Genomic DNA, 67,543 nt, shown 5'->3' on the forward strand with positions numbered 1-67,543 from the left:
TGATGGGCACCAAGAGAATGTACAGACAGAGGGTGAATTGTAGGTAATAGGGGTGGCTCGTGGATGCTTGGGGGGTGGATGGCGGATAAATAGTGGATGGTTTGATGCATCTATCCATAGAGGAGGGGTGGATAAGTGGCAGGTAAATGCGAATGGATGTGGGACCGATGGAGGGATCCTGACTGGTGTGGAGGAGGCTGAAAGGTGCACGAATGGAGAAACAGATGATAAATGAGCAGGTGCTAGGCCAATGGACAACGGTTTGTGAACTATGGAAGTGAAGATGGAAGGTGGGTGGTGGATAGATAATGAATGGTTGGATTCTGATGGAGACATGATGATGAGGTAATGAATGGATGATGATTAAATGACAGGCGGCTACATCTTGGAAAACGGATGAAGGAAAGGTGAACAGTGAAGGGGAAGATGTTGGAGAGATGGTGGATGGATTGTAGGTGGTGAGTGGGGAATGGTAAATGGAGGATTCAATGTAGAGATGGAGGAAGATGGACAGATGGCAAGTGGATGGTGATCGGACAATGAATGAAGATGCATATTGAGTGGATAGTGAATAATGGATGGGAGCTGATGTATAGACGATAAATGGATGGATCATAGATGCATTACAATGGCGGACAGACTATGGTGGATGAATGCTCGCTGCTATCTCTCCACTCCATCTCCAGCACCTAGAACAATAGTTGGCACATAGAAGGCACTCAATAAATTGTTCTAGAATGGATGAATACGGATGGATGGTAGATGATAGTTTAATGGGTTTTATTTTTTAAATTTTTTTAATGTTTACTTATTTTTGAGAGAGAGAGAGAGCAGGAGAGGGCAGAGAGAGAGAGGGAGACACAGAATCCGAAGCAGGCTCCAGGCTCCGAGCTCTCGGCACAGAGCCTGATGTGGGGCTCAAACTCCCACACCGTGAGATCATGACCTGAACCAAAGTTGGATGCTTAACCGACCGAACCACCCAGGTGCCCCAAATGGGTTTTAGATGAATAGTGTGTTATGGCTGGACGATGAGTAGATGGATAGAGGATATTGTGAGGTGGACAATGAATGGACAGATATGCAGTGGATAGGGATAAGAGTTGGGTGGATGGTAGGTGGTTGGTGAGTGGGTGGATGGCATGTTGTAGTTCATAGAAATATGAATGGAGGGATGATGGCAATTGATTGGTAACTGAATTGTAGATGGATTCGTGGCTGATTGGATAGATGGAGGCTAGTGGATGCATGGTGGATAAATCCAGATAAATGGGCAGTAGACAGATGATAGATTGAATAACGACAACCAGATAGATATGTGGCGGATGGGTGAATGAATGGTAGATGGCTAGTAGTTAAGTACTGATGGAAAGCTGTTAGAATGTGAATGATGGGTAGACAGGCAGTGGGTGAGTAGATGGTGAATTAATGTTGGACTGATGGGTATTTTCGTGGTGTGTTGATGCTTGGCACATGGTGGGTATGGGTGGAATGGATGGATGCATGGTTGATGCAAGGTGGTTGGATAGTGGGTGGTGATTGGGGTTGGATGGCTAATGATGTGGGATGGTGGATTGGTTTGACCATTGGGGTTGAATGGTTAATGAATGTGGGATGGTGGTTTGGCCGTGACTGGATGGTAGAAAATACATGAATAGGTGGTGGGTGGTAGATGATGGCTGGGTAAGAGGGTGCAGAATGGTGGGCCGTGGCTGCTGGCTAGGGGTTGGATGTCAGAGGCTGGGTGTCAGATGGTGGAAGGGTGGGGCATCGTGTGGCTTAGAAGTTTTGCACCTTGGCCCCAGGTATCAGGTCTGCACTCCAGGCTGAATGAAACTGATTGTCCCAGGCCAGTTTTGTTCCCTTTTGGGAATAGCCTGGGGGATGAAGGTGAGAGGGAAGTGGTGCTGGGACGTACCCCTCCCCCACCACGTTGGCCATCCTACCTGGGTGTTTTCCTTCTCTTAGCTCCTCCTTCAAACTGGAGGGTATCCTCTTTCCATGTATCTGGCCCCACCCATTTCTGACCCCCCCCCCCCCCAAATTCCTGAACCTCCAACCTGAGGCTTGGGGTCTCAAGCGGCAGGCCGGCCGGGATCAGGCTGTGGGGGGCACGGTTTTGTCCAAGGGAGGGTGAGGCCGAGGTGCTACCTGGGAGCTGGGGCCGGGCCTGGCGGAAGCGCCCGGGGGCCTGAGTGTGAATGGGGGGCCGGGCGAGCGCGTGTGGGCGGAGAGCGCGGGGGAGGGCGGGCGAAGCTGGGCTGGCAGCTCCTCGGAGCCGAGAGTGGCGACCCGGCGCGAGCATCCAGCGCGGGAGGGTGAGTGTGAGTGAGGCCCAGGGGGCGCCCCCTCCCCACCCTTGTCGGGGCCCTCGCCCCGCGGTGCGCCCTGGCTGCCTGGCTTGGCGAGGCTGGGAGAGGAGAGAGGGGAGTTGGGGGGGGGGGTCCGAAGCTCCGGGAAAGAGGAGGCAGTGGGGGCCGTGGTCAGCCCCTGGCTGCTGGGGCCGGGCTTTGGGCGACAGCAGTGCCCCTGGGGGGCTGTGCACGGCCTGACCCGGCCTTCCGCACCTGGGAGCCTGCGGAGGTGTGGGTGGTGGGGCCCCTGATGGTCCAGTGCTGCCGCTGGCACTGGCCCCGGGCAGCGGGAGGCTGACCCCAGGGACTTGCTCTCTGCCTGCCTGGCCCCTTGCTCAGCCGACGTGACCGCTCTATCATGTGTCTCTCTCGGTCCTTCTGTCTGTCTGTGTCTCTCTCTCCCTCCATCTGTACCCTCCCTCCGGGTCTGTTTGCTTCTTCTGTCCCCAGTCCTGTCATCTCTGCTTTGTCTCTGTGGCCAGCTGTTTTTCTCGCCTTCCCTCTGAGTCTCTGTGCCTCTCTGCGTCCAGTCTCTTGGTGTCCCTCCTGGGCTGCCCTGGGCTCTAGCTGAGCTTCTGAGTCCTGCGGTGGGATTCCAGGAGGGGCTTGTGGAGGATCTGACCCCGGAGCATGGGGCTCTGTGAGGGAGGGTAGGGGCTGCCTCCCCTGGCTCTGGGATTGGGTGGAGGCATATGCCCCCCCACCCCCAGCCTTCCCTGGGTCTCCGCGGGACCCGAACTGAACCGATGTTCGGTGAAGGAAACCCCATATCCCAGAACAGCAGCCCCCGCCCCCCGCCCTGCGTGCCCACAGGACCCCTCCCCCACTACCAGCAAGGTGGCACAAGCAATCCATCCTACTGGTTACTGCTGTCCCTCTGCCCACTTCCCTCCCAGTGCCCCTGCCCCTTGCCTGCGGCCCCCTCCCAGCCTGCCCTGAAGTTAGATGTCACCTGCTGGACCCCACCCCCTCTTCTGCCTCTGGCCAGGCGCAGGTGGAGGGTCTGAGGCTGGCAGCAGCGTGAGCCAGGTTCAAGTCAGCCCGAGGCGAAGGTGGCCAGGTCCTCTCGGAGAGCTGACACCCCACACACACCCAGGGCCGGGCCCCCAACACCCGCAGCTGAAGGGAAACCGACGTCCTGCCTGCACTTGGCCCTGCTTGCTCAGGCCAGTATAAGGGCAAGGGAGCCCTCCCCGCAGCAAGAGCTCGGGGAGGAGAGGGTCCCCCCATCTCTGTGCCCTTCCTTGCCGTCCCCTGCCTCAGAACATCTCTCCGCTGGCCTGGCTGCCCACTGCTCATCCCTCAGGCCTCAGATCAGCTGGCCCTCTTCGAGGAGGCCTTCATGGGTCTTGGGGCCGAGTCAGCCTCTCCTGCCCTGCCCCTGCCCCTCCGCAACCCCGGGCACATCGTGTGGTGCCTGTCCAGTGCCCCCCGATGGCGGGCGGGCGTGGGCAGAGAGCAGTGGTGACAGAGGGCCAGGGGGCAGTGGGCAGTGGGTCCAGGGTGGGTTAGCTGTGGACTGGAGCGGTCTAAGCTTCCAGGAGGAGAGTGGGCTCCAGCACGTGGCCTCGTTTCTCCCTGTCTTCATGCAGACCGGCAGCAGCAACGGCATGAGTGTCCCCCGGCCCGCTGTGCAGGAGCTCAGCCCAGCTGAGGAGGCTGGAGACCCAGCAGGGAAGGTATGTACTTGGGGCCCTGGGGTCTGCCAGCCCTGCGGGACAGGAGGAAGCCAGCCTCAAGCCCTGGCCCGCGATTTGGGGCATGCCTCAGTTTACCCGTCGGGGTGAGAGAAGTGGTTGCTCTTCTCTAGAAGTCTGGTGCATAAAGCAATGGAAGGCCGAGCCTCCCTGGCTTACTCAGCACCACTTCCCAACCAGGGTTTGCTCCGCAAAGCAGTTTGCTCTCCGCTGGGTGAGGCAATGCCAGAGTCCCCCGCCCTCGGCTCTAGGTTTCGGGGCTGTGTTGATAGAGCTAAAAAGTGAAGTCCTTCCACAGGCAGTGTAGTCTTGACGTTCCGAGTTCTAGAGTTGGGACTCTGTCATCGTCGCCACTGCCGGCGGGCAGCGGGGCTGGAGAGGGGAACCCGCCCAGGGTCACCCAGGGGGCCAGCCTCCACGGCATGGCAGATGGCAAAGGGGGACACCAGGCCTTTGAACGCCACGTGCTGCTGGCTTGGACCTCCCCCATCCCAGTGGCACACTCTGGGCCGACCCTGGTTGGGGGTCACAAGGCCTTTGCAGAGGAGGACAGGAAGCAGGGTGGCAGGTGCGGTGGGGAGGGATTCCAGGAGAAGGGAGCCCCTGACCCGGCAGTGTGAACAGGAGCAGCCAGGATGGCCCAGCCGCCGGGGCTTGGACGGGTCCCTGCTGCGCTGCCCCTCTGATTCCACAGATGTCCCAGTCAACAAGGTCACCTGCGGTACTTGGTGAAAATGCCGGTTCCTGGGCCCCCCCATTCAGAGAGTCTGGGCGGGGGCCCAGGAACGTGCGTTCAAACACGCGCAGATGGTTGTGCTGTGGCGGTTCAGGGCCGGTTAGCAAAGTCCTCGGGCTGTGTGTCTGCCTTTCCTCAAGGCACTCGTGTCACTGGGGGAAGGAAGACAGGCACCAAGCGACTCTCCTTCTATGTAGAAGGGTGGGGGGTGGGGAGGTCCAGGGAGGGAGACCTGCAGGAGCAGAGGTGTGGACGTGGGCAGGGCGGGCGTCAGTGCTGCTGTGGCCTTAGGGCCAGAGGGCTGGGCGGTGGCACTCGCAGCTGCCCCCCCCCCCCATCTCAGAAGGCCTTGAATGGGAGGCGGAGACGCTGAGGGCGCCAGGAGGGCATGGGGAGGCAGCCCCCGCACACTCTTGTGGGCACTGAACAATGAGCCCAGAGCGAGCCCAGAGAGCCGCCGAGGTTGCCATGGTAACAGCTTCCCAGCTCCTCCGAGCTGGGGAGGGACCAAGGGCCCAGCAGGGAAGACCCCAGGAAGGGGCTGCGAGGATACAGGGGGCAGTTGGGGATGCACAGAAGCCCTGGGCTCACTCACCATGTGGCCTTGGCCTCTCTGGCCTCAGGCTCTTGCCTGTGAAATGGGCCTGAGGGCTGAGCCCCGGTGGGTCCTTTGGGGCCCCGGGGAGAGCTGCTGTCCCAGGTGCTGAGTGGTGCTTCAGCCGCAGTGGTGGGATGGAGAGGCCCGCACCTGCACGACCACACACACACACACACACACACACACACACACGCCCTCCTTCCTGCCCTGCAGCCTGGGTCGGCAGGGCCCCCGATCCTCCCAGTGGACACAGTGCAGGACAGGTGTGGGAGGGAGCAGGGAGCCCAGGGCCCGGCGTCGTCCTGAGCCCTGCCCACCCCCCCTGCAGGCTGCGGTAGGCGCCCGGGAGAAGGGCCCTCGGCTGGGCCAGCGACTGCCCTCGATCGTAGTGGAGTCCGGCGAGGTGGGTTCTGTGGAGAGTGGGGAGCTGCGTTGGCCCCCCGAGGGCGCCTTGAGGGGGTCAGCCCAGAGCCAGGTTGCTTCTGGTGAGTGAGGGGCTGCCCACGGGGGTCGGAAGCCGGGCTCCCCCTGCCCGCTCATGCAAACGGGGCCCTCCACCCCTCCAGCCTGTGCGCACCATCACCCCCATCTGCCCGTCCTTGGAACTCTGCTTGGGCGCCTGGAAGCCTCCTGGCCTTGACCCTCTCTTTGTCCACGTGCCCCCTCCTACCTGCCCTTAAGGACTCTATCGACTGTGGTGGCCCCAGGCCCAGCCCATCAGAGGGGCCCGTGAAGCGTCTGTTGGACACAGGACCACATGCTTCCCCCTCAGTTCCAATTCCTTCCCCTCTCCTGATTCATTGCCTTTGGGGCACATGTGCGTTCAAAGGGCCAGCCTAGGTGCCCGTGAGATGGGGCGGTGGACCAGCCCGGCGGCAGGCCCCTGCACTGGCCGTAGGTGCCTGGTTAAAGGCCAAGGGACTGCCAGAGCCAAGGAAGCTCCTGGGGGGAGGGTGTGTGGGTAGGAGAGGGGGATTCCGTGTTCCAGATGCCAGGGGTGAGGCTGGGCAGTGGGGGCCTTCTGCCGAGGGCACATGAGGGGTGAGCTGTGCCCTGGGAAGTTTTGTCCCCTGGGGAGTTTCCCCCCTGATGAGGAAACGAGTTCAGCCTCACTGGGGCTGCCTGGCACCCCCTCCTCACATGTCAGCCCCCCAGCAGCTTGGGCCCAGAAGGGGCCCACCCACCCCATACCCCCCACCTTTCCCCCAAAGCCTCCTCCGCCTCTGTCAGGTTGCACCCAGGGCTGAGAGCAGCACCAGGGACCACGCCCTGGGTAACCGCTGGAACTTGGGCTGTGGGGAGGTCTCCGGGTGGGTAGAGGTGCCGGGGGAGGGAGTGCCCCTGCTCCCAGAGCGTGGCCTTGCCTGCCCCGCCCAGGTGCAGCCCCCTCCTCCCCGTTCCCTTGCCAGCCTGTCCGAAAGGCAGCCCCACCAACAGAGGGGCCTTTGTGTTTCTGCAGCCCCCTCACCAAGTCTGCCGGGAGCACCAGGGAAGGTTCCGGATGATGCTGGCAGTGAGCGCGCCAGCTGCCAGGCCCCGGCCCCCCAGTGAGAGGACTGGGACAGGCATGGCCGGATTCTGCTGTGCGAGGGCCCTGCAAACCCCGCCTCCCACCCCTGCTCCTGACAGCTGAGCGGCCTCAGCCCCAGGGTGGCCGGGCTGATGCTTGGAGCAGGGAGAGCTGAGCCGCTGCCTCCTGCCTCAGAGGGTCTGGCTGGGACCACGGGCCTGCCCTCTCCCATCCACAACCCGGGGTCCAGATCACACCCTCCTTGTTCTGTGGTTTGAAGCAGAAATAAAGGCTCTTCCTGGTGGTCGGCGGGCACACTTGCTGGGGACTCGAGGGGGGGGACAATTTTGGTTTTTCCATGGCCTTCCAGACAAGGGCCTAGCCTTGGAGCCCACGCTGACCAGGCCAGAGTGCCTGGGTGTTGTACACAGAGTGGGGGCCGGGGTGGGGCAGGGGCTGTCCAGGGGCTGTGGGGTTTGCTCCTCTGGAACCCCGGTCAAGGGCCCTGAGCTCTGCTCCGCTCTGCCTCAGCCAGGGCTGCCCAGGGCAGGACTGGCTTCCCCCCAGGTGGCCTCCTCACCTCTCCTAGGGGTCTCCAGCTCTGCCTGGACCCCGAGGGCAAGATTCCTTCCTCCTCACTGGGTGCACAGGGCACAGAAATGGACCGTGGGGTGGGGTGTCCTATTCCAGGCTGGATCTTATTAACGCCTTGCAAAAGTCCCACTTTACAGATGAAGAAACGAAGTGTGAAGTGAGGTGCCCCAGCCACGATGGGATCCCTAGGGCTGGGAGGCACCAGAGCCCATGTGGGAGACTGGGTGGGGGAGGCACCTGTTCCTGCCCACGTGAGGGTCCCGTTCCTCCATGGGGTCCAGCAACACTGTTTCTTGGCTCTGTCCCACTGCACAAGGGGAGCCCTACGGGCTGGTCGGGGTTGGCATGGTGGGGGGGCGGGGGACAGAAACCTGACCAGTGCCTGGGCCCAGGTTGCCTCCTGCCCTCCCCTCCTCCCATTCTGGTCCCTTGCCCTTGGCTAGCCTGCCCCAGAGCCGAGGAAGCCCGGGGCCTGGCAGGAGGCAGCCGTGGATAAATGTTAGCTTAACAAAGTCCTCAGGACCAGGCAGGGTCGGACAAGACCCCGGTGAGCCTGGAGGGGCAGGAGGGAGACACAGTCCCCTCTGTTCTTTCTGGAGGCCTTGCTAACCTCAAGGATGAATAAGGCACTTTCTCCAGCACGCCTTCCCTCTAAAAATAACCCGCCCCCCGAACGCAGGAGAGGTCGGAGGCGGAGGTGTGGAAATTTGCCTGGCAGCCTGTTTTAATTTTAACCCTGTGGCCCCATGGGCCACGTCCACGGTCCCAGATGTCTCCCTGGTCTCTAGCTTAGGCAAGGCGTTGGACTGTCCTTCCAAGTCCTTCCTGTCCTCCTCCGGTGCTTTTGTGGTTCCCCGAGGGGATGGGAAGGGGGCAGACGTTTCCCAGGAAGCCCCGCCAGGACTTGCTGACGCATACGATGTGGGGCCAGGGACTCGAGCCAACTGGTGATTTCCGTGTTCCTGGTGCTGAATGTGGGGTGGGCACCGGTGTCATTTAGGAGATTTCATCCTGGCCCCTCCCAGGCACAGTGTTCCCCCCACTTAAACACGACTCTCCCAAGGTCTCACAGCTGACAAATAGCTGAGCTGGGGCAGAATCCAGATCCACCCGAGACCCAGGCCTGAGTGGTACCCACAATGCCACCGTGGAGCCCACCAGCTAACAGGGCAGGTCTTGAGTGGAGGTGACCCATAATTGGAGGTCCCAGGACCCTGTCGTGCCCAGTGAGCTGGGGGAAGATGTGCTCGCCCCAAAGAGTGTGGGCCCCCACCCTGCAGGACCAGTTCCCTGGAGTCGGGCCGCAGCCTGCTCCCTTTCTGTCGGAGCTGGTGCCCTCGGTAATGGTAGGGGGCGGTGCCAGAAGTGGATGCCCCACACATATTCCCTGAGCCCCCGCCACCAGCACTCAGGTGTGGGCGACCTGGGGAAAGGGTTTTGGGAGTCATCCTGTGGCTCCCTCTGGCATGGGCTGGGGTCACCCCTAGTGCCTTTCGGAGATGGGCCACCTAAACTTTGCAATATTCACCTCGAGATAGAGGCACCGTCCCCTGTCCAGGCCCAAAGCCAGTTAGGGGCAGTGGGTGGAGCTCAGGCTTCCTGCTCTCCTATTGGTCTGTGCCTTGGTCCCAGCCGGCCGCAGTGTGGGTGAAGTTCGCCGCCTCTGGCATCTACATTTGGGGTGTGGCAGCCTGGCGTCCCCGGAACCCCTAGGACAGGCAGGCATCTGGCGTTCAGAGTCCTTCTCCCTGCCCTTCCCCACCTGAGAGCCAGGTCCTCTGCAGAAGCGGACCCATTTAATGCCAACAACACCTCCATTTTATGGAGGAGTAAACTGAGGCTCAGAGTCAGAAGTGCCTATCCCAAGGTTGTGCGGCCCAGTGCGGGGGAGCTGAACTTGTACTCTACCTGGGGTCCCCAGCTGTGCCTCCCCTTCCCAACTGCCCCCTCCGCTCTGCCTTCTCCTGACCCAGCCTGCCCAGCCCTGTGCCCCGGCCCCTCTGAGACAAGGCTGGGACTTTTCCAAAGGGATTTTACTGAGAAATTTGGGGGAAAACAACATGGAAATGGGATAAAAGAAACATCACAGTCTTATGCTGAAAGGTGGGCACAGGCTAGAGTGGGGAGTGGATCTGGGAGTTGGGGGAGGTCCAGGAGTGACTCCCCAGGCCCTGGGCACCACCAGCTTTTCAGGGACCTAACTCTTGAAAGGAAGTGACCCATAATTGAAGGTCCCAGGACCCTGACGTGCCCTGTGAACTGGAGACCAGGAAGGTCAGACAGAGGAGCCCCCGGTGTCTGTCCACCAGGGTCTGGCCTCTGTCCTTCCAGCTGCATGGCCACGAGCAGGGTCCTAGGCCTCTCTGAGCCTGTGTTCAAGTGCCATGAGGTGGAGAATATTTACTCCACAGGGGCTCCAGGAATCCCACTGAAGAACCCCGGGCAGTCATCTTGGGGTGTCCCCTCTGACTCCTGAATTGTGCTGCTCCCGGCCCCCCCCCCCCAATCTCTTATTCTGACTCTCATCCTGACATGGGACAGGACCAGCCTGAGCCAGGAGGAAAGGCCCACCCAGCCACCGGGGCATAAGCTGGGACCCTTATGACCCACCCTATTTCACAGGGGCACCCAGGGATCAGGGGGCTAATGACTCAAGTGGTAAGCCAGGGGGCTTCTTGGAGGAGGCGCTGGCATCTCTGGGTCCAACTTAGCCTGTCTACAGAGGGCTATGGAGTGCTGCCGTCTCTCAGGTGACTTCCAATCAGTTATGGGCTGGATTTTGTCCTCAAAAAGTTCTTATGTTGAAGTCATAGCCCCCAGTACCTCAGAAGGTGGCTATATTTGGAGATACGGTCTTTAAAGAGGTGATTAAGGGGGCGCCTGGGTGGCTCAGTCAGTTAAGCGTTGTACTGTGGCTCAGGTCATGATCTTGGGACTCATGAGTTCGAGTCCCGCATCGGACTCTGTGCTGACAGCTAGGGGGAGCCCGGAGCCTGCTTGGGATTCTGTGTCTCCCTCTCTCTCTCTCTGCCCCAGCCCTGCCAACCTCTGGGTCTTGGGTTTCCAGCCTCCGGATCCTTGAGGAAGTCACTGTGTTGTTTAAGCCCCAGCCAGCCACACTGTGCTGTGGCAGTGCCCGGACAACACACAAGCTTGTCCCTGCGTCCTCAGCACCCCGCTCGGAGCTCCTGCCCTGCTCGGCCTCATGCCGCGGTGGCTTCAGCCTGGCTGGGACAGGCCTGGATCTGTCCTCCCTGGATTTTCCCCAAGTTTCTTCCTAGGATGCTAGCATGGGATTCCCCCAAGAAGACGTGCAGCCTGCCTCTTCTGGGAAGTCTCGGCGACCCTCTCCACAAGACGTCTCCAACCTGAGCCACTGTGGAGGAGGAGGGCCCGGGTTCTCCATTCAGCAGGCTCAGGGCCCCTCTACACCTTTGCCCAGAACGCCCGCCATCCCTCCTCACCTCTGAGTGTAATCCTTCCTTCCTTCAGCCCCCATCCCCTCCGGCTCCTGAAGCCTTTCGGAATGGCTGTGGCTTAGGACATTCCTTTGCTGTCACTGTGACATCCCCTCCCCCTCCCTGTGCCCCACGGCCCACGTTTCTGCACGCCTGGCTCTCAGGATGAGCCTGGCACACGGGCCTGGCGCCAGCATCTCTGTCCTGGAGGGAGGGGTTCTTTGGGGCTTTGGTGCCGGGGGCTTGATGTCCCCGTCCCCCCACCCCCACCCTGCACGCCCTGTCCCTGCACCTCTGGTCTCGTGTGAGCACAGCAGGGGACGGCTGGTCCATTCCCCCCACCTACCTGTCCCTCCCCTCCACCCCCCCCCTGCTGCCTGGAGCTATGGAGCGCTGCCCCTCCCCTCCCGGACTCTCAGGACTCAGCCCGAGCCAGAGCCACGAGCTGCCAGGGATCAAAGGTGGCAGTGACAGTCTCTGGAATGGGGGGAGAGTAAGAGCCTTTCTGAAAGTGAAAGTCTGGGGTCAGGGTGGAGGGTGGGGCCGGGGGTGGGGCTGGTGGGCCCAGGGCAGCGTGGAACAGGCTGGGAAGTCCCAGCTGCTGGTCATTCGCTCTGGCTGACCCAGAGGTCCCACCACGGAGGCCCAGCTCTGAGGGCCGGGCTTCCCCTGGAGGCCCCGACCTGCCTGGGGCCCGATCTACTCGCTCAGCAGGTATGTTCGGGTGCAGGTGGGCACTGGGGTGCTGTGGACAGTGGGCGGGAATTCAAAGGGCCCAAGGTAATTCCGGTTCTGCCAGTGGCTTTCCGGGCCAAGGGCCTCAGCTCGGAGCCCAGGCCGGACTGCCAGCTCCAATCACAGCGTTCGTACACAAACATGCAGAAAGCAGACAGATGCGGACATCAAGACACGCACGCGGGCACAGACACACGGACGCGGACTCATGGAGAGAGCGGCTTGCACACATACAGGGAAACACACTCAGGTCAACGCACAAAGCCCATACGCACCCCAGTGCGGCAACATACCCCCAGGCTACACTCTTACATTAGATTGCTTATCTTTTACCCCTGGGTACCGGCCCTGGCCTGGTGGGCTCCTGGTCAAGCGGCAGATGCCCCAGACCGTGCAACTGTCCCTCAGTCAGGGGAGAAGGTACACCCAGTGCTGGGGCCAAGCCCGGAGAGAGAGGAGCTGACGATGGTCAGGAAAGGCTGCTTGGTACTGAGGCTCGAAGGCGGCTCGAGAAGGTGGGGGTGAGGTCACTGCTGGCAGAAGGAACAGCCTGTACAAAGGTATGGAGGAGAGGCGAGGCGGTTGGGCGGGTGGTGAGCGAGGGGGGAAGGAGCTGAGGGGTGGGTTAGGAAGGGCCTCGAGTGCCCAGCTAAGGAGGAGTCTGCTTTTCCTGAGGGCAATGGCACCCCAGGAGGGCTATGCTTTGTCGCTCCTGAGAAGAGGAAACTTTTTAGTGCCTTTTTCTAGTAGGCTTTCGTAATACACAGGAAAGCCCTCGTAAGCAGGTCTCATATCACCTATGAATAATGACAAATTTCCGAGGTCCTTCCCAATATTCAAACCTCATTTATTCTCTTGCCTTATTGCCTTGACTAATCCTTCCTGGCAAATGTCAAATAGAATGACTGAACAGACACCAGGCCTGAGCCCCAGGTGCGGCCGCCAGTGCCTCTGAACATTCAGGGCAATGGGGCCAGAGGGCCAGAGAGGGAAAGAGCCAGAGAGAGTCGTCACGGGAATGGGGAGGCAGGTACGGACGGGGCAGGGGCCGAGGTAGAGCCAGCAGGACATCCAGTCCCGCAGGTACCCGTGTGGTGAGGGGCGACCCTGATCCTGACGGTCACTCCTCCTTCAGGCTGGCTCTGGGATGATGGGGAGGAGCAGATGGGCAGAGGCTCCCAGGCCAGTAAGGAAGGGTCCCCATCCCCACAGGGACAGTGGTGCAGCCTGGCCCAAGGACACCTTGGAGGTGGGGGCACCCATGCCCCTGGGCCCCGAAATACAGGTCAGTTTTGGGGGAGCAGAGACAGGGAGGCTGGGAGCAGAAGCAGCCTGAGAGGAAGCTGGAAAGCTGGACATTCTAGGGACAGGGAGGTGCCCAGGAGGCTGGGTGAGCGCAGGCCAAGGAGGTGAGGCTGGAGAAAGTTCTGTCCCAGACTGGAAGGCTTCCAGTGAGGGGCTATGGGGAGCCATGGAAGGATTTAAAGCAAGGGGGTGACCTGGTTGGCTTGTGCTGTGGGAAAGTCAGTAAGAGCCTTTCTGAAAGTGAAAGTCTGGGAAATGGCTTGGGAAACTGTGGGAGCAGGGTCAAGGGGGCAGCGAGACCGTCCGGGGGCCTCGGTGGGCCTTCAGTACAGGTCTAGTTCTGGACGAGGGTGGTTGAGCGGGCTGGGGGGACCCGTCTGCTTGTGTGGCCTCAATAAGACCCAACTGCCAGCTGCTCCTCCTTCCCCCAGAATCTGCCTCTAGACCCCAGTCCTGGCATCTGAGAGCTGCCCCCACCGCGGGCCCTCGGCCGGGAGAAATGGTTCCTGGGGCAGCACCTGGCTTCCCGGGGCTGGAAGATGTGGGAGCCCAGCCTCTGCTCCCCTTTCCACACAGGCCTGGGTTGGCTGAGGCTCCCCGTGGGGGGCTGTGTGACTAGAGGCAAGGCCCTGCCCCTTTCTGAGCCTGTTTTCTCATCTATGAAATGGAATGACACCCTACAACTTTGTTGTTACGGGCATCTGATGTATGCCAGGCCGTGGGCTGGGCACACAGTAGGTGCTTACTAAGTGTGAGCTCTACTCAACCAAGACAGGGCCCACTTGTCCCGTCCCCACGTCCCCCTGGTGATAGAGCTTGAACTGCATCTGGGCACAGCACAGGCCCAGATGATTCTCATCATCACTCAGAGCCTGCTGGATGCTGAGGGGCACCAGGGAGAGGGGAGTCGGGGAGGGGCAGGGTGCAAAGAGCTCTTGCGACAGTGTTCTGTGTGTGCATGGGCCAGTCTGAGTCAGGGCAGGAGAGGACAAAGACCTGTGGCCTGGGCAGGGCAGATAAGGCCTCATCAATCATCCGGGCCTGCCCCTCTCTCGGTGAGGCCTCTGTCCAGCTGTCACATGGCATCTGGGAAGAGGAAGGTAGGCCTCAGCCGACCCCTCAAATGGCTGACACCTGGACAGACATCTCTGGAGGGCATAGAGGGGTGGATGAGGGTCTGGGCCCTGCCTATCCCAATAGGCAGGCAAAATGGGGGCCTGGGGAGAGGGATTCCACCTGATGTCACCTAAGGGTCAGGTGCCGGCTCCAGCCTGACCTTTGTCCCAGGGATGGGGGCAGCCTGGAGAGGTCTCGGGGTTCTGGCCTCTGGTTGGTCAGTGACTTCAGTAGGTCCAGCCCTCCTCTTGGCTGCGCTCTCCAAGGCTTAAGTAAGATCTTGCTGATCTAACACAGCACCCCCCCCCACCCCCACACAACACCCTCACCATGGGGTGGGTGGGAGGTCCCGGCAGGCTATGAAATCTCTCTCCTCTCTCCCACCCCAGCTTAACCTAAAGCCAGAAAATCAAACACCACTGGGCTGTGCTTAAAAGGAGAGTGGGTGCAGCCTGGGGAGGGCCTGGAGCCCAGGGTGGGACCTAGGCAGCCCCTGCTTTGCACCTCCATGCCCTAGGGACCCCCGCCCCACCCCTTACAGGGGAGTGGCCGGAGCGAACGAGGGTTGGGTGGTGGGGAGATGCACCGGTGAGGAACAGCCTCGGGGAGCCCCAGCCCCTGGTTAAATATAGACCCGGGGCCCCTCCCACCACCCCCGCCCACAGGGCTGCAAGGCTGGGATAAGCAGATAAGCCCCTGGGGGCAGCCACGGGTGGCCACAGACCTCAAGCCTGACCCTGCCTCCCTCCAGGTCTAAACAGAAGGAGCCTCTTCCAGGGAGGGATCCCTGAGCCTCCCTCTGAGCAGAAACAGTTGGACCTGATGGGCTGAATGGGGGTGAGCTGAGGGCTTGGCGGGGGTGGGGGTGGGGGCAGTGAATGCTAGGTGGTGGGGAGATTGGGCAGTTAGGCCTCAGGACCTAAAGTCCAGGAAATCCTGGATGTGGTTGCTGGGCCCAGCCCTGGGGACCGCGGGCTGCCGTCTCGGCTGTGCCCCCAGAATCTGCCTGTTTAACCCCCCTGTCCAACTCTGATGATGGCCTGGCAGAGCCAGAGAGGGTGGGCACCTGGGGGTACCCTTCGGAAGATGGTATCAGGGAAGTTTTCCCGAAGGAAGTACCTGTCTGTCTACATCTCAGTGCCAGCTGTGGTGTGGCACGGAGAGAGCTCCGGCCGTGAGAGCTGCCCGGTGACAGCTTGGGGGTCATCTCTGGGAGAAGCTTCTCTGACCAAGCCGAGCCACTGGGCCCCTCCAGGTCTCACAGGGCTCTCACGAGGTTTCTGTGCCCATTCCCCAGGGCTGCCCCCCCCCCACCCCACCCCAGGCCTCCTGAGACTCCTTTTCATCCCCAGCTTTCCTGCTGCCAAGATGTCGTTATCACCGACAGTGACCTCCTGGCCAGAACCACACAGCCCTGAGGAGTCTGATAAGCTGCAGACCCCAGAGCAGGACACTCAGCAGGCAAGCAGTGGGGACGTGCCCAGCACCCACCGTGAGGACACTCGGCCCGGCCTGGGCACCCTTCGGCGGGCCTTCTCCAGGGCAAGCCGGCGGGCCTTGGGCCAGGCCCCCGGGGAGGACACTGGCCTGCTCCGACGCAGCTCCCACTTCCTGCGATCCTTACGGCGCCCCCGGGATGATGGCCCGGCTGCTGCACCAGGGGGGGCCCGCGGCCCAGAGGGGCCCTCAGGCGTCACGGATGGTGGCAGCCGGCCGTCAACCACTGGGGTGGGGCCTGAGGAACCAGGACAGGAGGAAGGTGAGAGCTTCACAAAGGATACCAAGCATGGGAGGAAACTGAGGCCAAAGAGGGAGCAGCACAGCCCAGGCTTCCCGACAGCTCCCCCAAACACCCCCATGCACAACTGCATTTTACATTCTCCCAGCCTTTCAAGCAGGGGAGCATCCACTGGGCAGCTCAGAGAGGCCAGAGTGAGTTAAGTGAGGCTCAGAGAGGTTAGTGATCTGCCTCACATCCCACGGCCAGGAAGTGGATACATGGGAGTTGAACCCACATCTGTAGGACTCCAGAACCCTCACCTCTCCACAGACTTCCACAGCCTGGCCACTGGCCAAATTAGAGTGATGGATAAGGCGCTGGTCCTCTCAGAGCACAGGGCCGCAGAGGGTGCGTGGCAGTAATGGGCCTGGAGGGGAGCTCAGGAGGGCTGCGGGCGCAGGATGCATTGGCGCTGGGCTCCAAAGGGGGGGCTGCAGGTGGAAGTAGAGGGCTGCTAGGGGCTGGGGGCTGGGGGCTGGCCCAGAGCAGGGAACAGCAAGAAGCGTGGGAGCTGGGCACAGGGACAGGACGTGCCCAGGCTGAGCTCTGACCCCAACAGACCTGCAGTCAAGACAGCAACGTGAGGCCACCAGGCCCAGCTCGGCAGAGCTGGGAGCAGGGGAGAAGGTAGGGACCGAAAGCAGGGAGGGCAGGGCCTGATCCCAACTGCTGCTTTCAGCCAGGTTCGGGGCTTGGGGTTACCCCTCTTCCAGAGTGATTCTGAGGGACGATTCCCCGCAGGCGGGGGCCGTTGCTCCTGGAGCAGACCTTAGGGGAGCGCTGGGGCCAGGCGGCCCAGCTCCCGGTGGGCGAGAACGGGGCCCCCAGGCCTTGGTTGGGGGCCGAGGTTCCGGCGCGGCACCCCCCACCGCCCTCTCCCTGCCTGTCCTTGCCAAAGGCAAATCTGTGGCGGACCTCATCACGGAGCGGCAGCTGCTGGCGGCCTTCGAGCAGCTGCGGCAGCTGGAGACGCGGCTCCTGGCGCAGAAAGCCTCGGGCACCTTCGAGCAGGACCCCACCGGCTTCGCGCGGCGCGCCATGGACGTGTGCCTGCTCTACGACGGGCTGGAGGCGGAGATCCGCGCCATCGTGCGCGAGACGCTGGGCCCGGGCGGCGTGGACGCGGCCGCGCTCGCCGAGCTGGCCCGCGTGGTGCGCGCCGAGGAGGAGGCCCACCCGGTGCCCCCCGCCGACGGCGACTTCCTGCTCACGCCGCGCCGCTGGCGGCGGCACTGGGAGGACGCGGTGACGCGGAGCGCGCAGGAGCGCGTGCGGCAGGCGGGCGCTGGGGACGCCGCGGGGGCGGCCGAGGGCGCGTCGGGCCTGGCCCGGCTTCTGGCCGAGCTCGGCGGCTCGGTTCGCCGCGACCTGCGCCAGGTGCGGCTGCAGGTGCAGCCCGCCTACTCGGCCGCCGGCCTCCCGGCGTGGGAGGCCTACCTGCGCGCCTTCCACGGCGCGGTGGCCCAGCGCCTCCAGGAGCTCGCGCGCGACGCCCGGGGCTGCGAGCAGCTCTACGTCCTGCTGGACTGGACCGCCAATGTCTACGGCAGGTGAGGCCCCAGCCAGAGCGCCGAGCCGGGCGAGGGGAGGCCCGGTATCGTCCACCTGGCCCTGCCCACCCGGAGGCCTTTGGGCGCCCGCCCCGAGGAGCCCTGGGCACCTTTTCTCTCTTTCTTCCCGGGAGAGGGCTGGTGGGTGGGCGGCAGAGATCCCGGGGACTTTGACGTTCTTTTCTTTCCCCTCGTCTGGGCCGCGGTACTCTGCCGCTGGGGTGTTCCGACGTGCTACCCAGGCACCCGGTCCCACGAGCGGGACAGCATCTGAGGGGAGGTTGCTTCCCTGACAGGGAGCCCAGATGGAGGCCTCTGCTAGTCCCCAGGATGCCGTTGAGCGTTTAGAAAAGGGCCCCCCACCCAGGCAGGACACAACCGTGGCTCCCAGGTGCCCGGCGCGGGTTGGACTTCACCCGCACTCTTCCCCTTGGATGGGCACCTGGGTACGGGGCCCAGCGCGCTGACAGCTCCCAGCTCCAGCCCCGCGCCGCGGGACGGGGTGGGTTTCCTTCGCTGCTGAGCCCTCCTCAGCTCCGAAGGCCAGAGAGTGGGTGGGAGGAGGGTGCCTAAGCTCCAGGGCTCATTAATTTGCTGTGTGGCCTCGGACAGCTACCTGGGCCTCCCTGGCGTGGCTTGGATAGTGGCAGGTCCCTGAGCTGTGTGGTGCTTGGGTGCCTAGGTTTTGGCCAGGGGGAAATTGGGGCAGCCGCTAGTGCATCAGAGCCGGGCCCAGACCCTCAGCCCCTACCCTGCCTTCCAGTCCTGACTTCCTCGGTGCCCCGGACCTGACTCTGTCCACGGAGCCGCTGCCCCCACTCCTGACACCCAGTGTGTGGGCGCGCCTGGAGAGCGACTACACCAGCTTCCTAGAGGTGAGGCCCTCGCGGGGCAGGGCCTGAGGGGCGCCATCCAGGCTGAATGTGGCTGCCTCGCTGTGGGGAAGTGTGGAGCCCAGAATCACCCTGGGTGTGTGGCCTCGCTCAGGGGAGAGCCACTCCTCACCCTGTGGCCTTCAGCATGGGCCTGGGCCCCAGCAGGGTGGGTCAGTTTCTCCCAGGGCCCAGGACAGGGCTCCGAAGGTAGGGGGACCCACGCCTCCCTCTTGGGAGGGGCTCACTGTGCCCCTGTCCCTACCTCGCACAGACCAAGATCACAAGCTGCTTCGACAGCATCCTGCAGCTGGAACAGAGCCGCTGGGTGGCCGCTGAGGCCCCCGATGTGCTCCAGGGCCTCTACCACACGCCTCTGTCCATCGACATCCACATGGTGAGTCTTGGGAGGGGGGATGTATGTTTGGGCCTCAGGTGGTGTCTGTCCCCTTCCAAGTGGGGACACCCAGAGCTATACAATCCAGTCCCGACCTCCCTTCCCCAGTAGGCGAGAGCCTGAGGCCCCACCTGGGTGGAATCAGGGACCCTGGGTCGCCAGCCAGGCTGGGAGTGCCAGGGCACAGCGCCCAGCTTAGCAAGTGGCCCGTGGATGTGGGGGTGCTGGGAGGCTGCTGGAAGCTAAAGCCGAGACCACTAGAGCGGGGCAGGTTGGAGACGTCATAGGGCCACAGGTGAGGGACAGGGGGCATCAGGTGGGATCTGGGCTTCGACGTGGGTTCAGCACGTGGCATCTCTTACAGCTCGTGGCTGAGCATGTGAAGGCGGCTGGTGCCATCTCTGCAGAACTGGAGGCCACCACGCTGCGCATCTGCGCGCGGGCACTCGGCCTCTTTCTGCCCAGGTGCAGGCATATCCTTGGCCCAGGGTGGGGTGGGTGGAGGGACCAGGGTAAGGATGGTGGTCGTCCCTGGGGAAGGGCCATCCTGTTTGCTCAGAGTCCGAGATCCAGGGACAGATGAGAGAGAGGAGCCTTCTTATAAGGCCCCGGGTCTGGGTAGGGACCTGAGGGGGAGGGCAGACCCCAGGTCATCGCGCCACGGGTAAGGGTCCCTAAGGCTTTTGCGTACTTCGCCCCCAGGTTTGAAAAGGCTTTTCTACAGTCGGAGGCGGTGAGCGAACCTCATCTGGGCGCCAGCATCAACGCCTGCGAGGAGCTCAGGTGGGTCTCGACCCTGCTCCTCCGCAGGGAGGTGCCTGGCGCGGCCAGCAGGGGGCGCGCGAGCTCGGGGAACCGGGAAGCCGTAGGCTCCCGTGGCGGCAGGCGCGCATTGAACAGTCTGGACCATGCGCCGGTCGTTGGAGGGACTTCCCGGAAAGCCTCCCAGGAGGGCACCCGCCTCGCAGCTCCCGCCCCCGCTGGAAGGTCCTCCCTCCTCCCCGCAGGGGTGAGGCCCTGGAAGGGATGCAGGGAGTTTCAACGCTGAGCAGAGGCTAACAAATTCCAGCCACCCCAGTTATCGCCTGTTGTCTGCCCAGTGTGTCCCAACCCCCCAACCCCCCCCCCCCCACGCCACCCTGGGCTCCTTTCTTTCCTCCCTTCACCCAAGTTGGCCGGCTTCCTTTTTAAAGACACTCCCTCCTCTTCCCCACTACCCTGGGTCCCTCTGCCCCCAGAAGGCAGATGCCTCCCCTTTCTGCAGGCAGTGGCTGCCCCCCTCCTGGGCCTCCGGTGTACCCCACATTATGGATGCACCAGCTGCAGCAGGTACGGCCATGGACTTTGAGCCGCGCAGTCTGGGTTCTGATCCCAGCTCTGCCACCTGCTCCCTGTGTGCCTAGAGATAAGTCACTTCCCCCTTCTGTGCCTCCTTTTGTCATCTGTCAGATGGAGACGTGGGGCTCCACACCCTAGAGGGAATCATTTCGTATTCACTTTTTGTGAGCTCTTGAGATCCAGGCACTGAGCTGGAGCTTTACCCGCCTGATGTATTTCGTCCCGAGGGCAGTGTCCCCATGTGCTGGGACAAGTGGAGGCTCAGAAAAGGAGTGCCACCGGCCCACCATCATGCACCGTCATGTATGTGCTGGACCTGGGACCTGAACCACACTTGTCTGAATCCAAGCACGACCATGACGAGGACCACTTGTCTAACTAACACTCTCTCAACCCTAATCGATGCCAGGCTGGTCCGTCCCCTTCAGCCCCAGGAAACATTCTCTGCCCCTTGGTAGGCAGCCTCTGACCCAGCCCCTGATGGAACTTTTTAGCCTGCCTTTCTGTGTCCCTGTTCTGAGGACTGGGCATAGCCTGGCCCTCAGTCTCCTTGAAAGTGTGTGACGGGGTGGGTTTGAAGTGGGGGACATTGTCACCTTCAGAGAGGCAGTTATGAGGCTCAGGGGAGGGCCTCTGTGCCAGTCATGGCCAGGCTGCCCTGTCTCATCACCAAGACGGTTGGAGGTTTGACCCAGAGACACCACAGGGGCGTTCTGCGATGCAGTGGGGACACCACCATCACCCTGCTGACCTACCCTCTGGGATCAGCTCCTGGGGCTTTGGAGCCATCTTCTCACCCGACTGTGCCTTCGGGGCTACTACACTGTACAGCCCCAGGGGCTGCCCTTCACATTATAGTCTAAGAGAATGGCACCTGGCCTCCGCGGCTGTCTACCGGAGCTTGTTCCACAGCTTGCTCCTCCTTGCCCACTCCATCTCCTGTCCTGGCCCCTCCCAGGACCAGTCTTCTGGCCAGGTTCCCAGGAACCTTCGAAGAGCTGGAGAAACCTCTAGTGGCTGCCGTCTGTGTCTTCCAAAAGCGGCTGCTCCAAGGCTTGCAGTATGATGTGCAAGTGAGTGGGACAGGCCCTTCTCTCCCCACTTTCCACACCCAGTGGCTGCTTCCTGTGCCCTGGAGCCTGGGGCCCCCAAGTCCCAGCATTCCTTCACCTCAGGGGCAGTTTCGGGGGTGGTGCGTTGGGGGGTGGGCAAGGGACCCAGATAAATTCCTAGTTGAGCAGGGAGGTCAGGAAACGCCTACCTACTTGAGACTCTCAGAGAGGGTGTGTTCAAGGAACCAGACCCCTCACCCCGCCCCTCAAGGCCTCCCCAGGCTCCCCTAAGCAGGGCCTGCCTAGAGGCTCAAACTCAAACCCTGTCCCCTGGAGCTCAGGGCTTGGAGGAGTCATCCTTGCAAGAGGCTTAATGACATTCATGGCTGAGAGAGACGTTACTCGGGTGACATTAGAAGGGGGTCAGTCCCCCCAAAGTTTCTTCCTGGCGACAGATTGTCCATCGGCCTGAAACACCCCTGTTAGGAACCACGCACTGGCTCTGAGAAGGGGGTCTAGGGGATGAGGAGGAGACGGTTCGAGGAGGGTTAGAAGACTCCTGTCCCCCTCTGCCCCCAGCCGCTTTTCAGGGTCCTGTGTACCAAGGCCTGGCTGACACACGACGTGCTGCAGCCCCTCATGGACAAAGTGGTGGCCTTCGCCCATCACCTGGAGCACGTGGCCCCACTGCGGGCACAGGTATTTCGGGACAGGGCTCTGGTGGGGCCGTGCCCTGGGCTGGGGCCTGTGACTCTGACTCTGACCCTGGCCCTGATCCCCCGACGGCCCAGGAGACTCTGCAGGAGGCACACCGATACGTGGTCCGTGAATATCTGGCACAGGTGCTGAGGCCTCGTGAGCGGTTCCGCGGTGTCGATCGCGTGACTGGCTCCCAGAAGATGGGCCTCGACGCCCAGGCCATTGGCAACACCTTCCAGGGCTTGGTAGGAGCATTGACTGACTGCCCCCAGTGCTCGCCTCCTCCTAGGGCCTCTGGCGTGAGGAGCCTCCCCTGGCACCCCCTATTCTCATTTCCGGGAGGGGGGGCTCCGCAAGAGCCCCCTGGGGCGGGCTTTGGCAGAGGTGGTTGTCCCCACTCTGCAGCAACCCGGAGAGGGTTTGGGAGCGCTGGCACAGCGGGGGTGGGGCCAGGTGGGGTCATTTCCATATATTTGCATACGGCCCTTGCGGAGTGAGCAGCCAAGGGGCGGGGCCTCCGGGAGGCCCCTCCAGCATCCCTGACCCAGCCTTTGGAGCCTGGGCACCTGTTCCTTACGCCGGCGCGGACGCGCTGTAGGATTCCCGGCAGGACTTCCGGGCCTGGGTCTCGGTTTACCCACCTGCGCAGAGACCGGAAGACCTCTCTGAAAGTGCTGCGGCTCCGTCCACAGCGCCAAGACCCGAGTCCCCTAACGCCGCCCGTGCAGTCACAGCGGGTGTCGGTGCATTAGTGTTGGGGCTGCAGGCAGGGGTGGCAAGGGGGCTCCCGCGGGAGGCGGCCCGTGCCCTAGGAGGCTCCCTGTCCCCGCAGGGCTCAGAGGCCACGTGGCTGGGCCAGGCTATCCCATGCGTCGCTGACATTCTCGGCGAGACTTACAAGGACGACATCGGGCGGCACCTGGAGACACTCATCGGGAGCTACCCAGACATCAGGTCCGTTCCCCACCTGCTCCCTCACTGGGCGCCGCCGGCCCCGGGGTCGGGGGACAGGGGCCTTCAGAAGGGTCCCTGTGGCTCTGGCGGGGGGGCAGGGGAGGAACCAGAGGGAGGTGCAGCGCGTCCCGTACGGAGCGGGGCCGGCACCGGGCGCGGGCTTGTGCGCTGGTGCGTGAGGTCCCGGGCGTGCGGGGGTGGCCCTTGACCTTCAGGCGCGGGGCGGGGGCGGGGGCGGGGCGTGAGAGCCCGGGCGGCCCCTCCTTCTACCGCTGTTCTCGGATTTGGCGTTCGGTGCCTGGGGTCCCGAGGCCTCTAGAGTGTGAGGGGGTCGGGGCCCCTCCTCATGCGTCCGAGGATGGGGACAAGTACCCGTCCCGGAGTCTGAAGGGGAGACGCCCCCTCTACAAGAAAGCCCTATTGGCAGCCCGGGACTCCTGAGACCTGGCCAAGAGGAAAGAGGCTTTGATTCCGGGGTTTGGAGGGGAGGTGGGGGGGATGGTGAGTCATCGAACCCGTGGAAATTCCAGCCCGAATCTCTCCATAGCCTTGGAGATTCCGGGATGGGGAGGTCGCAGAGAGCCTGGGACAAAGCCCTTTTCCCCAGCTCGGACTGTCTCCGCCTTTGGCCCGGAGTGACTACTTCCCCCACAGTGCTGCAGGGTTCCCCCACTCCCCATCCCTGGGGCTTGTCTACTCTTGGCTGCCTGCCCCTGTCTACCTCCCCCCACCCCCACCCCGCCCCCATTCCTGGAGGCGGCACTTCTAGTGCTGTGCCTGGGCCTCTCTCCTCGCTGCCTGCCTGTGGCTCCCCGCACAGTGCTCGCAGGAAGAGGCCTCCGACACCTCTGGGCCTGGACCTGCTGTCCTTGAGGCCTTATCACGTCTCCCACTCCACTGATCTTTGAACCTCTGCTTAGACTGTGTTCCCCCACGGGCATGCCCTTTCCCCTCCCCACCCAGCTCAGCCCCCTTCGAGGCCCAGCCACGCTGTCCAGGGCCCTGCCCCTCCTGCTTCCGTCATTCGCAGCCTTTCTCGGGCCAGCTTCCGGGAATGCTGGGGGCACCCGCACTTGGGCCCTGGGGCTCGCCTCGCTCAAGGCTGGAAGTGCCACGGAGATGCGGGGCCTACAGCGATAGGGGCGTGTCTTTGCAGGCGGGACCACGTGCTGGCCATTCTGGCGCTGCGCAGACTGGGCCGCCGTCGGAACCAGCGCCTCTTGCAGCATGCCCAGAGCCTGCTGAGGGCTGCGGCCAAGGCAGAGGGCTCCGGGGCTGCTGGCGGCCGTGTGCTCTTCGAAGAGATCCAAGTGCCTACCTCCGTGGACCTGCTGATCACCTGCATCAAATGCTCCGGGTCTCGGAGGGGGCGGGCCTCAGGTGGGGGGCCGCATTAACTGAGGGTCAGCACCTTCACCCAGGCATCACCCAGACACTAAGCCCCAGGCTGGGAGTCTAGGGAGGCGCTCTCAGCCCTGCCCCCAACCTTGAAGCCCGTAATCACACGACGTTCGTCCTCAGCTGTGCGTGGTTGCTTACCAGAAGGAACAGCACGAAGAGAGGCATTTCAGGCATTTGTGGGGGAGTGTTTGGGGGTGGCGGAGGGTCCTTTCAATGCTGCCTCCCGGCCTAACGGTCCAGCACCACCCCCAGTCTGAAAGTGAAGCAGAGAGTATTTATTTTTAAAATAAAGGTGAATTAAAATGGTGCCTCCCTAAAGAGGGGGCAGGGCCAAGTTGACGGTCTGAGTCTCCAGGTACCAAGGGGTCGGGATGGGAGGTTCTGTGGTGACTCCATTTGGTAGATGGTCCTTTCCTGTGCATTGCACAAATGGGGAGACTGAGGCAGGCCCAGAGCTGGGAAGGCTTGTGCCTGTGGCTGCAGAGAAAAACAGTCTTCAGCCCTGGGATCCTGGGTGCACTGGCCTCATGTGCCAAGTGCGCCTCACCCAGCAGGAGTTGGCACTGTTCTGTCCTGTTCTAACAGGCCTGGGCCCCTAGGAGACGAGAAAAGGCCGAGGCTTGTTCTGCAGCCTGAAGTATTTGGGTTAGATGTGAGAGGGACTTCCCAGCAGCGAAAGCTGTAGAACTGGTGGAGGGCAAGTGTCAGCCCTGGAGAGTGTGTGTGTGTGGTGGGGGGGGGGGGGGGTCATGATCCTACCGGTCTCAGCTTGGCCGGCAGGGCTGCAAGGACATTGCCCCACCGTGCACCTGTTATCCACCCCCATCGCCCGGTTCTTCTCTCCCGAAAAGCTGGCACTGAAATTTGACTCTAGCCTCTGGCAAGGCTGCTGAGAAACCCATTTGCATTGGCAGCCTCCAGCTTGCCAGGGAGGCTGGGTGCTGAGATGGTGTGTGCGTGTGGAGGGGGTGGGGTAGACGCTGAGGCAGACAGTGATAGGTGCCTTCCTGGCCCATCCCTCTGCAGCAGACCCCCCATGAGCCTGACCGTGACCTTGGCAGAGGTGGGGAGCAAGGAACTGCAGGTGGGCCAAGGTTCTAAGAACCCAGTGAAGTTGAGCCTCCCAAGGACAAGACGAGAGTTCTGAAAGGCTGCAGGGCCAGGCCGGTGGGGGATCTGACTCCCCTAGCTCCTTTCAGGCCCATCTCCCTACACTGTGGACAGCCAGGGGCGGGTCTGCCACAACCCCTACACCAAGGCTGGAGAACTGTGTCTTGTTGGGGTGCTGAAGGGAGCGGGAGCAGGTACCGGGGCAGCCTCTCCGTGGATACGCGGGGGTCAGGGGTGGGCGGGCAGGAGGCCTGGGTGTCCAGCCTTCCCTAAGCAGGTAATGCAGAGGGGTGGGGTGGGGTGGGAAGAGCAGGAGTGAGGATCAGGAGTGGTTGGGGCTCCCGGGCTCCAGGCTAAGGATGGGGACAGTGTGTTCCAGTGTCGACACTGACGAGCAGTCCTGTGTCTTTCCTTTGTGGGGAAACTGAGGCCAGCAGAGGGTAGAGGTTGCTTCACATCAGGCCCCAGCACAGGTAGCCTGAGACCCTCACAGTCAGGAGGAAGGGAGGTACCAGAGGGGTACCTCCTTCCCCAGGAAGGGCAGGGACTGACAGGCCAGCCCGACTCCACATTTGACCTCAGTAGCCATCAGTGCCCTGGGTGAGTCCAAGGCTGGGTGGGGTGGGGCATAGAAGGTTTGATTTGGTCCTGGCCGGGTTCTCCCTAGGGAGCCCATACCCCATGTTTGAGCCCCAGTCTCCTCACAGAAACTGCCCCCCCAGCGGCAGCCCCTGCCCTGACCCCGGCCCTAACACGCCTGCCCCTCCCCGCCGCCCCCCTGAGCCCCTGGCTAGGGTGAGAGCCCTGGGGCTGGGTTCCCGAGGCAGGCTGCAGAGGTGGGGAAGGGTGCAGTCCCAGCCCTGCCACTTTCCCGTCGTGAGACCGTAGGCACATTCCTTTACTTCTCCATGCCTCTGTTTTCCTCGCTGTGAAGTGGGGGTGCTGTCTGTGCCCCCCAGGCTGGGAAGGGTTACATACGAGCCAGCCAGAAAACCAGATGCCTGGCTCTCTTGTAATGCCATCCCCAGGGCCTGGCCAGGCCATGGTCTGCAAGCAAAACTTAAAAAGGCCCTGGTGCAGGAGTGGGGGCCTCTGAGTGACAGCGAAGCCGGAGGCCAGTGGGGTCGGTGAGTGGGGAAGGCGCCCAGGAGGAGGCTGGGAGGAGGCGCCAAAGTGGGGGAGCCCCTCGCCGACAGGAGCATCCTGTTGCAGTGGAAAGGATTCAGGCTGAGACCCAGGGCCATGTTCCGGAGTGTGTCTGGGCCTGGAGACAGGGAATCAGATTTTCCTGGCAAGAACCTTCATGCCCAGGCGGGTGTGTGTGCCTCGTGTGTGTTCCTGTGAGCCCAGCAGCGCCTGGAGGCAGGGGCTGGCTTCCCGAGGCCAAGCTGAGATGCACAGGAGGCTGGACAGCAGCTCCTCCGAGGCTGTGGTCAGGACGGTTGGGGCCCAGAGGTGGGCCAGGCCAGGGGCACCGGACTCTGGCCATTGGCCATTCTGCCTCAGACCCCCTGGCTCTCCCATCCCACCAGGTCTTATGAGGCCTTGCGGAGAGCCTGGAGTATTTCGTTGGCCATCCTGTTGTCCGGGCCAAGTGTGGGGGAGGGGCTGGCGCTCAGAGGGCAGCTTCCGGACTTGTAGGCCAGGTTGTCTGGCTGACAAGGAAGCATGTGCGCATGGGTGTTCCTGGAATGTGCCTGGGGACGGAGGGGCCTTGCCCCGTGTCTGCACTCCCCAGGTGGAGCAGGACATCCGATCTGCCCCTGGAACTCGGGTCCTGGGCCCTCCCAGCTGATCCCTGGTTCCGTCCCTGTCTGGCTACCCTCTTTCTCCTGCACGGCTCCCTTCTCTTTCCTCTCCAGCTCAGCCTGGCTTCCTTCAATGCTCACGTTTCTTGGGGTTCCTTCCTGCCTTGGGGGTTGCTTCTGGCCTCTGGCCCCGAGCCTGCGGGCTCTTGAAACAAGGCTTGCTCTGAGAAGTTTTGGGGACCCCAGCCCAACCTGGGGAGGGCAGTGAGAATATGCGGAGGGCCACCCTGCCCAAGGCAGAGTGCCCAGGTCCCAGGACATGGTGAGCCACAGCCTGAGAGTCCTGCTAGCCCCAGGACAATCCTGGGGTGACAGACGGGGACTGGAGTGTCACCTAGGAGCCTCGCCCTAGCTCAGCCTCGGACTCGTGCCTTCTGTGGGCTCCTCTCCCTGCTGGGACTCGTGGCTGGGCCCAGCTCCCCTGGAGAGTGTTGTGCCATACAAGCCCACGGGGCCATACCAGGCAGCAGTGTTTTCGGGTCTCGGCTCTGCCCTCCTCGCTGGTAACCCGGGGCCATCTCCTCCCTGAGGCTCTGTCCCCTCATCTGCAGCACCCCATAGGTGAGGGAGGGCGGGAGTAGATGAGACCGTCCTCAGATCCGGGCACGCTGTGAATGACAGTGTGTCGCCTCTGTCCCCGTACAGCCTCTCTCTCTCTTCCTTGCTTGCCTGGTGACCCCAGCCCCTTCCTTCCTGGCCCTTGACCACATGGAGCCCCCGTACATAGGGCGGCACCCTCATCGGCCAGCAGGCAGTCCTTACGGTGCCCCCACCCCTTCAGGGGAGGGGAGAGGAGGCTGCAGTGTTCCCAGAGTCACCCTCCAGCCGCATTGTCACTTCCTTCCTTTGCTGCCACCAAGTCCCTTTGGGAACTCCAGCAGGCCAGAGGGCCCCTTCTCCCAGGTCAGGGCCCGCCCTTCCCCTGCTGGCTGTGGAGCACTGGGTGCTGAGGGGCCCGTAAGGATGCTGCTGATGAGGGCCAGCTCCACAGAGGCCTGGGTCTGGGAGGACCAGGCCCCCCTGGTGGCAGTGCAGGCCCTCTTGTGGGAGAGATGTGCCCGGTGCCGGGAGCTCCCCTGGGCAAGTGCTGCCAGGGTCTCAGCCCGCCCCCCGGCCCGCCCCGGGCCCTCCTCTGGTGAAATGGTTCGAGGGGACTAAACCCAAGACAAGTCAAGCCCACCCCTGGGTCCACTCCTCTCCTGGGGCCCGTGGGGCCTAGACTGGTCCATTGCAAAGACTTTCCTCCTCTCGAGATTCCCCTACTCTGCACAGTATAGCTCCCCACCTGTTAGTGGCCTTTAACATTTATTTGTGAAATGTTTTCATTTTTAACTCTCATATTTTGGATAGTGACACAATCACACAGCTCAGAATTTTTGTTAATGTTTACTTACTGATTTTGAGAGAGAGAGAGAGAGAGAGAGAGAGGGAGAGAGAGAACCCCAAGCAGGCTCGGTGCTGTCCGCACAAAGCCTGACGCGGGGCTCGAACTCACAAACTGTGAGATATGATCTTGATTTCAATCAAGAGTCAGATGCTTAACTGAGCGAGCCACCCAGGCGCCCCCACATAGCTCAGAATTGTAAACGTACAAAAAGGTTATAAGGTGAGATGTCTCCATACTCCCATCCCCTATATCCTTCCCCAGAAGCAACCAGGGGATCCTCACAGGATACTGGCATTTGTAAAAAGCGATGCTCATCTGAAGAATATACGTGAATAACGAAATGTCAGGCATCCATGAAGCCTCTTGCTGGAGGCGGTTGGGGACGCGGGCAGTCCTGTAAACAGAGCAAGTGATAAAGAACCTAACACCGTCAGATTGCCAGAATCCCCAAATCATGGAATCTCAGGATGTTGGAAAAGAGGAATGTCATGAAAAGCCCCGCGGTTTCTGGGGCACCCACTGGGTGCCTGCCTGGCTGTGCTCCGCGATTTACGGCTTCCCCCCTTCCTGTGGATTCGGGGCAGCGGTAAGAGTCAGCTTCTGGATTCAGACACCCCGGGCTGGGACCCCAGCTCTGCACCTTCTTGGCTGTGTGACATTGAGCAAGTTACTCTCCCTCTCTGGGTTCCATCTCCTGGTGTAAAATTGGAAGCATTACATGAGAAAACGCAAATATGGTGCCGGATGAGAGCCGGCTTGTGGCTTGCACTCACCAAGAGGAGCGTTGCTGCTCTTTGCACGCACGTCTCTCGTAAGCCTTTCCTGGCAACCTCCTGAGCGTGTGTCCCCTCCACTTCCAGGAGGGAAGACTGAGGCCTGAGGGATGGAGCCACGTGTCTGAAAATACAGATGTGAGTGACGCAGCTCCCCAGGGGCCAGGTGGTCTTCGCGCCCAAGCCCCCATCATCATGCCTGCCTTCTCCAAAACCCAGAAGCTCGCAGCTTCCGGTGCCCTGTCGGATGAGGGGGAGTTCTCAGCACCCAGGCCCTGAGAGGCTGCGGGGAAGCATCCCTCTCGTCCCCGCCTGGCCAGGCCCGTGCGGTGCTGGGATTCCCAGAGAGCCCCTGCCATGTGACTTGCCTCTGCCGTTGGTGGGGCCTTTGGGGGAGCAAGCCTCCTGGCCGTTTTCCTGGAAATCCTACGGACTCGGAGAAGGGCCCCAGGGCAGCCCCAGGCCAGAAGAGACAGGAGCTGAACTTGACTTGCACTGCCCTGCACTCCTTGGAAGAGTGCTGGGCTTGAGGTGGGCCAGTCTCATGGAAGAGCTGCAGGAGCCATTTCCCCTTGCCTCAGTTTCTCCATCAGGCAGACGCTGAAGGGATGGTGCTGCCGGCTTCCTCTGGGGGAGGGGGGAGGGGAGAGGCTTCATGGGTGATGGGAGGGGCACTATCTATTGGTAAACATTTGGCCTGGTGAGTGCGCGTGAGGGCGGGCATGCCCTGTGAGGGAGGTTCCCGGTCAGCTGTCCTGGCCATCCCATGGTCCCTGGGGAGGTCAGCAGACTCCAGCTGAGGTCTGGTGCAACTTCAGATACCCTTGAACAAGTGACTTCCCCTTTTGGGAAAGGTCAGTGGCAGCAGGGACCACAGACTCAAGGCCTCAAACTCTGTGTCCACTTACACTCTGAGACTCAGTTTCCTCATCTGTCAACAGGGGATACAATGGCTCTGCCCAGTGCCTTGGTGAGTGGGGTGTCCCCAGGATGAGGGAAGGGTCCCAGGTCGGGTGATGGCCTGAGACGGACAGGGAGAAGTAGGACTGGAGAGCCAGTTTAGGGTGGTGGTAAATGCATAGTCTTCTCGCAAAAGGAAGTGGCCTGTGCCATGGGGGAAGGGCTCAGTGACATCCTGGAATGCCCTAGACACCCGGTCCTGGGGAGTCCACCACACGGTCAACACTGCCCTTGCAACCAAGGCACTTTGGCCGGGTCTTCCCAGTGAAGCCCAGCCCTTCATTCCTGTGCGATCCCCTCCCTGGGCCTTTGCACCTGCTGACCCTTGCTCCAAGCTGCACCCTCCTTCTGCACATGACTGGACCTATCTGTGCCTCTGTTTCCCTCGTCTGTGAAGGAGTGTCTGCTAATGCATGTAAAGCACTTAGAACAGAGCTCGGCACCTGTGGAGGCCAACACACGTCAACTGACCACCCTCAGAGTTGAAAGCAGGGTCTCAAACAGGTATTTGCACACCCACGTTCAAAGCAGCATCACTCACGACGGCCACAGGGTAGCAGCAATCCAAGCGTCCACCGACAGGCCGTGTTGCATAAACAATGAAATATTCAGTTGGAAAAAGGAAGGAGAGTCTGACCCAGCTACAACATGGGTGACCCTTGGGGGCATCGTGCTGAGCGACATAAGCCAGTTACAAAAGGAGTAATGCTGTTATGATTCCAATTCTATGAGGTGCTTGGAATAGTCCAGTTTACAAAGAGAAAGTGGAACAGTGATTGCCAGGGGCTCGAGGAAGAAGAAACGGGGAGTTAACGTTTAATAAGTACAGAATTTCATTCTTGCAAGGTGAAAAATGTTCTGGAGAGGGATGGTGGTGAAGTAATAATAATATTGCGTAATAATGTACACACCACCCAACTGTATACTTAAGATGGTCAAAATGGGAAATTACGTTATGCGTGCTTCATCACAACTTTAAAAACCAACCAGCTGTCATTTCTGAGCAGAGGGAAAGGAGGCCAACTCACTTTGTCCTGGGCTTCTGAGCCCTGGGCTGCCGGTGAGGAGCTGACCGCTACTGCTGGCCAGGGGCTGATACACCTGACTTCCGGGCTAGGCTGGAGGGGTCTGATGCCACTCTGCTCTGCCTGCTGTCCACCCCTCTCTTCCGGGTGGAGCTGGCCTGCTCTCCCCTACCCATCCCTCAGGGAGGTGGCCACTGGGACAGCAGCTGGCAGGAACACCCCCAACCAGCGTCTGATGCTCATTTCCTGCTGAGGGTGGAATCCTTGGCTGGCCTTCTCTGGAAGTGTCTGGCCTCTTGGGGAGGTTTCCTCATCTCTCCAGATGGGATAAAAGCAGCACCTGCCCCACTGGCTGTCGTCCCCTGGCCGTCTATGCAGCCCTGTTTTCAGAGGATTTCCCTTGTGTTGGGGGCTCCGTGTAGGAAGCACTTGACCTCCTATCTCAACTCAGGGAAAGGGGAAGTGAATGGTACGACCACAAAGGAGAAGGCAACTTTTCCCAACTCTTGGCTGCTGCCCAGGGTGAGGCCATGGAGAGGGAGCCCAGGCAGCCTGGGCATCCAGGGATGAAGTTGGCTGCCCAGCACCTGCCCTGTGAAGTGTCCGTCCTGTCTCTGCTGATCAGGATCTGGGGCTCTGATGGGTGGTGGGGTGTGTGGGCCTGACAACCCCCTCCCCCGGACACACACCCACAATGACCCAGAAAACTTCAGATTCTCCAGTGATTTCCCAATCTGTTTGGGGAGAGGAGAGGAGGGCTGGCAGGAAAGTGTGGGGATTGCACAATGTGGCCACAGGAGGCAATGAGCCAGGACCCCTTGGCTCCCACCCTCCTGGCCCCTGTCTGGCTGGATGAACTTGGGGGAGTGGCCTTTCATCCCCATAGTCTGTTCACCAGGGAGGAAATGGAATGACCCTCCCAGCCCCGGGGCACTGTGGCTCTGTTGGCTCCTCTGCAATGGTCACCGCCCCCCCCCCCCCACCAGACACTTAGGGAAAGAGAGTGTGGAATCCGTCTTACTGCCATTTCCTGAGGTCCCCCCACAAGTGCCCCCCAGGGGCAGGATCTGTAGCCAAGCCCAAGCCTGGTACTTGACCACCACTCCCAAGGAGGAAGAAGAAGTTCTTAGTGCAAAGGGCACCCCCCAGCTCCCCTCTACCCCACCTACTCCCTGACCTCAGAGATCTTTGCCCAGCTGGTACGGGGAGCAGGAATCCACACGTTGGGGGAGAGAGACCAAGGGCAGAGGCAAACAAAAGGTTGGAAGGGGCAGAGGCTCTAGCAAGAAGTAAAAGGGAAGCCGGTGCCCAGCTGGGGAATTCCTCAATGACACCACTCTTTCCAGAAGGCAAGAATTCCTAAAACAAGAAATGGGGAAGGGGGTGAGGCGCTAATGGTTGCTCTTCACCAGCAACGCCCGCCCCCCCTCAGCTCCCCCAGACCCAGAGAGAGGGAGAAACTGGGTTTGGATGAGGAAACTGAGGCCCAGAAAGGGGCCTGGCCTGCCCAAGGCCAGTAAGGACAAGGCTGCACTGCGTGAGGATCAAGCCTGAGCTGCAAGGGTCTGGGCCTGGTGCCTCGGAAGACGTCCCGGCCCCACCCCAATCCCAGGAAGGGAAAGTGCCCCCGCGGGAGTCCGCAGCACGGTGTGCAACCTCGGGCGACTTGGAGGTCACGTCACCTTTCTGCCCCCTTTCGAGCCAGGCTCTTGAACGAGCGGATGCCAAACCCCCAGCACGGTGCGCTGTGTCAGTAGCTGGCCAGCCCTGCGGCCCCCTTCCCCTCCCCGCCTCCTCCAGCAGCGCCGCCCCCCTGCCTCCCGGATACCCGGAGCCGGGACGCTCTACCCAGAGGGGGCAACCCTCGCGCGGCCCAGGGAGTCAGGGTGGGACGGTCCCCGGGACCCCGCGGGGAGAGAGCTCGGGAGCCGGGGCGGGTGCTGGCTCTGTGACGCGGGACAGAGGTCCCGAGCCCCTTCCAGCCGGCCAATCAGAAGCCGTGGTCGGACAATGCCAGCGCCTGGCGGGTCCCCGTCCACCCAGGGTGCGGTTCCCGCGCCCCCAAGCCGCGGCGACGCCCGGCCAGCCCCCCCACCCCGCCCGGGCTGGTGCCAAGCAGTGCCGCCCCCACTCCCCTCGGCGGGGCGCGCGCGACTCGGGACTCGGGAACACTCGGGCCGGGCCCCCGCCCGCGGGGTTTCCGCGCCTGCCGCGGGCGGGGCAGGAGGGCGGGCGGGGGCGGGGTCTGCGACTATTTCAGGCGGCGCCGGGCTCTGCGGGGACAGCGGCGGCCCGGCCCGGACACAGTAAGTGACCTCCACCCGCGCAGCGTCTGTCCCCCGCCGCTCCGCGCGGCTGCCCGCCCGCCTCCGCCCCGGGTTCCCGGCCGATCCCCCCCGACGGAGCGGCCAGGGCACGTCCGGACCGAGGGGGCAGAAGGCTCCGAGGGCCCCAGGCCTCCGGCGGCCCCACTTCTAGGGAAACTGAGGCCCCTGCGCTGAGCGGCGGCGCGTCAGGGTGCAGGGGGCCCGGATTTGGTGCCCCCAGCCAAGAGCTCCGTCCTGCAAGAGGCAGGGGGGAGGAGTGTGGGGGCAAGGCGCAGGGGTCTCTGATCCTTCCGCAGTAGGGAGGCTGAAGGAGGTGGGGCTGGCTGGCTTGTGTGACCTAGGCCAAGTCACTCTGCCTGCCTGGGTCTGGGTGTCCTCACTTGGGGGGATGGCTGTGCCCTCCGTCTCTGGGCCAGGACAGAGGAGCCAGGGACAGAGGCCATGAGAAATTGTGAACCTCAGCCCTGACCCAGAAAGGAGGTAAAGGGGTGTGCGGTGCCTGAGAAGAAGTTGGGAGGCTGGGATGGGGTGGGGGGGGGGTGCTGCTGGGCCACAGGCTGTGGTCACATGATATGACTGAGCCGGTCCCTTGTGTCGGCGTGCCTAGCCTAGAGCCCAGGCTTGAAGGGACGCCTTTCCTGCCCTCCTCCACTCTACCCCAATGCTGAGGTTGGCTTCACAGACAAGGGCACCCCTTCCTTACAAAGGCTGGCTGGGGGCCAGCACATGGCGGTGGGGTTTTGCCACTTCCTTCAGCAGCCCTGTGAGGTGGGGGTCGTCATCTTCATTTCACAGATGGGGAAACTGAGGCCAATGAAGGGAGTTATTGCCCACATGCTAGTGAGTGGTGCCGCTGATCCCCTAGCCCGTTAACTTTCCACTGCACCAGCCGCCTCTGAAAATCAAGTCCCGGGACCCAGCCAAGGGGGCTGCTGCAGGACCTCAAGGTGTGAGAAAGATTTTGTGTGGGGACCCGCAGGAGCCAGGTCTGGAGGCCAGATAGAGCCTAGCATGTGTGGGGACCGAGGAGGTGTGGGACAAGGAAGGGAGGGCAGAAGTGGGGCCTGGCCACTCAGGGTGGTGCCCAGTAGCCCCGGCCTGCTGGCCAGACCAGCTCCTGAGGGTGTGCAGTATGCCAACGGGACAGATTGGGAGAGGGCTGGGGCAGTGGGTGGGAAGGGCGGGAGAGCCTGGCAGCCTTGCGCCTTGGCTTTGGGGCTCCCCGGAGCACCCCCTGCTTGGTCCTGGAGCGGAAGCCTCAGCCCAAATGGCACAGGGAGACAGCTGAGGTCCAGCGGTGTTGGACTCTGCTGAGGGCACTTGGTGAAGCCACTTGGGAGAAACTCAGGCCATCTGTCCCCCAAGCGGCTCTGGCCAAACTCAGGGGTTTGTGATGAGGCCCTGGAGGGATGTGGGGCGGGGGGTAGTTGGGCTGGTGGGGATGCCGCAGGGGCTGTGAAAAGGGTCTGACAGCCCTGATCCATGCCTGCTATGGGCTTGTGGCAAGCATCTCCCACACCCCTCCTCGCCTCAATTTCTCCTGCATGATGGATCATTCCATCTGCCTTGCAGAGTTGCCGCAGAGGTGAATCAAAGTCATCGTGTTCCATGAGTCACAACTTGTTGTGTTTGCTCTTGGGTGGTGGGGCAGGCACCAGGGTGGTGGATTGCCCCAGTCATCAGGGAGGCCTGATCCTATCTGCTCCCCATTCCCAGCCCTGCCTTGCTCCCCTCTCCTGGGCTCAGCCATGTTCCCCTCCACCGGCCTTGCTCTGATAATGGTTACGGTGCTGGCGGGGGTGGTGCTGGGCACAAGGGGGTCCTGCCTCTCTGAATGCAGCCTGCGAGGCGGTGGGGGACAGGGAGGCAGGAGGACGCAGCACCAGGTGATCTGAGTTCCAGGCCCAGGCTGTTGACCGCAGGCACATTTCCCCGAGTCAGTTCTGTGTGATGAGGACAATAAATCCCCCCCTTTAAGGGAATGAGGAAGAGGCGTGATGGGCACCTGGGAAGGGCGTGGGAAGTGGAGGCTTTTGTGGTGACAATGTCACCAAATTTGGGACCGGCGGGGTAAAGCAAGAGCCAGGAAGCCTGGCTTCTGGTCTGAGTTGCTGGGTGACCTCAGATAGCTCGGTGCCTCGTCGGGCCCCTGGCCTCTGCTGGCGTGTGAAGGCCTCTCTGAGGTCCCTTCCCACCCTTGGAAGTTTGAGGGGCACTACGCTTTCCAGACGTGAGCCCCAAAGCCAGGATGGCGGGTGGGGCTCTGCTCCCCTCATGGTCCCAGCAGGAGCAGCAGCCATGTTTCTGCTCAGAGCATCCCTCTGGGACTCCACACAGACAAGAAGAACCAGGCAAGATGGAGCAGCTGCTGGTGCCGTGACCCTTGTGGACCTCAGTTCTTGCTCTGTGCAGAGGCACAGCAGCCCGGGCTCTGCCTCCTCTCCCAGGGTCTCACGGGATGCAGGATGGCACTCGCACCCTCCGGTCCTTTCTCCTGGCCCAGGAGGATTTGCCGAAATGAAGTGAAGGCCCCCTCTGCCTGGGACACCTGACATGCCCAGATTCCTCCCTGCCTCTGGTGATCTCGGGAGGGACTCGGCAGTCCTGGAAGAGAAACCATAGGTGCTGAGAAACTGGTGTCCGGGGAGGGAGCTGAATTGTTCGTGCCGCTCTGGGCCGGGATCACCAGACCCGGAAGGTCACACGGTGAAAACAGGCCAAGCAGGCTCATGGCTGCCCCTACGGATGTGTGCTGGGGCCTGTCTGCTGTAGCCGCTCTTACCTTCCCTCTCCCCTTGCCTGTTGCCCATCTGCAGGCCCGAGTCGGGGTGATGCTGAAGATGATGACCTTCTTCCAAGGCCTACCCGGCCAGCAGACTGTCCCAGGGGTTCCCGACCTCCCCAGAAGCTCCCAGAAGTTGCCCCCCACCTCAGAGGTGGAATCAGAGGCCTCCATGTCAGAGGCCTCTTCTGAGGACCTGGTGCCACCCCAGGAGGCCAAGGGAGCCCCGGACAGGGATGAGGAAGAGGCTACCAAGAAGAAGAAGAAGAAGAGGCCAAAAGGACTGGCCAACGTGTTCAGCGTCTTCACCAAAGGAAGGAAGAAGAAGGGTCAGCCCAGCTCAGCAGAGCCAGAGGGCCAGCCCGAGTCCCAGCCTGAGCTGAGTGGCCCGCTGCCCACAGGTAGGCCGGGGCCCCGGGGGGCGTGGGTACCCGGGATCGGAGCCGGCGGGGGCGCGAGCGCGGGAGAGACGGGCTTGGCCCCGCCGCGCCGGGAGGAGGCCGACCCGCTTCCGCCCGGGCCCGGGGCGTGCGACGCCCCCTCCCGGGCGCCCGCTGACGGCGTGTCCCCGGACCCGCAGCGGAGGAGCTCAAGGCGGACCTGGAGCGCGGGCGGCTGGAGGCGGCGCGGCCGCTGCTGGTGCTGGAGCGCGAGCTGCAGGCGGCGGCGGCGGCGGGCGGCGAGAGCGCGGAGGAGCTGGTGCGGCGCCAGAGCAAGGTGGAGGCGCTGTACGCGCTGCTGCGCCACCAGGTGCTCGGCCTGCTGCTGCGGCCGCTGGACGTGGCGCCCGAGCGGCTGCGCCAGGCGCTGGCGGTGCTGACGGAGCAGGAGCGCGAGGACCGCCGGGCGGCGACGGCGGCGGCCGGGGGCTCCGGGGCGCTGGTGTCCGCGCGGCCCCGGCGCTGGCTGCAGCTGTGGCGGCGCGGCGTGGAGGAGGCGGCCGAGGAGCGCCTGGGCCGCCGGCCCGCCGCGGGCGCCGAGGGCCTCTCGGAGGCCGAGCGCACCTTTCTGCACATGGGCCGCACCATGAAGGAGGACCTGGAGGCCGTGGTGGAGCGACTGAAGCCGCTGTTCCCCGCCGAGCTGGACGTGGTGGCCGCCTACGCGGAGAGCTACCACCGGCACTTCGCGGCCCAGCTGGCGGCCATGGCGCAGTTCGAGCTGTGCGAGCGCGACACCTACATGCTGCTGGTCTGGGTGCAGAACCTCTACCCCAAGTGAGTGAGGAGGCCGCGCTGGGAGCGGTGCTCAGGGAGTCTCTGCCGTCTGTCTGGCCCCAGAGACTCAAAGGAGCAGGGCCCGCGCTGCTTTGCACTCGAAACCTTTCGTTTCCTGGCTTCGGCCACCTTCCACAGCTGGGGAAACTGAGCCGCCGAGAACGGCAGGGACTTCGTCATTCGTTCCTGAGCTCCCATCCTGAGGAGGGGGCCAGGTGGTGACCATCCAGGGCAGGGAGGGCGGTGGCAGAGGAGACCAGGGACCGTGGGAACCAGGAGCAGGGGCCCTGACCAGCCTGAGTCACTTGAGGAAGCCGTCCAGGAGGTGGTGGAGGAGGAGGAAGAGGAGGGAAGGGAGGGGGAACCAAATTCTGCCCGTGGCCGGAAGTAAGAGAGGCAGGCAGGGGAGGGGACACGGCAGGCCTGGAAGAAACTGGAGAACGATGTCCCCGCAAAAGGAGTCATCTTCCACCGCCCAGAGGCTGAGCCCTGACACGTTCTGGCAGCTGTGCAGAGCTTGCCAGTGTTTGGATTTACCCGGCAGGCTATGGGGCACTCCCAGGGGTGCAGCAGAGCTGTGTGGCCATCGAGCCGGGTCACCCCGTGAGCCCACTGCAGAGCTGGGTTCTGGCCACTGAGGCCCAGGGCTCCCTGGGTGGGAGGCTGGCTCTGCTAACAGAGTGCCTCGGGGTGCCTCGGGTCTCCTCTGATTGACCCAGACTCCGCGGGGCCCTGAGCGCATCTGTCATTTGTACAAGCAGGGTGAGGAAAGACTGGCAGCGCCGTGTGGAAAGGTCCAGGGCACGGAATGCCGGGGGCTCCTATGGGGGCTGACCCTGGTCCCCAGTGTGAAGCCTGCAGGAAGCCTGGAGGTATAGACAGCGTGAGCAGTGTCTGAGGGTCTCGGAGATAAATCTGGGTGGCCAGGGGTCTCAGCTGGGGCTGGTGGGTCGGCCTCCAGCGGGGGGCGAGAGGAAGGGCCCTGCGGGGGCAGTGGGCGAGGCAGCAGGGTGCAGGGAGATTGGCGTAGGGCAGGATCTGTGGGAGAGACAGGCCGGTCGTGAGCCAGTTTCTTCTTGCTTATCCTAACTCACCAGGAACGGCTGGGCACTTGCACCTCAGCCTTCCTGTCCCAGTGACCTCGGGGCTTTTGGCCTGGGGCCCACTGGGGTCAGCGCAGCAGAAAGTGAGGCCAGCTGAGTGGAGCCGTGGGGAGAGGGAGTCTCAGGAGGTGCCGTCGGGGCCTTTGTGGCCAGAGTGGCCAGAATGCAGGGAGCAGAGGGACGCAGCCACATCCAGACAGAGGAGAGGGGCAAGTGTCCAGGCGGATAAAGGCCTCTGAGGAAGTGCCAGGGCTGGGCAGTCCCTGGGGACCCGGGGTCCCACACAGGCGCCACAGAATGAGTGGAGTAGCTGGGGTGGGGCAGCCCTTCCGGCCGGGACTGACCCACCCTCCGGGGGCAGCAGGGCCAACCTGGGGGTGGTAGAATAGGGCTGGCAGGATGCCTGAGGCCAGCAGTGAGGAGATGAGGTCGGGGCGAGGCCGAGAGCGAGTGGCTTGTCTCACAGCTGCCACCAAAGGAGCCGGGTTTTATCTGTATGAGACGGAGGCCTTGTGGCAGGGAGGAGGCCGGAGTTGGGTTCGAGAGGCAGTTCCGCCTGCCGGCTGGAGGAGGGATTGCTGGGGACGAGGGTGGGAGCCAGGAGGCTGGAGAGGAGGCCTCTGCCATGACCCCGGGGAGAGCTGGTAGAGGCCGGGCATCAGGCGGGCTTCTGACCTGAGCCAAACTGGGCAGACAGAGACGGAGAAGCAGGGATGGGGCAGGGCGATCGAGTTCTGGGCCCGCCAGGGACTGAGGCTGCGAAGGCAGGCTCTCGCTCGGGCGAGGCGCCGAGGGGGTGCAGGCTTCCTCATGCTAGCCCCCCTTTGCCTGCAGTGACATCATCAACAGTCCGAAGCTGGCCGGGGAGCTGCAGAGACTCAACCTTGGGAGCCTCCTGCCCCCCAGGCAGATCCGGCTGCTGGAGGCCACGTTCCTGTCCAATGAGATGGTGAGTCCAGCGCCAGGGCGGGGGCGATGGGGGGGGGGGGCAGGAAGGAAGCTAGGGGAGGCTCGGAGACAGGACGCAGGCAAGGAGCTTGACAGGGACTCTTCCACGTGGGCAGGGTGATGGGCTGTGCTACCCTAACCTGCCTCTCCTCCCCACAGACCAGTGTGAAGGAGTTGATGGCCCGTGCCCTGGAGCTAGAGTGTCAGCGCTGGGCCCGGGATGTGGCTCCCCAGAGGCTGGACAGCCACTGCCACAGCGAGCTGGCCATTGACATCATCCAGGTAGCACAGCCGGCCCCTCGTGCTCTCGTACAGGCTGCGTGCGAGAAGCCGTGCACCGTGCGGGGCCCACACCCATGGAATCCCTGCGTGTGCGCACGCACATGTCCACTCCAAGCACCACCCGCCCCTTGTTCCTGCATGTTCCCCGGTCCTGGTCCAGGTGGGCTCTTGCTCAGCTCTCCCCTCACCCCTGCAGATCGTCTCCCAGGGCCAGGCCAAGGCCGAGAGCATCACCCTTGACCTGGGCACGCAGATAAAGCAGATGCTGCTCCTGGAGCTGGCTACATTCCTGAGGAGGTGGGTGTGCGGGGGGCGGGGGGGGGGCGGTCTGCCTAGCCACTCCTCTCAGAGCCGTCTGTCCTCCCTTGTGGCCCAGGTGGGTATCCCTTTCCTGCCTCTGGGGTGTCTGTCACTATAAGCAGGAGTCCTTTCTGCCCCCACACCTCTCCTGGGACCCCTGAGTGCCTCAGGTGATCTGACCACCCACCCCCTCCCACTCAGCAAGAAGCTCTCAGCACTGCAGCCTCCAGCTGCAAAGAGGACCCCCCCCCCCCATGAGGCTGCTGGCTTCCCTTCTGGTGGCGCGCCGTGTCTCCAGCCCTGCATTTCTCTTGGCTGCTCCCTCCCCACCCCTAACCCCCCCTCTCCAGTCCTCCAGCTATAGAGGGATCTGGAGGGAGGAGTGGGGGCAGCGGGAGCCTTGACCCCACTGGCTTTAGCGTGTGAAGCCCGTTCCGTGATGCTCCGGGGCCAGCAGCCCCTCCCTGGACTGCAGGGAGCCTGTCAACCGGAAAAGCACTCTGTAGACCCAGGGAGGCTGCTGGGCTGGCCGGAGGCTGCTATTGTCCGGGTGTTTGTGCGGGTCCGGCATGTGCCCCTTCCGGTTTCAACAGCTACCAGCGAGCCTTTGATGAATTTCTGGAGAGAGGCAAGCAGCTGAGAAATTACAGGGCCAATGTCATTGCCAATATCAACAACTGCCTGTCCTTCCGGTAAGGGCGCTAGGAGGGGTTTGTGGCAGCGGGAATCACTGGGCCTGCCAGCCTATTGGAGGGAAGGGCAGCTGGAAGGGGGAGAGGAGTTGCAGGGTTCGGGAGGGGGTGGGGGGTGCAGCATAAGCGAAGATGTGGAATTCGAACGAGCATGGCCTGTGAGTTGATCGGGGTCTGTAGGGGCAGCGGCAGCAACGTTTATCAAGTGCTGGTGGGCCAGCACTCCTGCGGAGGATTTATTTCTTATTTTATTCTCATGACACCCTTGTGAAGTAGGCGCAGTGATTACATCCGTGAAGCAGATGTGGGTTAAGAGCATATGGTGCAGGTGTTTCCAGGGGCTGAGAAGGGCTGGGTGCCGCCTGGGGCACAGAGATGGGTTGACTTGGACTTGCTTCCACAGGGAATGGGGAGTCACGGAAGGTTCTAAAGTGAAAAGGTGGTTTAGGAAGATTTGCCGAGGGCATTGGGCTCTCTGGGTGTGGGGCTGTAGGTTGACCTCCCTGCCTCCATCCATGTCCTTCCAGGACAGCCATGCAGCAGAAATGGCAGACACAAGACCTCCCCGGCCACCTGCTGGGCCCCCTGAGTGAGCTCAAGAGTCACGGCTTTGACACCCTGCTCCAGAGCCTGTTCGGGGACCTGAAGGTAGAGGGAGACCCCCGCCCTGGGATGCACGCTGAGCTTAGCATTGGAGGGGGGGACGGAGGGGGCCCGGGAGGGGAGGAAGGGCAGAAGCCAGTGCCTGGCACTTGTACGGCCAGCTGTTGAGGCCCGTGCTGCCCAGGCGATGGGGGCCATGGAGGGCTTTGACCTCATCCCCACCATTTCAGCCCGGGCTTGGCCTCAGAGGGGTTGCCCAGGGCTGGGAGCTTTAGTGCCCCTTCCCACATCAAGACCCCGTCCTGAGCCTGCACGCTTTTTCTGCAGCTCCCCCAGACCCACCCGCCCATGCCGTGTCCCCATGCCCGACTCCCAGCTGTGATGCCCAGAGCCTTTGATGGCCACTGCCTCATCTGTTCTGGGCCAAAAAATATGCAGAAAGCCCTTGGCTCCCGTAGCAGAGGGCGAGGCAGGGGTCCCTGGAAATGAAGAGGAGGGTTCCCTGCCTGCTTTCTGTGGGAGCCCGCCTTGTCCCTGCTGCTCAGGACAGGCAGCCATGAGTGGCCAGCCAGTGGTGAAGGCCGGGCAGTGACCCTGGGTGACTTGGCACAGGTCTTTAGAGGCTCAGCCAAGCACAAACCCTTGTTTATGCAGGAATTTATTTATTTCAGAGGGGGCGGTGGAAAAGGCCCCAAGGCAGACAGATGGTTGTCCTGGCTCCAGAGCTGCAGCTGGTTGACCTTGGAGAAGGGTACACGGACCCTGTCTCCACTTCCCGTCTGTGAACAGGGACTTGAGTTCCCTGGGGAGTCCTCGAGACCCCCTTGCCCCTGCACTGGGCCCTGTGTGTCCGCGTGCGTGTGTCTGCGGCTGGTGGCCCTTCCTCTGGAGGGCGTGACCAGACATCCTGCCTCTCTCCTGTCACAGCCGCTGTTTAAGAGGTTTACACAGACCCGCTGGGCCGCCCCCGCGCAGACCCTGGAGAAAATCATCTCCACCGTGGGCGAGAGGCTGCCTGAGTTTTCGGAACTGCATGACTGTTTCCGGGAGGTGAGGAGGTGCCGGGCTGATGGCTGGGCCCGGCGGGGAGGGCCGGGAGGGACAGTCTGGACACACGCTATCGTGCACATACACACTCAGAAAACACACGCACACACACACATGCACACGTACCACTCTTTTGCTTGGCCTCTGCCCCTCCCCGGAGTCCTGGCTTCAAGGCTTCGAGGGAAGGTGGTGAGCTCCCCAGCGGTGATGGCTCACGTGTCCCCGCCCGCTCGCCTCCCAGGAGCTCATGGAGGTTGTACACCTGCACCTGGTGAAGGAGTACATCGTCCGCCTCAGCAAGCGGAGCCTGGTCCTCAAGTCCGCGGAGCAGCAGCAGCAACTGGCGGGTCACATCCTGGCCAATGCCGAGCTCATCCAGCGTTTCTGCACTCAGAATGTAAGCTCCTGTCTACCCTTCCCAAGCGCCACTGGGATGGGCGGCCCCTCCCCCCAAGTCCCTTCAGGGTCAGGCACGACCCCAGGCCACTCCAAACCCGATCGGTTCTGACCTGAACTTCTCTGAGCCCTTGGGTGCCTTTTGGGGAAGGGGCAGCCTACCTCCAACCACACCTGTGCCTGCAGGGCTCCCCAGCGACCTGGCTGCATCACGCCCTCCCCAAGCTTGCCGAGATCATTCGCCTGCAAGACCCCAGTGCCATCAAGATCGAGGTGGCCACTTATGCGACCTGGTACCCTGACTTCAGGTGAGAAACAAGGGCGCCACGGGACCTGGGCAGTCAGCATGGCCCTGCTGGACCCGGTCGGAGCCTGGTAGGGCCGGAGTCGGTCCCTGCAGGGCTGGTAGAGCTCAGATACTGGCCTTAAGGATGCAGTCCCAGCAGTTAGCCTGTGCTGAGGGCTGACTGTGTGCCCGACGCTGCCAGGACCTTTACAGCAGCTCATGCGTCTGAAGCTCACTGACCACCTTATGATGCTGGTGAGGTCTGAGCTTAAGGAACTTGTCTAAGGTGACACAGCTGGTCAGTGGTAAAGCCAATATGGCAAAGCCAGGTAGTCTGGCTCCACAGTCCATGGTTCTAGCCTAATATGATACTGCCCTCAGAGGGGAAACTGAGACCAGAGAGACTGGAGACCTGCTAGAGGTCATGGCAAGTCAGGAGTGAAGCTGAGGTCATCCTAGGGATCCTCAGAGTGGAGGTGCAGCCCCCCGCTGCCTGAAGGTCTGGTGAACTAGGGCAGTTTTTTCTCTAGGCTGAGTCTTCTGACATGACAGGGAAAGTTTGCACAGTCTTGAGTTGGAGTGCTTAGCCTAGTCCAGCCTAGTCTAGTCTCTGGCTGATCCACTCCATCCATCCACCTACCTGTCTGCTTATCTATACACTCATCCATCCATCCATCCATCCATCCATCCATCCATCCATTTATCCATTCACTCATCAACCCATCCACCCATCCATCCATCCATCCAGTCATCCAACCAATCAATTATCCATCTATCCATCCATCCATCCATCCAAACACCCATGTACATGTCTACTCATTTACCCATCTGTGTAGCTATCCAGCCATCTGCTCATCCACCCTTCTACCTATCTCCAACTGTCTACCCTTCCACCTACTCATTCATCCATCCATCCATTTAGCTACCTATTCATCTACCCGTCTACGTCTACCCATGCATCCATTCATCCCATCCATCTACCCCCTAACCTACCTATCCATCCACTCATCCACTTACCCATCCATCCACCCACCCATACAAACATCAATATACTCATCTACCCATCCATCGAGGTATCCATCCATTTGGTCACCCACCTGTCTACCTATCCAACAATCCATCTACCTCCCCACCCACTCATTCATCCATTTATCCATTCACCTACCTAGTCATCCATCCATCTACTCAGCCATCCATTCACTGATCTGCCTATCCATCCATTTATCCATCTACCCATCCGTCTACTCACCAACCCACTTACCCATCCCCTCATCCATCCACCCCCTCATCCATCTACCCACCTGTCCCCCATCCATCCATCTATCCATCTACCCACCCACCCACATGTCCATCCATCTACCCATCCATCCTCCCTCGCTCCCTCCATCTACCCATTATTGAGTGGCCTCCTGCTTAGTGCCAAACTCTGTTCTAGGTATATGCGTTACTTCTGCAATGAAGTAGAAGACAGAACAGTCTCAGTCCTCCCTCGTGTAGGTTGCAGCGTGATGAGAGTCATAATGAAGTGATCAGGCACAGAAATAAACTTACGAACTGTAAGGATTGTTTAAGCAAGGTTGTGAATAACAGGAGGTGCTGACTTTAGAGATGGGAAATCTTGGGGGAGGTGACATTTTAGCTGAGACCCGAAGAGTAAGAAGGAGCCGCTCACCTCCAGAGTGTGGGGAAGAATATTTCAGGAGGAACAGCCAGTGCAGAGGTCTGAGGTGGGCAGGAGTTCGGTGCACTCCAGGGAAGGACAGATGTCCAGTGTTGCTGGAGTACAGCGGGCAAAGGATCGAGTGAGTCCCCCTCACGGGCAGGGGCTTGGCTGCGGGGCCCTGTGGCTTGGGCCAGGTGTCTGGGGAGCTGGAAAGAGGGGTGAGCAGGGGTGTTGGTGACTAGACTGGACTGACAGGATGCTTTCCTTGCCAGCAAAGGCCACTTGAGTGCCATCTTGGCCATCAAGGGAAACCTATCGAGCAGTGAGGTCAAGAGCATCCGAAGCATCCTGGACGTCAGCACGGGGACACATGAGCCCTTCAAGTCCCTATTTTCGCTTATAAAAGTTGGTTAGCTTTTCCTGCCACCTGACCTGCTTGTGAGCACACAGTGAGCATCGGGCACCACCCCCCTTGGTGGGCAGCCACCCACTTGGGGGCTGTTCAGACCAGCCCCCGCTTCTTGGCTCCTCGACAGGCTTCCGGCCTACTGCTGCTGTTTCTGCCCAGCCTTGGCTAAGGCACAAACCCCTGGGCAGCTAGAATTGGATAAGTCCCGATTTGTTTACTGGTCCAGCTCGGGGCGGGACACCCAGTGTGGGGAGCTGCATGGAGCTGGGCTCAGCACGTCTATGGACTCGAAGGCAGAATTGGAAAGGCAAGGAGGCAAAAATGAACTCTTATCTGGGGTCTCGGCCTCCTGGGTCCTCCATGCACTGACAGGGGTGCCTCCATGGGTCCTCCTGGAAGTCAGCCTGAGGTCTGGACAGGGCAAGCCTGACCTCTGACCCCTTGGCCTCTGTATCAGTGTCCCTGTTGCTGCTGGAACACATTTCCACAAACGTGGCAGTTTCAGTTGGAACTTATCCTTCAGTTCCGGAGGTTAGAAGTCTGACACAGGTCTCATGGGCTACAACCAAGATCCCAGCAGGGCGGGCTCCTTCTGGAGGCTCTGGAGGGGATTTCGTTGCTTTTCCCAGTTTTTAGAGGCTGCCTGAATATCGTGGCCCGTGGCTGCCTTCCATCTTGAAAGCCATCAGTGGCCAGTCAAACCTTTTTCACATCACAGACCTCAGACTTTCTCTCCTGCCTCCGCTCCCGTTTTCCAGCTTTAAGGACCCTTTTGATTACCTTTGGCCCACCTAGATAATCTGGGATCATCCCCATTTTAAGGTTAGCTGATTAGCAGCCATAATTCCTTAATTATGTCAGGTCCCTTGGCCGTGGACCCTGACATAATCACAGCTCCAGGAGTCAGGACGTGGGCATCTCTGGGGGTGGGGGGGGCACTATTTTGCCCACTGCAGCCTTCATGCATCCCTTCCCTGTAGGGCACCTTATCCTACCCCTCTGTCACCCCCCCCACCCCGGCCTCTGCCCACCCACGAGGCCCTCCAGTTCAGCCAGTGCAGTTCAGACTTAGGCACGCCTCAGCCGCGTGCCTCTGACAGTACTGAGCTGGGGTTTGTCCCCTCTTTCCAGGTACTGTGGCCAGGAGCTGGCCTGTGTAAATGGTGCACAAAGGCCTTTGTACATTTGTAGGAGTTAGTGTGTAATAACGTCATTAATATTATTTTTGATAGTACTGCTTTTGTATGTATGTACTCAGGACATGGTCCGGATTTTTATAGCTTAATATAAAAAACTGATTTCAGAAGTGGCTTGGAGTGATTTATTTGGGGAGCAGGAATGGGGGGCAGCAGTGGCTTTCTTAGCCTCCGGGGGCCTGGGAAAAGCCCGTCTCCCAGGCTCTGGGTCAGACCCCCAATGTGTCTGATCCTACAGCGCTCTTCCCCCTTCTCACCCATAAGCATGAGCTTTGGAAGGGTCTGCCTGTGGGGCATGACCAGTCACTTCACTCTCTGGTGCCTCAGTTTCCTTACCTGTAAATAGAGGACCATAAACCAGTTTGGCCTCCCCACTGTCCTTCTGAGAATGCAGGGGTAGGCAGTGGACCCCAGACAGTCATGTCAGCCCCCCCCCCCCGTAGGCCCCTGTGGGGACTCACCCTTATATTTCTGGAACCGTTCTCACAAAGCTGCAGCTGTGATCAGGGGAGCCCCACAATCTACCTTCAGAGATGGCCCCAGCTCACCTGGACACCAGTTCACCTGGCCCAGGATTTGGGGAGGGGCAGAGTCCCTGGGATCAGGGTCCCCTCCATTCCACATAGCTGAGGGAGGGTCCCCAAGGGAGCCATGTGTGGCGTCTGGGGCTCCTTGGGTGAATTCCAGAGGAGGGGAGAGGAGCCTGTGGAGGTGGGGATGGGATGGGATGGAGCCAGCCTCTCAGTGGGGAGCAAGGAGGGAGGGGGACAGTGGCCCCTGGACATCCTACTCCCCAGAGCTGGGGCCCCAGGTCCACGCCACGCAGATCGAGGGTGGGTTGGAACCTCGCTGCTCCCACGGAGCACGGGGTGGGAGGGGCAGGGGGTCCTGGGACCAGCGCGCCTGCCCCCCACTGGATAGGGCCTGCGGGGAGCTATGGCACCGGCACCCGGGACAAGCTGGAAACTTCAAATCCCTTGGGCCAGGCCGACCTGATGGACCTAAAAGTCCACCCTGGCTGCAGCTGGGATGGGTGGGGGTCCTCAGCACGGAGCTCCCCTCCCCGCCCCAATGCGCCCCTGCACCCCCCATCTCCAGGAAGCAGAACTCCAGGAGGAATGAGGAAGAAGAGGCACAAGAAGAAGAGGTGGGGAAGGGACCAAGTCGCTGGCCCTGGCTACCACCAAGGGTTCCACTTCAGGAACTTCCCCATCCCGCAGGAAAATCCCCTTAAGGGAAGAATTTGACCCTAGTGGTGGAGTGAGTCACCAGGCTCAGGGCACAGAGGGGCGGCCTGGACAGGGGGCCTTCTGTGGCCACCTGCTCTCAGCTGTACATGGACATGGGGCCCCGTGTGAACGGGGAGTGAGGGGCACAGCATTGATGGGGCCCTCCACCTCTCTCCCATCCCTGCTGGGGGCGGGGCAGCGGGGAGACCTGGCCAAGGCCGCCCAGAAGGGCTGACATTCCCTGAAGCCCACAAGAAACACAGAGCCAGTAAATAAACAATTCAGGTCCAAGTGCAGTGGGGTGATGGGTGGAAGTGACTCAGTAGAGATTAAGGCGGGAAGGGGGGAGTGCTCACGCAGGAAGCGATACTTGGTTTGGGACCCCAAACTTGGCAAGGCCACTTACACAGTGCTCGACAGAGCAGTGCAGGGGAGCGGAGCAGCCCGGCAAAGGACGTGGGGTGGGGATGGGAGCGGGATGCTGGCAGGGTTCCAGTTCTAGGAGGAGCTCCAGGGTTGGGTGGTGAAGGTAGGAGGTGGAGCAGATCCCCCCGGAGAGGCAGGCGAGGGTCCGAGAAACTTAGCTGGGCCTGGGAGTTGGGGTTCACTCCAGCTGTACGAGGAAAGCACTGAGGGTTTTGAAGAGGCAGTTGGGGCTGATGTGATGTAGGACTTGGAAAGAACTCTCTGGCTGCTGCATGGACACTGGAGGGCCGAGGGGAGGCCAGGAGACCCCTTAAGGGGTGTGGGGTTGCCTGGGAGAGAGATGATGTTGTCAGTGAGGGCTGCGGTGTGAAGGGAGACAGGGCTGGCTCTGGGGTGGTGTGTGAGACGAGCAAATCCCCGAACCGTTGAAAAGACACTGAGTCAGACATGTGGACCATGGTGCCACCTCCCAAACGAGGAAGGCCTGAAGGGGAGAGTGGGGAGGCCCCAGGAGAGACATCTGGGGGGTTAAGTTTGAGAGGTCTGCAGAAAGAGTACGTCTCATAAGATTGTCGAAAGCATGCGAGGCCGACAGCCATCAGGTGCTGTCACCCCCTACTCTGGGAGGGCGATTGACACCCTCATGGAGAGCCATTTGAGAATATCAGTCAAGTCAAAAAACTCTCTGAACCAATCATTCCCCTTCCAGCAATGTATCTTTTTTTTTTTTTTGAGAGAGAGAGAAAGATAAAGGGGGGGAGGGGCAGAGAGAGAGAGAAAGAGAGAGAATCCCAAGCAGGCTCCATGCTCAGTGAGGAGCCCACCGTGGGGCTCGATCCCTAGGATCTCGACCCAAGCCGACCTCAAGAGTCGGTTGCCCAACACACTGAGCCACCCGGGCACCCCCTTCCAGGAATGTATCTTATCCATGTTGGAAACTCCCTACATGTCCATCAGTAACCCCAGGCAGATAATTGCAGTGCACCAAACAATGGAGTACTATACAGCCATAAAAAGGAAGTTCTCTCTGTCCTGATGTGGAACTGTTCCAATATATAATGTCAAGGAGAAAAAAAGCACACTGCATAACAATTTGTGGTATGTTACCTCCAAATAAACAAACGTGGGAAAAGATACCTATAGAATCTTATATCGACCTACCATACGTATATGCATATGCATATACATATGCATATGTATTATATTCATTTGCTTTTGCCTACGTGTGCATTGAGGCAGCCTGGAGGAATACGCCAGGAACTAATGAGAGTGGTTACTTGTGAGTGTGTGAGCTCACAGGTGTGTGCACACCGGAAATGGGGAGGGGAGAGCAGGAGGCAGGGAGGTGATGGGGAGGGAGATGGGGAGGCAGATATTTCACTGTATATCCTGTTTAAAATTTTTATTACTGAACCACATCAACGTGTTACACATCAACATGTTATAATATGACATTTAACTGAGAAACGCAAGCCAGTGTGGTTGGAGGTTTGAGGGGAGACTAAATGAGACCTGGGGTCTCAGGTGTAGGGCTGTCCAGCAATGTCAAGTGCCCTCTGAAGTGTGTTCAGCAGCAGCCTGAGACCTCCTCCAACCAAGTTCAGTACTCAGGTGCCTGCCCGGAGTCCCAGAGTTGGATTTAACTGAGAACAGGGCTTTGGTCAGACAGTCGCATCAGGGGATGAGCACAGCTATGGCGTTGAGGAGGGCTCCCTGGGGAGGTCATGGCCTTGGACCTGGGGGCTGGGGGAAAGTGGGAGGGGCTGTGATATCAGGCTGGGTCAGAGGGGGGTGGAGTCAAGGGCTGGGGTGGAGTCACAGGAGGAAGGGAGTGACGGGAAGAGGGCTCTCCGGTCACAGAGGAGGACCCTTACAATTGAGGTCGTGGCAGTGACGCCACGGGGGCATGACCTTGAGAGAGTGTGGCTGACACTGGCAGTGTTGAGGACTCAAGGAACAGGAGGCAACCGGTGGGTCCAGAAGCCCCCAAGAACATTGACGAAATCATGGAAGGGATAATGGGCGGGGGCTGCTGTCCTCTGAGGGTGCCACGGAGGGACCCAGCGGTGAGCAGAGGACAGCGGCGGGGAGGACAGGGGAGCCCGCAAGCTTGCCAGCGGCAGGGGGCGCGATCAGCTTTAGCCCCCCCCACCCCACCCCGGCGTCTGTCCCTCACCCTAGGGCAGTAGACAGTCCTCGGCTGAGCGGACGCATTGGGCTTGTGACGGATCACGACGCCAGAGCTCGGGCGGGAAGGCTGAGCCTGTGGAAGGAGCGGTGCCTTCTTGTGGGTGGTGCCGACAGTGGACCTGAGGACTGCGGGGGAGTCAGGTGGCCGGTGCTCCCTAAGGACAGTTACTGTCCCTGCAGAGACACCCTGAGGGCCTGGGGTTTGTCAGGGGCAACTAGCCCGGGAGGCTAACCTGGGCTTGTTCACAGACCGCCAGAAGGTTCTAGTAGCAAGTGAAGACAAGCCTGGGTGCACAAGTGCGTTTCCAGCTTCTGTTCGTGTCACGTTCGCTCATGTCCCCGTGGTCAAAGCCAGTCACTCAACCAGGTCCAGATTCAAGGGGAGGACTAGGTGCCCTTCTGATGGGAGGGACTGGAGCGCGTGGTGGCATCTCCTCCAATCTGTGTTGTGACTACAAGTACTTACACTCCCCCTCGTGAAACTCAGGCTCCAGCTGTCCTCAGGTCTCCCAGGCTTCTCCAGTTACGGGTCAGACGGACCAGGAGTGCGGGACCGAATGGTGACGGGCTTCTCACGCGTGTTCCTTGGGTCAGCAACTCCAGACCCACACGCTGTGAACTAAGAGGACAAGTCAGTCGCCGGACACACTCGGTGGTGGGCCCAGGGACAGGACGGCCACCGTTGGCGACATCACTCAGAAGGGGAGGGGCAGGAGACGAGGCACGGTCTCCTCCGCAGCCCTAGACTCCCCGGCTTTGCCCTCCGACGGGACTTCCTTTGCCTTTTTTGTTTTTAATTTTTTAATGTTTATTTATCTTTGAGAGAGAGAGAGAAAAAGTGAGAGGCAGGGAGGAGCAGAGAGACAGCGAGATACAGAATCCGCAACAGGCTCTGAGCTGTCAGCACAGAGTCTGACATGGGGCTCGAACTCATGAACCATGAGATCATGACCTGAGCCAAAGTCAGATGGTTAACCGACTGAGCCACCCAGGCACCCCGGGCCTTCTTTTGCCTTAACGCACGGCCTGTTTGGTAGCTGAGCAATTTCCTCAGTCTTTCTATCATTCAGGGTCCAACCAAGAGGAGGAAACCCCCCCCCCAGTCACTGGAACGGGGATGCTTAAAGAAGGACTGTGGCAGGGGGTGGGGGTAACAAGGGGTTGGCTACGGAGGGTGAGGGGAACTCTTAAAATGCAGGAACAGCAGACATGTGGCCGCCACCCCAGAGCGGAGGCAGAGCTCCAAGGAAGGAGCAACTCCGGAAGAGTCTCCTCACCCCCCAAACCCGCACTGGGATCCGGTCAGGTCTCATTGGATGCAGCCTTGGTGAAGTTCACTGAGGTCTTCTGCCAGCAGAACTGGCTGGAAAGCCACTCCCTGGGATGCTAGGTACGCCACGTGCAGGCAAGTGCCGTTCCCGGGACTTGCTGCAAAGCCCCGCGAGGAAGTGGTGGAGGAAGAAGTCCCTGGGGAGGTGTGGCCGGTGCCAGCCCACAGCCTCGAGTGATCTGGAAGAAAACCCCCTCCCTCCGTTGCCGTCCCTCCAGTGCCCTCTACTGACAAAGTTTAGCACTCTGCCAGCAGGCAAGGCAGAAAAGTTCCAGAATGCCCAAGAGACAGATGAAAGATGAGTTTGGGGCTCAGTTTCCAGACACACTCCTCTACGCGCGTTTAACCTCTGTGAAAGCGCCCAGCAAACACTATACATCTTCCTACAAGTGAAGCCCCTCCACGATGCAGAGACGCAGTCCCAAGAGTAACCACCCGTCCCTGGGGGTGTCCGTAACTCCTCAGGTCAGGTCCATGGCTGTCCCGCTACCTACAGACTCACTTGCACAGTTAACCTCTGACGCGTTGCGCCCACGGGGAAAATGTCAAGGGGAGGAGAGCGGGAATGGTCAGCATGGGCGAACAGGCACGTTGAACAAGCAAAGAACACAAAGCAAAGCTGCCACAGCCCCTGTTTCTGGGACCCTCCTCGTCCCAGAACTCCCCCCTCAGCCAGAGCCTCAGGAGTCGGGGATCTTTACTCGATGAGATGGCCTGGACCTTCATGCCCGAAGGGTCTGAGTCCCCAGTTACACTGTCTTCTGTGCGGGGGAGGGGGTAGCCTTCCATGAACCTTTCCTGTGGGTCATGGAAGTTACGAGAAGAGCTGCGGAGAAGCCCTGCTTTCCTGACGTGACCCTCCTGCCCTGACTGTGTGGAGGCAACACAGCTTCCCCTGAGGGAGCGGGGCCTGTCACTGCAGCCAGGAGAGCAATCCCTTTGTCCCCGCACCCGTGTACTTGGCTAGGGGGGAGACACGCCCATATGATGGTCTCTAATTCAAAGTATATATGGAATCCTGTGGAACAGAGCCCCATCCTCCCTGAATGTGGTCTCCCAGCCTGCGCCATAACTGAATCTTCAGTAGGTCACTTGGCCTTTCCGTCAGGCCAGCCGCTTCCAGGGCATACGGCATGTGGTAGGACCAGTAAGTTCTCGGCCATGAGCCCGCACTGCTGGATTTCTCTGGCGGCGAAACGAATTCCTCGGTCAGAAGCAATGCTGTGTGGATACCATGATGGTGGATGAGGCGCTCTGTGAGTCTGTGAATTGTGGCGCCAGGAGCAACATGATGGGCAAGGAAGCCAAAGCCACGTCCAGAATGCGTCTATCCCAGAGAGGGTGAATTGTTGCCCTCCATGATGGAGGAGCTCCACTGCAATCGACCAGGCTGGCTGCTTTCCCCAGAGAATGATGCCGGCAAGACCTACGCACTGGTCTGTGCTGTTGTCACATAAGCCACTCAGCAGTGGCCAGAGCAGCATGGGAAGAGGACGCCCATGTTGTTGAGCCCACGAATAGCTCTCATTCCTGTCACCATAGCTACTTTGTTTGTGGGTCGATTGAGAAAGCACTGGGGTGATTGGGGAAAGAGGCTCTTACGGGCTGGATTGTGTCCCCCAAAATTCATGTCAATGTCCTGATGCCCAGGACCTGAGAATGTGACAGTAACAACAAAGAACAAACCCTGGAGAAGGGGCAGAATCTGATTTCCCGAGTTACTACATTATTACATTTAAATGTCCATGGTTCTAAATAAATAAATAAATGCCCACCATTCAACAAAAAATTATAAGACACACAGAGATACAGGAAGTAAAGGGGCGCTTGGGTGCCTCAGTCAGTTGAGCGTCTGACTTCGGCTCAGGTCATGATCTCATGGTCCATGGGTTCGAGCCCCACATTGGGCTCTGTGCTGACAGCTCAGAGCCTGGAGCCTGTTTGGGATTCTGTGTCTCACTCTCTCTCTCTCTCTGCCCTTTTCCTGATCACTCTGTCTCTCTCTCTCTCAAAAATAAATAAACATTAAAAATTAAAAAAAAAGAAAGAAACAGGAAGTATGCTTTATTCAAGGAAAAAAAGAAATGAATCAACAGAAAATGTCCCTGAAAAAGACAAGATGACAGATCTACTAGACAAAATCTTTCAAACAATTACCTTAAAGATGTTCAAAGACCTAAAGGAAGACATGGAAAAAATCAAGAGAGTGATGTGTGAACAAAATGGAAATACCAAAAAGAGAGAGAAACTTAAATAGAAATCAAGAAGAAATTCTGGAACTAAAAAGTCCAATAACTGAAATGAAAAATCTCTGGAGGGATTTGAAGGCAGATTTGAGCCAGAAGAATCAGTGAAGATAGAACAATAGAAATTATCAAGGCTGAGGAACAGAATGGAAAAGGTGGAAGAAAAGTGAGCAGGACCTAAGGGACCTGTGTATGCAGAGGACCGATATACACATCGTGGGAGCTGCAGAAGGGAAAGAAAAAGAGAGACAAAGAGAGAGGGGGTAGAGAGAATATTTGAATATTTAATGGCTGAAAACTTCCCAAATTCGATAAGAGACATGAATATGAACAATCAAGAGGTTCAACAAGCTTTAAGTAAGATGAACTCAAAGAGATCAACACCATGACACATTATAATCAAACTTTCAAAAGAAAAAGAGAATCTTGAAGGCAGCGGGAGAAGGAAATCATCACATCTGAGGGATCCTCAGCGAGATCCCAATAGATTTCGCATCAGAAACTTTGGAGGCCAGAAGGCAGTGGGTTGATATATGCAAAGAGCTAAAAGAAGATCATCAGCCAAGAATCCTGCATCTGAGAAAAGTGAGAGAGAAATGAACACAGTCCCAGAAAAACAAAAATTGAGACTTTGTGACCACTAGACCTGCCCTGCAACAAATACCCAGGGGGGTGCCTGGGGAGCTCAGTCAGTTAAGCAACCGACTCTTGATCTGGCTCAGGTCATGATCTCATGGTTGATTGGATTGAGCCCCATGTCGGGTTCTGTCCTGACAGCGCGGAGCCTGCTTTGGATTCTCTCTCTCTCTCTTTGCCTCTCCCCCTTGCTATCTCTCTCTCTCAAAACAAATAAACTTTAAAATAAATAAGTAATACATGCATACATACAATATTCAGGGGAGTCCTACAAGATGAAATGAAAATACATCAGACAGTAACTTGAAGACATATGGAGAAATAAAGATCTCGATAAAGGCAAATAATGGGCAATTTTAAAAGCTAGTATTGTTGTAACAATGGCTTATTTGCTTATTTTCTATGTGATTTAAAACAATTACCAGTGTAAAAGCTAGTATTACTGTAACTTGGTTTGCAATTCCAAGTCTTGTTTTCTACATAATTTAGGACACTAATGTCTTTAAAAGAATTATTAGTTTATGTTTTTGAGAATGCAAGTGTAAGTGCCTGGCATTAAGCTTTTGATTGCTGAGACATTCATTTCAAAATACACCATTTTTTGAAGTTTATTTATTTACTTTGAAAGAGAGAGAGAGCGTGCATAGGGGAGGGGTAGAGAGACAGAAGGAGAGAGAGAATTCCAAGCACACTCCATGCTGTCAGCACAGAGCCCAATACGGGGCTCAGTCCCACAAACCGTGAGATCATGACTTGAGCTGAGATCAAGAGCTGGACGCTTAACCAACTGAGCCACCCAGATGCCCCAAGACACTCATTTTGAATAAATATATTGCCAGCTATAAGACACAGCATAACAACCAGATAAGGAATGAGGCCACCTACACCCATGAAGTGTCTCTTGTGGAAAACTGTGGGCACGTAGATAGCTGACCACTTGATTGTCCCTACCTCCACCCTCCCCCACCTTAATTCCCACTCCTATGCTTCAAATTAGCCAATACTGAGTGACCCCACAAAATCCCAGACACCCCACCCTGGGACCCTGATAGAGGCAGAGTCCCGGGTCCACATTCTCTCTCCCTCTCTCTGTCTCCCCATGACCTCACTTTTTGGCCCTCGGGTATGCCGTGTACCCTCCAGAACCTGTAATAAAGGTTTCATGATTTTTTTTTTTCTGAACTGCATCCTGGGATCACAATAAGAAATCCAGGGCTGGCCCAGCTATATAATTTGCCCCCTCAAGGGAGATGTCTGCGGGGCTCTCTGTGAGCAATACTGGTCTGGGCCAGTGCCCCAGATGTTCCTAGCTGAGGGGATTACTATCGGTGCTGGGACTGACACCACAACAATGTATAAGGATGTAATTTTGTGATATCAGTAACCAAAGGGGTGGGGACAGAACTGTAAAGGAGCAGCATTTCTGTATGTTATTGAAATTAGGCTGGTATAAATTCAAATCAGGGCGTTATAACCTTAGGACGTTAAATGTAATCCTTACGGCAATCACAAGGAACATAGCTATGGAATATACACAAAAGGAATTTAAACATTTCACTACAAAAAAAAAAAATCACCTAATCGCAAAAGAAGATAGTAATGCAGAAAATGAAGGATGAAACAGCTACATGGCATATAGAAAACAAACAGCACATTGACAGAGTGAGTCTCTTATCAGTCATTACCTCAAATGTAAAGGGTTAAACTGTCCAATCAAAAGACAGAGGTGGGGGGAAAGGATAAAACACACGACCCAACAACATACGGCCCACAGGAGCCTCAGCTGAGATCCAAAGACACAAACAGGTTTTTCAAGGGATAAAAAGGGATAAAAAAAGATAGTCCACGTTAATAAAAGGTTCATGTATAAAATTGTCAAGTCACTAAATGGGACATCTGCAACTAATGTAGCATTGTGTGTCAACTCTACTCAAATAAAAAACTTTATTAAAAAATAAAAATAGAATCACAGATAAATAAATAAAAAGTTCAATACGGCTAGAAGATACAGCAATTATAAATATTTACACGCTTAATGACAGACCATCAAAATATATGACCTAGGGGAGCCTGGGTAGCTCAGTCAGTTCAACGTCCAACTCTTGATTTCAGCTCAGGTCATGATCCGAGGGTTGTGGGATCAAGCCCTGTGTTGGGCTCCGTGCTGGCAGCATGGAGACTTCTTGGGATTCTCTCTCTCCCTCTCTCTCTCTCTCTCAAAATAAATAAATAAACATATATATATATATATATATATATATATATATAGTAAAAATTGACAGAATTGAAAAACAGACAGTTCTACAATAACAGAGTCTTCAATACCCCACTCCCAATAATGGACAGAACAACCAGACAGAAGATAAGTATGGAAACAGGATCTGGACAACACAATAAACCAAGCAGATCTGACACACACACGTGCAGAGCACCCCACCACAACAACAACACATACCTTCTTCTCAAGTGCACCTGGGCCTTCTCCAGGATGGACCATAAGTTAGGCCATAAATTAAGTCCCAGTAGATTTAAAAAGACAAATATCACACAAAGTATCTTCTCCAACCATAGTGGGATGATGTGAGAAATCAATGATGAGGAAAACTAGAAAATTCGCAACGTTGTGGAAATTAAATAACACACTTTTAAACAACCAGGGGATCAAAGAAGAAATCATAAGGGAAGTTAGAAAATACCTAGAGATGGGGTTCCTGGGTGGCTCAGTTGGCTAAGTGTCTGACTCTTGACTTCAGCTCAGGTCATGATCTCACAGTTTGAGTTCAAGCCCTACATTGGGCTCTATGCAGCACAGAGCCTGCTTGGGATTCTCTCTCTCATCGTAAGTCTCTCCCCGATTTGTGCACTCATGCTTGCATGCTTTCTCTCTCTCTCTGCCCCTCCCCTGGTTATGTGCATGTGCTCTCTCTCTGTCTCAAAAATAAATAAATAAATAAATATTTTTAAAAAACAAAGAAACTAAGAAAAGAATAACAAACTGAACCTCCGGGTACCAGAGAGAAGGAAACAATAAGGATTGGAGCAGAGATAAATGAGAGAGGAAATAGAAAGGCAATAGAGAAAGTCAATAAAACTAAAAGTTGGTTCTTTAAAAAAAAATCAACAAAATTGACAAACTGTTAGCTAGATAGATGAAGAAAAAGAGAGAAGACTCAAATTTCTAAAATCATAAATGGAAGTGAAGACATTACTGTTTATTCCTACAGAAATAAGAAGGATTAAGAAGGATTAAAAGAGAGTGGTATGACCAATTGTACAGGAAAAAATTGGATAACTTAGATGAAATGGATAAATTCCTAGAAACAGGAAACCTACCAAGACCCAGTCATGAAGAAATAAAAATGTGAATAGACCAATAACTAGTAAGGAGATTGTATCAGTCATCAAAAATCTCCTAACACAGAAAAGTCTTGGACCTGATGACTTCACTGATAAATTCTACCAAACATTTGAAGAAGAACCGATACCACTCTTGTTAAACTTTTCCAAAACAAAGTTGAAGAAGAGGGAACACTTCCTAACCCATTTAGTGAGGCTAGCATAACCCTGATGCCAGAGCCAGACAGACAACCACAGGAAATTACAGACCAGTATTCCTTATAAACATTGATGCAAACATCCTCAACAAAATATTACAAACCAAATTCAGCAGCACATTAAAAAGATCATGCACATGACCAAATGGGATTTATTACTGGAATGCAAGGGTGGTTTGACAAATGCAAATCAATCAGTGTAGTACACCACAGCAACAAATGAAGTTTATTTTATTTTTTATTTTTTTTTCAACGTTTATTTATTTTTGGGACAGAGAGAGACAGAGCATGAATGGGGGAGGGGCAGAGAGAGAGGGAGACACAGAATCGGAAACAGGCTCCAGGCTCTGAGCCATCAGCCCAGAGCCTGATGTGGGGCTCGAACTCACGGACCGCGAGATCGTGACCTGGCTGAAGTCGGACGCTTAACCGACTGCGCCACCCAGGCACCCCGACAAATGAAGTTTAAAAACAACATGATCATCTCAACTGATGCAGAAAAAGCGTTGGGCAAAATTCATCACCCTTTCATGATAAAACACTCATCAAAATAAGAATAGAAGGAAAATACCTCAACATAATAAAAGCCATATGTAAAAACTCCACAGCAAACATCATACTCAATGGTGAAAGACTGAAAGCTTTTCCTTCAAGATCAGGAACACAGTAAGGATGCCTATTTTCACTACCTTTCTTCAACATAGTATTGGAAGTTCTAGCCAGATCAATTGGCAAGAAAAAGAAATAAAAGGCATCCTAATTGGAAAACACTTAAGAATTAACTAGTGGCAGGGGTGGTGGTGGTGGTCGAAGATTTGCACAATGTAAACTACAAGAGTTGGCCAAAATAAATTAAAGAAGACATAAATAAATGGAAGCACAATGATGTTCATGGATTGGAAGACTTAATATTGTTAAAATGTCAGTACTACCCAAAGTAATCTACAGATTCTATTATCTGCAGAAATAGAAAAAAAAAACATTCTAAAATTCACATGGAATTTCAAGGGACACTGAATAGTCAAAAAATTTTTGAAAAAGAAGCACAAAACTGGAGGACTCACACTTACCGATTTCAAAACCACTACAGAACTACAGTAATCAAAACAGTGTCGTTTTGGCATGAAGATAGGCAAAGACCAATGGAATAGAACGCAGAGCTCAGATATAAACCCTCACATATATCATCAAATGATTTTTTTAGTTTTTTTTTTTAGTACCCTCTACATCTAATGTGGGGCTCAAACTCACAACCCTGAGATCAAGAGTTGCTTGTTCTTCCACTGAGCTAGCCAGGCACCCCTCATCGAATGATTTTTAATAAGGGTTTCAAGACCATTAAATGGGGGAAAAGACAGTCTTCTCAACAAATGGTGCTGGGGAAACTGGATATCTACATGCAAAAGATTGAATTTGTACCCTTACCTCACACCATATACAAAAACTAACTCGAAATGGATCAAGGACCTAAATGATAGACCTAAAACTATCAAAATCTTAGAAGAAAACATAGATCAAAAGCTGTACAACATTGGAATTGCCAGTGATTTCTTGGATGTGACACTAAAGGAACAGGTAACAAAATAAGATATCTACAAATTGGACTTCATGAAAACTTAAAAAATGTTTGCATTAAAAGACACAATCCACAGAATAAAAATGCAGCCCAAAGAATAGGAGAAAATATTTACAGATCACAGATCTGATAAAGGATTAATAGCCACAATATGTAGGAAACTTCTAAAACTCAATAATAATAATAATGAAACAACCATTTGGTTCAAAAATGGGCAAAAGACTTGAATAGACATTTCTGCAAAGAAGATACATCAATGGCCAGGAAGCACATGAAAAGGTACTCACACTATGCAAACCACAACTGCAGTGAAATACTAGTTCCTATCCAGGAGGGTGGCTAACATCAAAGGCAAAATAACAGAAACCAGGTGTTGGTGAGGATTTGGAGAAATTGGAACCCTGGGCACTGTTGGTAGAAATGCAAAACGGCACAGCTGCTCTGGAAAACAGAATGGTGGTCCGTCAAAAAATTAAATGGAATATGATCCAGCAATTCCATTTCTGGGTGTGTACCTTCAAGAGGAGGAAGCAGGATCTCAGGGGGAAATTTGCACCCTTACGTTCAGAGCAGCAGTATTCACAATAGCTAAAATGCGGAAGCAGCCAAAGTGTCCATGGATGGATGAATGGATAAGCAAAATTCAGTATATACATTAAATGGAATTAAATGGAATGTCATTGAATTAAAATAGAATTAATCACTCAGCTCAACACGGGGCTCAAACTCATGAACTTTGAGATCATGACCCGAGCCAAAGTCAGACACTCAACTGACTGAGCCACCCAGGCGCTCCGGGACTTTTAGAAATCTACAAATAGAATTAATCATTCAGTCTTAATTATTCTGCAATATGCTACAACGTGGACGAAACTCGAGGGCATTATGCTAAGTCACAGAAAGAGGAAGACTGTATGATTCCATGCAAAAACAGAAAGAAAAGCAGAACAAATTTAACAAATAAAGGCGGAGATAGAGAGACTCAGTGCCTCCACCCGACAGCCAGTTGTGAGTGCTTTCTCTTTCTCTTGAGGTGAGGGAGAGGGGAGGGTAAAGAGGCGAGGTCAGGGTCATGGCTCTCATGGATGCCTCCCGAATGCCTCTGCACGCACACTTCCCCTTACCTTGTTTCTTGGAGCAGTTTCCACATCAGAACAGAGAACTTCCTCATTCTTTTTACGGCTGTATAGAACTCCATTGTCTGGTGCCCTGCGATTATGTCCCTGGTTTTTGCTGACGGACATTTAGGGAGTTTCCAATATTGTGCTGCTACAACCAAAGTAACTGATGTGATACCTGTGTCATTCCACATAAATGTTAGAGTACTGATAGGGTAAATTCCTAGAAGAGGGATGGCTGGCTCGCAGGAGTCTTTGTCAGTGGGACTGATATGGCCAAATGGCCCTCCACAGGGGACGTGCAAAATTACACTCCCGGAGCAGCGAGGGAGAGCTCTGGTGGCCGTCAGCCTCGCCACTAGAAAATGTTAACTGATCTAGTTGAGAAAGCAGATGGGTCCGTGTCTGTGCATGGGTGAGCAGGGAGGGCCAGGGGCAACTTTCAGTAATAATGGACATGTTAATTGTCTTTATCATTGTGATAGTTTCATGAGTATATGCACATATAAAAACTTATTAATATACTTTAAATATGTGCAGTTTATTGTATGCCAATTATATCTCTGTAAATGCAAAGACATAATAATTTTTTTTGTCTTATTAGATTGTCAAAAAAGAAACAAGATAATTGCCTCCAGGTCTGGCAAAGCTGTGAGGAAACTGGCTTCCCTACCCGTGGAAAAATGATTTGGCATAAGTCTTTTTGGAATGAATTTTTGCAGGAGCCATTACAAAGTGTTTCTGTTCTTCGGGGAAGAAAAAATATTATAAGCTCTTATTAAGATCCTATTCATTTATTTCTTTTTTGTCTCAGTAAATTTGAATTCCACAGGTTGTAAGGGCAAGTAATGAATTTCCGGAGCCTGGCTTTTTTTCCCTTTAATCTATGCTTTTTAATTTTTTTTAAGTTTATTTATTTTTGAAAGAGAGAGAGATAGAGTGAGAGCAGGGGAGGGGCAGAGAGAAGGAGACACAGAATCCGAACCAGACTCCAGGCTCTGAGCTGTCAGCACAGAGCCCAATGCGGGGCTCGAACTCATGAACCGTGAGATCATGACCTGAGCTGAAGTCAGAAACTTAACTGACTGAGCCACCTAGATGCCCCCCCAGAGCCTGGCTTTAAAAAATGAAAGTCTACGTAATTAACAAAAGGCAAGGAAGGCGCCTGCACGACTCAGTCACTTAAATGTCCATCTGACTCTTGATTTCGGCTCAGGTCATTATCTCACAGTTTCGTGAGTTCGAGGCCCACATCGGGCTCTGCACTGACAGTATGGAGACTGTTTGAGAGTCTCCCTCTCTCTCTGCCCCTCCCCGGTGCATACTCTGTCTTTCTCAAACATAAATAATACATTAAAAACTTTAAAAAAAAGGATCTAAATGTTAAAGATGTCTCTTTCCCCCTGAAAACATGGAGGGAAAGATATCATTCTGAATTATAAAACTCAAAGAATTTGATTTGGTAAGGTGTTGAATCAGGTCACTTACAAGTGTATAATTCTTGTTTTCCTACAAAACTGGGACCTGTCTGCACATTCATAACTGTTACCAACCTGCTCATTTCTCAGTTTCAATCTGTCATTTAAAGAAAAGGATCTTAGGGGCGCCTGGGTTGCTCAGTCAGTTAAGCATCTGACTTTGGCTCAGGTCATGATCTCACAGTATGTGAGCTTGAGCCCCATGTCAGGCTCTGTGCTGACAGCTCGGAGCCTGGAGCCTGCTTCGGGTTCTGGGTCTCCCTCTCTCTCTCTGCCCCTCCCCTGCTCATGCTCTGTCTCTCAAAAATAAATAAACATAAAAAAAATAAAGAAAAGGGTCTTGCAATATTTCTAAGAAGATGCCTTCAGACAGAAAGCTGGAACTCTGCTCACTTGTCTTACTTGGTAACTGTTGTCCTGGAAATGTGTGCAGTCATGTTTCTGGATTCCTACACAGTGCAAGTACCTGGCAGATTTCTCCAACAGAAGACAGTTTGCATCCCTGCTACATTTCTTACCGTAATAAAGACATTGAGTCTTGGCTCACCTTAAATGAGATCCTTGAGGTACTAATTCTACTCCTAGGGAATATATGTTTCAAAACAATAGGACAAACATGTCATACAGATACAAGATTTTCATTGTAGAGAAAACTGGAAAATCCCCAACTATCCAGCCAGAGGGAGGGAGCCAAACAATTACACCACATATGACAGTGTGGCCATTCAGATGACAGGCTGGGTCCATTGTCACTGGTGGGGAAAAGGTCCGTGACAAGGCATTCAGTCAAAGTTCAAATTTGCAGACCAATGTCGATAGCAGAATGGCTACATAAATATGGATGTGTTTGTGCCAAAACACCAACACGGCCTACGCCTGGGGTGCGGGCATTGGGCATTGCACGGACTGAGGGGAAGGATGACATCCAGTGTATGCTTTACATAATTCCTTAGAATCTGTTATTTCTGAAACATACATTCCCTAGAAGAAGATCTTGTTTAAGGTGAACCAAGACTTTCAGCCTAGGAGACTCTTCCTTGTTCAGATTTTTGAAAACAGTATTTTGTACAAACAGAGGGGCTGGGGAAGGCGTTTAAGACCTATGTTTAGTGCTTGAGTCTTTTGAGATTTGTGAGTAATTTTAAATTCCTTATTTTGATATTTTATTGGGTTTAGACATTTTCTCCAATGAAGTGCTTTTGAAACTAGGAAAAAAAGGTGAGGGGGAGGGGTGGTTCTTGCCCAGGAAGGTGTCATCAGCCGTGGAGTGAAAGGGGACTTGGGTCAAGTGTGGCCAACAGTTGAGCTCCTGGACTGGCAGGGTGTCTGTTTCTCAGGGATGGGCAAGGTCTGGACCTTGAAGGGCAGGAATGGTCTCCCAGGACCAGCCCCATCAACCCAGCCCTGCCAGCCTGTTGCGCTGGCCGTCATCCAGCTCCCTGAGAAGTAGAGACACAGCCCTACCATGTGCAGGAGCCCTTGGGTCCTCCTCCAGCTCAACCAGAGGCGTGAGAGTTCCACTTTAGCCAAGAGGGCCTCTGCCTCAGGTCCCCCAGCCCCACAGGGAGGAGAGGGCAGCTCTGTCAGGTGCCTGAGTGCAGTGAGTACAGCAATCCATGTGGAACTTGGAGGAACAGGAGAAAGGGGAACTCTTTTTTCCAAAGTATCCATGGATTGCTTCAGAATTGTTTAGCAAGGGCTGAGCTGCCTTGTAAGCATCTAGACTGACTTAAAGACGAAGCAGTGTTGGGATTCCCAAGGAAAGAGGGCACCATGGCTGGACCGAGCAAAACCAGGTGGGCAGAGGGGCCCAATGAACCCCAGAAAGAGGAGGCCACGGGAGCCATTAGCAGCCCCTCCCTCCTGCGCTCGTGGGGAGGGGCCCCTAGTCCCAGGGACAGAGAAGAGGCTGGGTCACCCATGGGGACGCCCAGGGATCCTGGATGCTGGGCTGGGAGCTCCCCTGGCCTCCCTTTGGTAGTTTCCTCACTGGTCAGATGCAAATATGTAAAACCACCTCTCCAATAGTCTGTGGGGACGATGGGTGGGCCAGCTCCCGGCTGGCCAGGGCCATCGTCACTCTGGGTTCCTCAGGCTGTTGTCTGAGGGTGTTGTCCTGATGACATCATGGTCCACATCCACTCTGTTTGCATCACTCAGCCCTCAGATCCGTGGCCTTTGGGTCAAGGCACAGGACCTGGACCGTGCCACCTTTCCTGTGTGTCCATGTGCTGCCCTGGGCAGAGGGCAGCCCAGGTTCCCGCCTCGGGCAGGCATCTCCGGGGAAATGTGAGGCCACCAGAAGGAGGGTGTCAGTCAGGCAGTGGCCCCAGGGACTGCCCCGGACTGTGGGACACTCAGCTTCATAGAGCAGGTGCCTCTGGACGCTGAGGAAACCGTGGCTGTAGAGAAAGCTGGGGGGGGGGGGGTGCTGAGGAGATTTCCAGGAGCCCTCTCCCCCTCCCCCAGGGGAGCCCCAGAGAGCAGGGTCCCCTGGCCGAGAGAAGACAAGCCATCTAGGTTTTGCAGGAAGCTGTCTGGGGATGGCAGGCCCTGGCCCGATACCCTGATGTGGAAGCCGTGCTGGTTCTGCCCCCTCGTGTTGGCAGCTGAGGCGGTGCCCTTCCTGGACACATCCCTCCCCCTTCATGGGGCACGTTGGTTACTCCCCTTGAGTTAGGGATTTATGACCCAGTTCTCACTACAAGGTCAAGGCAGCTCTCATCAGCACCCAATGGCGTAGAAGGTCAGTCCAAGGGAAAGCATGGAGTAGACTTTGACACCTGTTGCAAAAGTACTCGCTGAAACAATTTTGAAACCCGTTGAACTCACATTTTTTTAAATGTGAATACACAACCTTTTTAAACATAAGTTTAAATTGTTTCTAGGGATGTGATTTCTGGGATGGTGCCAACATTGACACCTTAAAGTAAAACAGTCATGTCACTCTCCTAAATGTATCTAACTGAATCTAAATATCTCAGTGATTTATGGAGCTGTAACTTAAGTGCAGCAGAGCGCATGAATGTGGAGTGTCATTTTTACATCTGTTTGGCTGGTAGAACCAGATCAAGACGTGGACAGTTTCCTGACCCCAGTATTCCTTTGTGCCCCCATCCAGGCAATATGTCCCTACCCCCCACTGAAGGGCAGTCCTCATGGCTTCTATCATAGATTGACTGGTTTTGATCATAAAACTGGAATCATACATCGTGTTCTCTCTTATGTCCCACTTCTTCCACTAGAACTGTGTCTGTGAGATGTATCCCTTTGTCCCTTGTATCTGCACTTAATTTTTTTCCACTGTTGCAGATTATTCCATTATATGACCACACCACAATTTATTCATTCTACTATTGATGGGCATTTGGTTTCCAGTTTGGGGCAATTGTGAATAAAGCAGCTATGAACATTCTCACACACGCCTCGTGGGACGAGAGCCCTAATTTTGTTAGTCACACATACACCCAACCGGGAGTGACATGCTGGCCTGGGTGCCCACACGCTTCGCTCTAGGGGGCGCTGCTGGCTCTTCTCCAGGGTGCTCTTGTCTTTGCTCCCCACCGCCATCCATCCAATTATACCTGATTTTTCTTTTCTATGTCTTCTTATATGTCCTGGACTCTGGGAAGTTAAATTGACAACAGTAATAAAGCAGGTTAAATTGAACAAAAGTAACAGAAGTTAAATTGACAAAAGTAATAAAGCAGGTGACGGAAGATCTAAACAGCATAATCAATAAGGTAGATCGTGTACATGTACACTGTGCAGCCAAGTAAAAGAATGGCACATCACCATGCTGGCTGCCATGTCCCAGGGAGCCACAAGGAAACAAGCAGATTGCTTAGCACATGGGACTTCTCTGGATAAACTGGAAGGAATTTTCCTCAGTGCTTCAGAGAGGCAGGAGAAGGAGTTTATCTGCCTAGATCCTTCCCATCTTTGGTTTTCCATTGGTCAAACTTTGCCCTATGAGGGAGGATCTCACTTCTTCAAGCTTCTAAGTTGCGTCATTGGTCCTTCAGGGGCCAGACCGCAGATCCCACCGCAGAGGGTGTGGCGCTTCATCCAGAGGAGTAGAGAGGAGGCCAACAGGCCACATGGGTGTTGGGTGTGTTTGACCACAAAGTGGTGGCCAAGGGGGAGAGTCCAGCATACCCCGGGCACACAGCCAATCTGTCACGGGTGCCAGAACAATCTGGGCCTTGGGGGAGTCAATCCAGGGTGGAGACAGCTAAGGACGAGCAAGCAGCAGAGGAGTTTAGGAGGTGAGTGGCACGTGGGGAAGTGCATGACACTTGTGTCCATCACAGTCCTCCTCCTGTTGCTTCATGGGCTCGTCTCCTCCTATATCTAGCTTCCACATTGTACTATGGGGTCTCTTTTTTTTTTCTTTGTAATGAGAACAGGATAGTGTCATTCCCAATAATCACAGATTCCCTTTCAGGGTGGAGGCCAGTAACTACCTCTTGGAAGTCTTAAGATTAGATGTTCTGGTGAATCCCCAGGTTCCAGACGATCTCTTGCTGCCCCCATCGCATGGAAGCAGCCATAGCATCTCGTGGTAATCAGGATCTAGTACCTTCCTGCCTTTGGTTCACTAGCATGAGAAGCTGCACGATATTCAGAGGAAATCTCACCAGTGATAACTCGTGGCCAGGTGACAACCAGCAAAACCAATAGCGTTAAGAGCTCTTTCCTGGGAGAGACCTACAGACCATAACTTGGCAGACTTTTAGGGGTGGGAAGCACCAATTTCACAGGTGGGTCACTGGCCCAAGTCCATCTTTTCCTGTCAGTTGGACTCCTCATGAGTCCATAGGTGTGGGTGGACTGAGAAGAGGCGGCACATGTACTGAGAGAGTATATTCGTGTCTTCTGGACTGGTTTGAGCCTGATGTTGAAATATATTACATGATGGATTGCTCCTGTGCGTGCCTGTCCTATGGCTCTGCTATGACTCAGTGGGTCAAACAACAGTTCACGCTGGGGAATTCTGGTTGCATAGTCACTTGCATCCCGTGACCCCCTGCTGTTTGTCTTCTAGCGCCTGACAGCTTGCTAGCAGCTGGTTCTCAGGTGCTCGGAAGGGCACAGAAATGCTCCATATGCTAGATGGCTTTGTAGCAATTCCCTGATCAGGGATTGTCGGAGAATCCAAACAGTATTCAAATCCAATCCAGATACTTCGATTTCCATTAGATCTGTTGGGTCTGTGACTCAAGAGGCATCCTGGACCTTTTGCAAAGCTCTCCCTCCCTCTCTCTCTTGTTCTGGGCCCTATCCAAAACTGGAAGTCT

The 67,543-nt window shown here is 57.4% G+C and overlaps 3 protein-coding genes and 1 long non-coding RNA gene across 13 annotated transcripts; 3 read left to right on the forward strand and 1 right to left on the reverse strand.

Annotated features, from left to right (window-relative positions):
- The first annotated feature begins 2,201 nt into the window (after nt 1-2,201).
- On the forward strand, nt 2,202-7,199 carry LBHD2 (LBH domain containing 2). The gene is made up of 4 exons (XM_027066830.1): nt 2,202-2,318; nt 3,947-4,033; nt 5,714-5,870; nt 6,845-7,199. The coding sequence occupies exons 1-4, from the start codon at nt 2,202-2,204 to the stop codon at nt 6,934-6,936; spliced, it is 453 nt and encodes a 150-aa protein (XP_026922631.1). The 3' UTR covers nt 6,937-7,199.
- A 4,303-nt stretch (nt 7,200-11,502) lies between these two features.
- Nucleotides 11,503-24,480, forward strand: EXOC3L4 (exocyst complex component 3 like 4). 8 transcript variants are annotated; one of them, XM_027066689.2, is made up of 15 exons: nt 11,503-11,661; nt 12,091-12,242; nt 12,895-12,967; nt 14,855-14,940; nt 15,456-15,862; nt 16,782-17,433; nt 18,197-18,308; nt 18,580-18,702; nt 19,067-19,167; nt 19,405-19,485; nt 20,999-21,113; nt 21,672-21,791; nt 21,884-22,036; nt 22,624-22,745; nt 23,902-24,480. In XM_027066689.2, exons 5-15 carry the CDS (start codon nt 15,472-15,474, stop codon nt 24,140-24,142), a joined length of 2,211 nt encoding a protein of 736 aa, XP_026922490.1. In that variant the 5' UTR covers nt 11,503-11,661; nt 12,091-12,242; nt 12,895-12,967; nt 14,855-14,940; nt 15,456-15,471; the 3' UTR covers nt 24,143-24,480. The 8 variants fall into 8 exon arrangements, with proteins under 8 accessions (XP_026922490.1, XP_053080948.1, XP_053080952.1 ...); XM_053224973.1 differs by lacking the exons at nt 12,091-12,242; nt 12,895-12,967; XM_053224978.1 differs by lacking the exons at nt 11,503-11,661; nt 21,884-22,036 and having other exon boundaries at nt 11,668-12,242.
- A 4,007-nt stretch (nt 24,481-28,487) lies between these two features.
- LOC106975976 (uncharacterized) lies at nt 28,488-33,386 on the reverse strand. Its single transcript, XR_008299737.1, has 5 exons — nt 33,038-33,386; nt 32,387-32,568; nt 30,656-31,589; nt 29,225-29,348; nt 28,488-28,845 (listed from the first exon to the last, which is right to left on the reverse strand). It is a non-coding gene; the product is annotated as an uncharacterized LOC106975976 (long non-coding RNA).
- Nucleotides 32,270-46,573, forward strand: TNFAIP2 (TNF alpha induced protein 2). 3 transcript variants are annotated; one of them, XM_027066693.2, is made up of 12 exons: nt 33,381-33,515; nt 36,353-36,719; nt 36,899-37,535; nt 39,473-39,587; nt 39,746-39,868; nt 40,065-40,165; nt 40,762-40,860; nt 41,388-41,508; nt 42,391-42,513; nt 42,752-42,907; nt 43,093-43,214; nt 45,128-46,573. In XM_027066693.2, the coding sequence occupies exons 2-12, from the start codon at nt 36,368-36,370 to the stop codon at nt 45,267-45,269; spliced, it is 2,091 nt and encodes a 696-aa protein (XP_026922494.1). In that variant the 5' UTR covers nt 33,381-33,515; nt 36,353-36,367; the 3' UTR covers nt 45,270-46,573. The 3 variants fall into 3 exon arrangements, 2 of the variants coding, with proteins under 2 accessions (XP_026922494.1, XP_026922495.1); XM_027066694.2 differs by lacking the exon at nt 33,381-33,515 and adding an exon at nt 33,524-34,016; XR_008299736.1 differs by lacking the exon at nt 45,128-46,573 and having other exon boundaries at nt 32,270-33,515; nt 42,684-42,907.
- The last annotated feature ends 20,970 nt before the right edge of the window (nt 46,574-67,543 follow it).

The sequence above is a fragment of the Acinonyx jubatus genome, chromosome B3 (genome assembly GCF_027475565.1).
Source record: "Acinonyx jubatus isolate Ajub_Pintada_27869175 chromosome B3, VMU_Ajub_asm_v1.0, whole genome shotgun sequence".
In the NCBI taxonomy this organism is placed as follows: domain Eukaryota; kingdom Metazoa; phylum Chordata; class Mammalia; order Carnivora; family Felidae; genus Acinonyx; species Acinonyx jubatus.

What these genes read in the sequence shown, in the direction of transcription:
- LBHD2 (XM_027066830.1), top strand. Translation starts at nt 2,202, where the DNA reads ATGGGGGGCCGGGCGAGCGCGTGTGGGCGGAGAGCGCGGGGGAGGGCG. An exon ending in CTGGAGACCCAGCAGGGAAG is followed by an intron (nt 4,034 to 5,713) that starts GTATGTACTTGG and finishes CCCCCCCTGCAG; the next exon opens with GCTGCGGTAGGCGCCCGGGA. An exon ending in CCAGAGCCAGGTTGCTTCTG is followed by an intron (nt 5,871 to 6,844) that starts GTGAGTGAGGGG and finishes GTGTTTCTGCAG; the next exon opens with CCCCCTCACCAAGTCTGCCG.
- EXOC3L4 (XM_027066689.2), top strand. Translation starts at nt 15,472, where the DNA reads ATGTCGTTATCACCGACAGTGACCTCCTGGCCAGAACCACACAGCCCT. An exon ending in GCAACACCTTCCAGGGCTTG is followed by an intron (nt 22,037 to 22,623) that starts GTAGGAGCATTG and finishes CTGTCCCCGCAG; the next exon opens with GGCTCAGAGGCCACGTGGCT. An exon ending in GGGAGCTACCCAGACATCAG is followed by an intron (nt 22,746 to 23,901) that starts GTCCGTTCCCCA and finishes GTGTCTTTGCAG; the next exon opens with GCGGGACCACGTGCTGGCCA.
- TNFAIP2 (XM_027066693.2), top strand. Translation starts at nt 36,368, where the DNA reads ATGCTGAAGATGATGACCTTCTTCCAAGGCCTACCCGGCCAGCAGACT. An exon ending in AACAACTGCCTGTCCTTCCG is followed by an intron (nt 40,861 to 41,387) that starts GTAAGGGCGCTA and finishes ATGTCCTTCCAG; the next exon opens with GACAGCCATGCAGCAGAAAT. An exon ending in TGCATGACTGTTTCCGGGAG is followed by an intron (nt 42,514 to 42,751) that starts GTGAGGAGGTGC and finishes CTCGCCTCCCAG; the next exon opens with GAGCTCATGGAGGTTGTACA.